This window comes from Brachionichthys hirsutus, chromosome 13 (assembly GCF_040956055.1).
Source record: "Brachionichthys hirsutus isolate HB-005 chromosome 13, CSIRO-AGI_Bhir_v1, whole genome shotgun sequence".
Lineage (NCBI taxonomy): Eukaryota > Metazoa > Chordata > Actinopteri > Lophiiformes > Brachionichthyidae > Brachionichthys > Brachionichthys hirsutus.
In genome coordinates this window covers 9,152,202-9,224,290 of record NC_090909.1, presented here as the reverse complement: position 1 = coordinate 9,224,290, position 72,089 = coordinate 9,152,202, and the positions used below count along the sequence as shown (strand labels likewise).

At 42.3% G+C, this 72,089-nt stretch overlaps 2 protein-coding genes across 3 annotated transcripts; both read right to left on the bottom strand.

Moving 5' to 3' along the window:
* Positions 1-13,352: 13,352 nt before the first annotated feature.
* Positions 13,353-23,752, bottom strand: oprd1a (opioid receptor, delta 1a). Its single transcript, XM_068746950.1, has 3 exons — positions 23,502-23,752; positions 14,666-15,021; positions 13,353-13,882 (listed from the first exon to the last, which is right to left on the bottom strand). Exons 1-3 carry the CDS (start codon positions 23,750-23,752, stop codon positions 13,353-13,355), a joined length of 1,137 nt encoding a protein of 378 aa, XP_068603051.1.
* Positions 23,753-43,548: 19,796 nt separating this feature from the next.
* phactr4a (phosphatase and actin regulator 4a) lies at positions 43,549-65,581 on the bottom strand. 2 transcript variants are annotated; one of them, XM_068747009.1, is made up of 14 exons: positions 65,504-65,581; positions 55,755-55,925; positions 55,586-55,666; positions 54,265-55,470; positions 53,015-53,374; positions 51,313-51,444; positions 50,278-50,851; positions 49,542-49,771; positions 48,651-48,804; positions 48,427-48,482; positions 47,449-47,510; positions 47,237-47,374; positions 46,014-46,090; positions 43,549-45,859 (listed from the first exon to the last, which is right to left on the bottom strand). In XM_068747009.1, the coding sequence occupies exons 1-14, from the start codon at positions 65,514-65,516 to the stop codon at positions 45,844-45,846; spliced, it is 3,270 nt and encodes a 1,089-aa protein (XP_068603110.1). In that variant the 5' UTR covers positions 65,517-65,581; the 3' UTR covers positions 43,549-45,843. The 2 variants fall into 2 exon arrangements, with proteins under 2 accessions (XP_068603110.1, XP_068603109.1); XM_068747008.1 differs by lacking the exon at positions 65,504-65,581 and adding an exon at positions 62,890-62,947 and having other exon boundaries at positions 54,265-55,506.
* Between the last annotated feature and the right edge of the window lie 6,508 nt (positions 65,582-72,089).

Genomic DNA, 72,089 nt, shown 5'->3' with positions numbered 1-72,089 from the left:
CCTTCTATTTCATTTTGTCTTTGGTTTGCGTTCAAAACACATAATGTACATAGTATACATTTTGAGCATCTGGATATTGCAGATAGGCTGGTTTTAATTCATTTCTCCAGGTCGATCAACATGCTGTTCTAAGCTAATCCTCTCCTGGTTCCAGTTTCATGTTTGATAAAGAGATGTCAGCACTGTATGAGGTCAGAAAAAAGTTAAAAGGTTATATTTAAAGATGCATATTTATAATATAGAGTACAATTCAATTACTGTTAAACAAACCGTTGGGCTTTATGGTATGTCTTCTTACTCAGTGCATTTTAGCACTGACTGAACAACTTTTATTGGTGAAGCATCCTACCTGCATCTGGATCCTCTTTGCAGCAAAAATGTTGAAGTTTTGTTGAGGAAAATAATTGGCAGATCATCTATGGAATGATTGTTTCATATTATTTCAGAGTTATTGGCAACTCTGTCTCGAGTGTTCCTCATTATGTGTGAATGCCTTGAACTACTTTTTACACAGCACATATATTCAATTATCAAAGTACAGTACAGATCACACTTATATGTAGTACATGCTGCCAGAGCAGAAAAGCAAAAAACAAACAACCTTTAATTTATTGTATTTAATGTTGCAGTTCAGTTCAGTGTTAAAGTAGTCCTTGTAATTCAAAACAAGCACTAGGGGAATGCTAAATTCTCGAAAATGACTTTTATCTCAATTGTACATTTCATCACACAAGACTGAACTGCACTTCTGTGGTAAATATCAGAAACATCTAGATGAAGTTGAGTAAGTGGAGTAATCTACATCTGTAAACATAGCTCCCATATGCTAGACTAGTGGGAGTGTAATATATCCCTAAGATATGTAATATTGTTTATTGCCCAATCAAAGAAGCAATAGTGCCTTTATTAAATAATGTTCATACTGGATTGAAGACAAAAATGCATTATGTATTAAATAGTGCCGTTCCCCCAGCGGGGGGTGGGGGGGTTGCTCTCATTGAGAGGAAGGCCAGTTCCTTTTAAGAGAACCATCAACTTGCAAGAATAATCTATTTTGCAAGGCCACGTGTTGCCACACGGTCTTGGTGAGAATGATTGATACACATCACAGAATTATAGAGACAAGCCACAACACAAGCAGTCGGGGAAGTTGCCTCATAACTGTTAGGGATGGACCCAAATCACGTTCCTCCTCATCACTCTTGTAGACAAGTGCTAAAGAAAAAAAGATGACATTACTACCAGGTTTGGGTGTGTGTGAAAGGTTTCATCCAGTCCATTATAGCTAAACCTGGAGAACAATCGTCACTCAAGAGACTTTAAGAACATGGCCAGTTAATACTACAGTGGATAAAAATCAATAAGTCATTTAAATCAATGAAAAAGCTGATAAATCTAAAATGCAATCAACCAGGCTTTCCCATCCCACTAACCCACATTATTTTTCTTTTCCATTTAATGCTGCTTTTCAGTCATCGTCAAACATCAGACCACACAACGTTCTCCTGTTCAGCATGTCTTGTGTTTCCGACAAAACTTATATTAAAACCAAACATTGGTTAATTACTTTTTTTGTGTAGTTATAATCTATCAACTAATGATGGATCCCATCGCAAAGCATTTTGCCAATGTCAATTGCCAATGTCCTGCATTGTTCTAAATCTAGCCTCTGTGTCTCCTCGTAATGGTGTAGGTGTAGGATATCTGTATTTGTGTTGTTGGATTTTAAATTTAGGGTCATTGTAGCCCCGGTGTTTTACTTGAGTACGATAATTTTATGTTTTATGCATCATCTCAAAAGCAAATGTAGCATCACTAGAGTGAAGATTATTCTCTTCAGCTGAGGGATATTACTTTACTGCCAGTGACAGGTACTGCATGAGGCAATGTGTTTTCAGGACATCCATTCAACCATCCTTCTGTCTGTCTGTCTGTCTGTCCCATTCTCATGGATCACTCAACAACACCTTAAGGCAATGTCTTTATAATCCTGCCGGCTTCGGGGATGAAAAGATTAGAACTTGATGTTCAAAGACAGAATGTCACTCTGAACTCTCATTCCTGTTAGCACAATATTGGAGGAGCACCTGAATAGAATGTCACCACATCAGGCGAAAAAGTCCAATTTGACTTCAGAATGAACCAATCTGAAATGTGGAAGTCAAAGTTACTGGTCCATCATAAAATATACATTTCAACATTGCTTTGTTCAGCACTAAAATATTCAGTTTTGTACTACTGTTGTTCTTCTGAAGACAGATTAAATAAGATTTTGTTAAGATTATATGGCTCTAAAGATAACTTCATTCATGCACCTCATCTTCCTCTTTTCCAGGCGCACGGAAGTGCAATCCCTCAAACCCGTGTGAGAGGGTAGGTAGTGCAACTTCCCCATGTCTCTGTTTTTATTTTATTATTTTATATTTTTTTGACTACTGTGCTGTGCCAACTTTCCTTTTGTCTCTTCCATTTGATTATCAGCAGTTTATTGCCAGGTATTCCAGCTTCAACACTATCAGCCAAAATAGAAGGCAAGAACAAGGGATCAGAGTGATTTCTCACTGTTAAAATATGGACACAGGACACAAATATAGCTTATTTATCAACAACAACAAACTCAAGATCTGCATTCCCGAGTCCATTTTACAGGTTTGTACCTACTTTTATTATTTATCGATTTTTTATCCAGTAGCAAGAGTAATTATTGTAAAACTAAGTACTTTATTTAAGTTGCATTTACTTATGAAATGTAATTCACAGCACCTACTTTGTGTGTCTTGTGTGTGCCCTTGTCTCTAATCGCTGGATGAATTTCCAAAAATATGAATGTTTTATAGAAAATTGTGGCTCATAATAAAAGCTCAACATTAAAAAGCACTTAAGCATGAAGATAAAGTGGCTTTACCAATTATTTAGAAAATTAGCTTTCAGTACAAATGCCCATACCTCACACAGTTATTAATGTACTTAATTCAGCTTTATTCAGCTTATAAAATTAGTCTCATATCATAGTATTTTTGGCATTCTAGTCTAGTTTTTCATTTTCTCCAGTGAAAAAAAAAACAATCTCCAAGTATTTGTGCTCACTGAAGCTGAGTACAATGATGATGATGAATATATTTATTAGATAGAATGTTAGAGTACAGGTACAGTCACACAGTAGCATGTATTACAGTACAAATACAGTGAAACATCCTGTCTAAGAGGAGCATTTCAAAAAAGCCCTTGCGGTCTTGTTTCCGTTGAAAGTCCTTAGTACATAAATCATCGACATTTAACAATACAAATTTAACGATACTAATTTAACAATACAAATAAAAATAAAAATAAAACCAATATTAAATTACTCAATTTATGCAACATAACAATACAAATAAAAAACATTACACCACAGATGCAGAATGACAATAAATTACAATAAATTCCAAGGACACTTAATATGTGCAACGTAGGTGGACAAAAAAATGGGGTGATTGATCCGGAGAGAGTCGCGTTGACTATTTCCGTATCTGCCCCCCTGACAAAGAACCAAGTAAACTTTTACTTTGGTTAAAAGTTTGAAACTTTAACACAGCAAGTTTCAGAAATGACAGGAATTATCAACAAGATAACATCTATCACAGTAATCATGTTTATTTCCCATAATGGAAACAATAAAAGTTGTCATTTTAAAGAATGTCTTAGTAATATATGTCATTAGGCTTTTTTTTCCAAAATGTACTTGGTGTATGAACTAAAGCAAATACATTTTAAAGACTTTGTTGTTTACAGGTGTGTAAAGTTTAATAGGAGACGTTATTACGCTGTGTTTGAAAATCCTATGAAGCGCTACGGCCAACTTCGTGTTAGGGCAAAGCTGAATTAGTGAACCTGCATTTCATTGAGGAGGAGGTGAAAGGTGAAACCCACAGACACCAGAGGCGAACTCAAGTGCTATTTTTGATCTAATTTCTTTGACCCGCATTGTTTTGCTGTCTTTAAAATGAGTATGTGATGATCATTGTGTTGTATAATGTCAGCTGGACTTGTAGGGGAAGCTGACAGAAGCAGAATTAAATTATCGGTCAATTTGTATTCAGGATGGTGTTTCTCATTGCAAATTCTTCTGTTCTTGTCAAGGTTTAAAATCTTAAATCTGGAAACATAAAATCAATTATCTTGCTGTAAAAGTTAATTATGAGCTCTTATCTTGTTCATGAATTCATCTTGCTACATGGATAAATAATGTCACTGGGATTATGCCAGGGTCTCCTCACATTTAAAATGTAATTATTGTATTTTAACCTCTGACAGACATTTTTGCCGTGAGAAAACCCTGTCATGATTAAGGTTGTCTACTTGAGGCACTTGTGTAGCATTTGAAATATAAGCTGAAGTAAATGAAGTGCAAATTGCTAATGTGAGAGCTTCTCCTTCAGGGCTTTCTGCCAGAAAATATGTTTTGCATTATTGATGAGTAAAAGATGAGAAAATATGCTCAAGCTGCAGACAAATTGCAAAGAGGCCAGTGAAGAGGAGGTGGGGACAGTTTACTCATCAATCTGTGCCTCAAAAACTAAATAAATAAAATATAAGTAAGCATGTAATTGTAATGAATGGTGATGACTTTTTAGCGTTTTAATCAATGCGATGTATCACAGCTTTAGTTTGTCCGTTTAGATGCCGATCAGTTAATGTGCCAAAACTTATGAGACCTAAATTGTGCCACTGTTTTGTCCAAGCATTATCATGAAGCTAGAAGAAACTATCTTGCATTTGCTTGCATCACACATTAATTAAGGATATCTGAAAACATTCTGAATCCAGATGATGATCTAGGTCCTCCTCCATCACATCCGATACATCACTTCCACTGCTAAAAAAGTAGCCTAGTAGAGAGTGAATGGCTGCAATCTGCCAGCTCTCTGCGTTTTTAGACTTGATCCTCTGCAGTGTATCCGTTCACTTTGATCCCATACGCCGCAAGCTTTATCAAGGAGGCGTGAATCTAAAGGATTATTTTTCGAGTCATACCCTACTTCTCCAGTGTCATTAAGTGTACATAACTTTCTGACTAATACGACAAACAAACAGGCCACCATTGGTAAAAACATAACCAGGCAGATTTGAAAATAAGATGAAACAGGCTTAGTTTTTTTTTAAAACCTATGCAGAAATGTTAGTAAAATGTCACCCATCCTACTGCCACCAGGCATGTGATGTCTGGATGATCTCAACACTGACAGGCTTTTGTGACAGTGTCATGAGAATTTTGTGTCAAGGTTGAAGTGTTTTATTTTGTTGACAAATATGTGAATAATGCAACTTTCACTCCTTTGCATGTTTTTTATTTTCATTGACATCACCTGCCATGGATTTGCATCAAATCACAGCTTTGAATTTACTTTTTATGTTTCCAATCAAAAACAATAGCATTGAGGTCAATGTGAACACACCATTAAAGGTATAGATAAGTTCTTTATTTAATAAAACTATGAAAGCAAGAAAGGAGTGCAGCTGTATATTTCATCGTGTACGAGACATGTCAGCTGCCAGTGTCTGGCTTTGTTCTGATTTATTTTGACAAACTGTTTAAGTGCTAAATAAAAACTTTTCTACCTCCTCTTGTCAAATCTGTCCCCAAAGACTTGATAAGTGCGCATATTTTTGACATGTTTTCATATACATTCTGTAATGCATCTCATTATATGCTGTTCAACATTTAAAACAGCCGTTCAGAGAGCCCATTAGTCAAATGTTTTTTCAATGATGTGTGGTCCAGTCATTGTCAATAGCAGATTTAATTTACTAAATACTTTTTATTGATTTGTCCCTCGGAGGGCAATTTGGTTTACAGCAGTTACGCTTTCTAACTGTATTCTGCTGCTGGTCGCCGCGTGCGCATGCGCCCAGGCAATGAAGTGTCTTGCCTAAGGACACAACAACAGTGTACACATGTGCCTGAGCCGGGAATCGGACCGCCAACCTCTCGATCGTCAGACGACCCTCTCAATCACCTGCACCACCATTGCCCCTTTGACAGATCCCTTTATGAATCAATAACAGAAAAACAAAATATGGAAGAGAACAAATTTTAATTCATTCGTTCATTGTCCCAACCGCTTATTCCGTTATCGGGTTGCGAGCCAAGCTGGAGCCAATCCCAGCAGTCAATGGGCGAGAGGCAGGGGACACCCTGGACAAGCCGCCAGTTCATCGCAGAATAATAATACTAACAAATGAAAAATGTGTTTATTTAAGTAGGAGATTTAGTATGATTTATGCATCTGTCTGAAGGAATCCAATTACTCATATATATCAATAACCCGGGCAACTGACACTGATGTGAATTGATGTCACTAAATGATAAGCATGCAGGAGGAGAACTTTGAAGAAAACACATCTATTAAGTCTTTAGAATAGTGTGTGTTTCACATTCACAAAGAGGGACACATCCGAGAGAAGATTCAGCGGATTGATTCCCTTTGACCGCCAGCTTTGCCTACATGTAGTTCAGCCTCTCATCACTCTCCATTGAGAACTCTAACTGCTCAATACGGCCCCTCAGTCCACATTAAATGAGTGTGCAACAAAGATGTCATGTCTGTTCCTTCCTTCTGAGTTAAGGTCTTGCTGGATTACAAAGTTCCAGCGAGAGCTTGGAAAACTTCTCATTTGTTCTGCATTAACCACATATTCTGTGCACACAGTGGCACTGAGCTTTAACCTCCTTCAATCTGCCTGGCAACACATAACAAATTAACCTCGGATATGCAATGGATAATGGGCCTGTTAATGGATGACAAACCGCCATAGATATATAGTTTCATTATGCGCATTTGTGAATACAATATGGTCCTTGTGATTGGAACACAAATCGATACATGGGGACTGATACTTGGTATTGAGTCTCTGATATTTTCAGAGACTCTGTCCAAGAATGTGCAGCGTCTTTTGATTTATTGCTATAATCCTCTTATAATCAATACTTGTTTCAACTGGTCATTATGTATGGGAGACTGCTTCATGAAAATAAGATTTGTCTCCAAGATGGCTTTACCCTTTACAGCCATTACTCATCCACCCACAAGTCCGTAAAGAGAGTATTTTTTATTCGCTACATAGAAGATAATGCTGAACTTCACTTCCTCTCCTACCCAACAGCCACCTGAGATAATTCAAATGTATGAAAAATTGACATTTTTCACAACATGGCATGTTCAACTTTATTTTTTTATTGTTTTTAAAAGCAGCACCTATCCTTCAGATACTTCCATTTTCTTATATCACCAAAGCTGTCCTGCTCAGGTCCTACTGATGGCCTGTGTTTCTGTTTCATTTTGTTAAGCTTAAAATCTAGTAAATGTAATGTATCGTCTTTAATCATAATTAGTAATGGAGGGTGGCAGCAGTGCTTTAAGGTGTTGTCTGTTGTCTGTTTTACATTTTCCAAACTAGAGGGTCTTTAATCCTCTGAAGATTCGGATGAATTTATGCATTACTTTATTATTTTTGATGGATCACAAAACTATGTTCAGATTTCTAAAGCTGGGAACCTGCAGAATGAACACACCACTGATTTGCCAAATTTGCTTTCAATTTAAAAACTTTTCTGAAATTTGAGGTTGACTGACTCATATTCATTCATTCAGTATAAACGCTGGGTGTACTGTGAAGTTAAAAGACTTTCCTACACTACTGCAATTTTATGTTTTTTCTGAACAAAGGGGTGAAAAGGGAATGAAAAGGAAAAAAAATGTCATGACCACTCACCCAAATATTGCTGCAAAATTGCACTAGTATTCCAGTCCTAATATTGCTGGTAGAGAGGGTCACTTTGCTTTTTGTGGGATGAAAAGACCTCAAGTAAAGAGTGAGATTTTGTTTGTGTCTGCAGCATTTAAAAGTTTTTCAGGCAAGAGTTATGAAAGACATCGGTCTTAAATAACGCATCTCAGGATAATAAACACTCAATAGTTTTACGACTTGATGACTAGATAGTCAAGAGTTCTGGCACTTCCAGTGTAACTCAGCTCAACATTGCATCGGTACCAATGCTGGGTTGCTAACTCAACAAGCAGGCAGCTACCCAAGCAGTCTGCCGAAGCTTGACTGTGATAGTGAAACTTTGCAGAAGTACTGGTATTGTTTTGAGTACTGGTAATTGAGGTGGTCGTGGTAGATGGATAGGTCAAACATAGAACGCTCACCCATGCAGAGACTGTTTATCGCTCTTGTGAAGCCAAAATTCAATGTTGACCAATTCTAACGACACAAAACAAGGACTACTCTAATCTAATTTACGCGAGTCGTTTTGAGAATGGACATGCATTAATTATGGAGTGACTGGAAATCAAACCCATTCGGTCTATAAGGTAGGAGGTTGTGTTCATTTGTTTTTGGTCAATAATGGAATACATGTCAGGAGCAACAAGACATATCTGACATCAGAGTATTCATTGGTGGGATGCATTCATTTATAGTCTTTAAATGGGACTGCCTGACAATACAGTCATAGAATATAACGATAAGTATATCCTTTACAGTGCTTTTACATGTTTCTTATTTGTAAACATATTAAGCCCAAACTAGCAGTCATGTAGTCTACTTTAATTCTGCCTGGATCAAGGGGCACATGAGGGATCATTGCATACATGACTGACAAAAAACAAACATTATCTATGTTAATCATCATGATTAAGGGTAAAGAAGAGTTAATTGTTTTTTTAATTACCTATCAATCACCCTTCTCTTTGTATTATTGACAGCGCTGCAAAGACACACCCACCCCCTCCTTCATTTCACAGGAAGGCACCATTCTTCTCAAATGGAAATGGAAAAATAACCGTATGCCAAAGTAATAAAACATCTTCAGTGGTTCACTGGTAAATTCAAAAAGTGAGAGCATAATAAATTAGATAACATGGCCTAGACATTGTTGTATGTGACCTAAATTATTATCTGAAAGTAATTTACATTTTATAGAGTCGATTAATAAAAAGTCAGAATATAAGTGCAATATGTAGTGCTCAGGTTCTGAGATTACATGTTTGTACATGCACTTCTTCCTCAATCTGCTGGTGTGTGCACCTTTTTTTTTTTTATGTTTTTTACAGTTACAAGTAACTATAAAGCCAGCTCTGTCTGCTTCATCATTGATGGCGACAAACATTCGGTGCAATTCAGTCTGCATGAAGTGAACTCCGCTGTAAATTACAACATAATTTTTTTTTTTTTTTATTCATTGCAGGAATTCATTGGCTCAGTGGATTGAAGTGGCTTTTAGGGAGTCTCAATCTGCAGGCAGACCTTGGCACTGGCTGTGAAATTGCATTGCTGTCAGGAGTTTTTTGACAAGGTTGAAATATACAGCAAGAGAACGATGCAAAGCTGTCAGTCTGTATTTTCCCAACATCATGTCAAAATCCCAGTCGTTTTCCACCCCTCCCTCCTCCTCACCCGTTTCCCAGCTACTCCACCCCTCCCCCTGTCAAACTGACTCCACTCACCTATTGATGCAGGTTCCTCCTGTCCCCAATCAACCCTCCACTTATACTGCTCTCCACCAGATTGTTCATCGACCAGCATTTTTGACCCCCTCAGATTACCCATCCACCAAGTGTGCTGGTGCAAGAAAAATCATTTCATCTTTCAACCAACTGGTCGGCCAGCCTGGCCCACTAGATGTCACTTAATTTTTTTCTCGGGGAGTTAGAAACCCTACTTACACGGTAAAATGTTGACGTGGGAACAAAGCCTTTAGCAATTATCTTAAAGCACCACTGTGTCTAAGTGCAGCCTCACAGAGCTTTGAGCACTAGTCTCTAGCTGTTAGGATCTTGATCAACATATGTTTTGGGATCATTTAAATTCAGTTTTAATAAACACACACAAAACATCAATATTTTAATGCATGCATCTGTCCAGGACTGGAAATTGTCCATTGACAATGCAAAACCTTGATTCCCTTCAAGTTAGAACACAGCGTGAAATCCCCAGAAAAAAACATTGACGCATTCTAAATCAAAACTATTTAAGATACAATATTTTAATTATTATCATTAAAAGCCAATTGATTATTGTAAATATATATCTATTCTGAATTAAATGCCTGCAAACCCTTTCAAACAAGGTGGGACATGTAAAATTGGAAATGTATGGACCAACTGAACAAACGCAGTTAAGTGGCCAGCCATGGTTCATCTGCTAGGAGGCTTCTCTCAGTGTGAATGGAGTAATAAGGATAATTGGCATGCGGGTGATAGTGAGGGAAATTTCTATAATTAAAATAAAGCTTGTCAGGTCATGGATTATTCTGAATGTGGTATGTAGGAGATGCAGATGAAGATTGTCAATTTTCTGATAGCGGTGGAGAGCAGCCTGTGGCCAACTCCTGTGTGCTCATCAGAGCACCACTGGAGAGACAGTGCTGTCTAGTGTCACCATGGGCAGTTTTGAAGCACTCTTTAACTGAATCATGGTCATGCACAGCAGACTATTTCATGATGAGCCGAATAATTTTGCAGAGGGTTTGCCATCTCAGGCTCCTTGTCTTCAGGGGAAAAATATGTGATATTCAGAAAAGTAGCTGATGCAATTTTCTCTCAGCATCTTTTATTTTAGTTTTTGCTTATCCAAACGATTTGAGTGTTTTAAACACAGCTACAGCACTATACATGTTTCATTTAACAGATGCACAGAAGAGGCGAGAAATGAAAATGTTAACACTCTAAAAGAACCAGCGTTAATTTCCTGACATGCAGTACTGCAGTCACATATTTACAGCTATTATATTCACTTTTGTACATTTATAGTGTGAAAGAATTCCTTGGGCTACCTGGTAAAAAACAACCACAACAATGAAACCTTTAAAAAAGCAGTTGTTATTAATTAGTTGTTAGTAGTATGAGAGCAGGAGCATCAATTATATGGCTTCATCAATAATACATTTGACAATCAATACGAAAAACAATGTAGCTCCTCCCTAAGGGAGAAACAGCCTCGTCCCGGTTGGCTCAACTCACCTACAGCCCACAAGCCTTAAACTGATTCACACAATGGAAGAGAAAGAATGAAGAGTAGAACCAGGAAACTATCAATATTTTTTTGCCACTAGTAGAAATAAAAGTTAAAATTAATCTAGTATTAATCTAGTAAAATAGTATGTGGGTAGTTCAAAATCAAATCTGTGTCATGGTTAATTTCAGAAAGCCAATATGTCATGTTTTTATTGTTTGGCTCTATATCTAAATCAGTCATTTCAGATCTTTAACATGTAGGATGAGCACTAAAACATAAGTATTTATATATATATATTTTAAATACTCAATCAGTGCGTCATTGTTTGAGTAAATAGAACTTGAATAGCAATAGATAGCACACCTGAGTGAGACACATTTTTATCTCCTTCCAAGTATGTTCATTTAACTTTGTATCAAGGATTTATGTTTAAGACAAACTATTATACCCTGTATAAATGTCTGTGTAGGACACATTTGACTATCAAATTTTATACTGCTAATTTTTTAGTCAACGCAAAACATTTAAGCTGCTTTCCTTCAGACTTAATTGAAATGATTTAAAACCATGTTTTGACAATTAAAGGACCAATAAAACCCACAATAAAGAAATAGATCTTGCAAAGCTCTTTATACTGATGTTTTTGTGTGATTTGTTTTTGATGCAGCATCTGTTTGGTTAGATGTAATTCATTTTGTGTGTGTGTGTGTGAGAGAGAGAGAATAACACAGTGTGGTTGTTTGTTAGTCCATATTTAATTATGGATAAGGTCTGGAGGTGGGTTTCAGTATAAAAAGCTCCCTGGTGTGTAAACCTGACTGCTTGTTTGTAAAGCTTGAATCCTTGGTTGCCAGGACAACATAGGATGACCAGCATCGATTGCTATACTTACATTTGCTGCTCGTGTGTGTGTGTGTGTGTGTGTGTGTGTGTGTGTATCACATGCAGATTTATTTGTAATTCTGCAAATAAATCTGCATGTGATAAAATAAAAACATCATGCACTCATAAACATTTAAACTTTCATTTTACCAATTATATATTTTTTGCACAACCTTATCTATTAGTGAGGAAAGCCGTATTTATTTTATTTGTGTCTTTATTTTATTTAGCTGAGAGATATCCTGCACACGCCACAGATGCAGCACGTCAAAGCTAAGCAGAACAGTAAATACTGTACATTTTTAATCACCATTGTTCTTATAAGAAAATATGCAGGAATGTTTCACACTACGAAAGGTTCTTTCTCCTGCTGCACATAAAATAGTGTTTTTCGTATATCTCTGCATCTCCCACGAGCACGTTGCTGAATCTGTAAACAGAACAGGAATGTATTTGATCATTGCATTGTGTCTTTCAAGCCGTATGACCAAAAGCATTTACAATCCAAAAAGTGTCATAAGCATAAAGAATCAGAGACATAGCTCAGAAATATTTTACCCATGAGTGAAGCCACATTTGTTAAAATCTAAAATAGTTATATGTACAAATTCACATATACTGACTCCCCCCCCCCCCCCCTTTTTTTTTTTCTTATGTGTGAATATATTGCATTTGAATGCATGTTTTAACCGCATTAATAAATGGTAAATTTTGACATGTTTGCATGTCAATTACCTTTAAAATGTTTCTTCAAATGTACTTCTGATATACCTCATCTGGCATGGAAAGTTGATTTGGTCATAACTTTACAACAACCTGACGTCTCCAGTTTGATTGGTTGTTCTATGTTGCGTCCTCGTTGTTGTTGGCTGCGCCAAACCGAATTCCAAACATGGCAACAAGACATTTTTCCTTCATCTCCAGGAAAGAGAAACTTGTTTTGCATCAAACAACTTTGTCATTTATCATCCAGCTGTCGGCGGGTACCACGTCTGTAGTTGTGCTCTGTAAGGCTCATTACACATTCAAGGTACCGATGACAGCAGCTAACAAAAGAGTGTTTTCTCTCTTGTTTCTTCTTCTTTAAAAGATGCACACCAAATGTTTGTTTGTTCAGTTGTGCAAGAAAGGCATTCCTCACAATGAAATCATGTAAACCAAAAAAAAAATTCAGGCTGTCTTTGCTTGACAAGAAAGAAGACTGCACTCTTTCACTTCTTAAAGGGAAGAAAATTCATGACAAGGATTTTTGATTCCATAACCTTGATTTAAAATGTTGATATATATTTAATTTTTTTTGCCCCTTCCAGTCTGATAGAATAGAATAGAAAAGTGAAACTTTTTTCCAACTGCCTCTAGCTTATCTGAAAGATCTGCTAAAACTCCGTTGTGGATATCTGGGTGACCTCTGATTGCACATCCTGCTGGATCCTCCTTGAGCGAGAGCTGTGGGGGAGCCGGTCCATGCCTAGTCATGCTGGCTTCTTCCTGGTCTCTGTTGGAGCACAGACAGACATCTGCTCCCTGTTGGTGTTGCGGCTTCTGCTCACATTGTTCTGCTCAACGCGGGATTGACAGGGAAGGCAGAAATCCCTGAAGCATCGCTTAAAGTTTTCATCCAAAAATGCATACAGGACTGGGTTGAGGCTGCTGTTGGTGTAACCCAATGCAATGCACAGGTGCCAACTGGCTATTACAAAAGGGTTCCTGGTATCAATCTCCACCATGGTTTTCACAATGATGAAAATGTGAATGGGGGTCCAGCAGATGATGAAGGCAGCCACCACTACGAGGACCATGCGAGTGATGCGACGCATGTTTCGATCTTTCTCTTTGGAGCCTGAGAGAAGACGGACGCTTTTCAGACGCAGGATCATCAGCCCGTAGCAAATAGTGATGACCATCACAGGAACAACGAAGGCAAAGATAAACACACAGATCTTTGTCACTGTGTCCCAGTACCAGTCAGGGTCCGGGAACTTCAGCATGCACATAGTTTTACCTGTAAAGAGGGCGGAAGAATTATAGAGAATGTTAATGTGCAACTATATTAAACAGGTTATTCCCTTTAAAAAGCCAAAACTTCATCTGTACGCTCAATCAGCCTAAATGTACTGTTGTCATTGCTACTTTGCAAATGTAAAAAAAAGTTATTTTCTAGAAATGCAGATACATGCAATAACTTATTTCTCCTATATCTGTGCATCTGCATCCATGCATTGATTAGGGTGAAGGGAAAAAAATGGAACTTGGAACTTTTGTTGGAGTTGGATCCTTCTAGCAGCGATTAATAAAGTGCAAGCATTGTATATGCATGCTCTCATCTACAGATAAGACAGCCCCCCCCCCCCCCCCCCAGCTTCTCCAGGAGCACTGCCAAGTCACTTTTTTATCTTTTGTATTTCCCAGGCTTCTCTGCCAAACTTGTTATCACTGCAGATATTCAACATTTAATATTTGTCACATGAGTGATCATAGATCTGCAACAGCTGCAAAATAAGATTAAACTCTGACGGCTGCTCAAATGGAAAACATAAAGTGAAAGAAACGTGCCAAAAGCCACAGGAATCACAAATAAAAAGTCACAGAAACTGTTTGTATAATACAATTTAAGGTAATAGAAGCTATTAAGAAGCAACTTAATAAAATAATGAACGACAATGTGGGCACTATACAGATGACTGGGGGGGCAATCAATGACCCCATCCTAATTGAAAGCTCTGCCCCCGTCTTAATTAACTAATTAAAGATTAAAGATATGAAAGGGAAAAAAAAGCTATCTCACCGTTGTCAATCTCTTTTGTCACAGCCATGATCATGATGGGAACTCCGATCGCAGAGGACAGAACCCAGATGAGTACATTGATCAACTTGGCCTTGACCGCCGTTCGGAATTCCAGCGCCCTGATCGGATGGCACACGGCGATGTAGCGGTCCACGCTCATCATGGTGAGGGTGAAGATGCTTGTGAACATGTTGTAGTAGTCAATGGAAATAATGAGCTTGCACAGGACTTCCCCAAATGGCCAGGTTTTCATCAGGTATTTGGCACTCTGGAAGGGCAGTGTGCTGGTGGCCAAGGCGTCGGCGAGAGCCAAGTTGAAGATGTAGATGTTCGTGGCCGTCTTCATTTTGGTGTATCTGGTATTTTTCATAGAGAACAGAAAGAAGAACAAAGTGATGAAATAAGTTGCAGCGGTATTAAGAGCTGCCGGGTGTGGTAGTCTCTGTTAAGAAGCCCTGGGAATTGGCCATAATATTCACAGTGATAATGAGTCGATTCCCTTGTGCTATAAATCAAAGGCTCATTCAACACAGCCCCAAATGAGGGATATTAGATAATGGCTATAATTGGATTGTGCATCGCCGATCAGGCAGCCCGCTTACAGAGAATGAGCCAAAGATAAGAAAATACTACTATATTAAATTGAGGTTCACATATATATTGTGTATGTCCTCGACCTCTGTAGATGCTTTTCTGTGCAAGATAGAGATACTCATGTGTATTAAATAATGATTGTCACTATTGGGACTGGCACTGAACTAGTTTTCAACAACACCGGTTTACGGGAGTCAGAATTAGATAGATAGATAGCAGGGTGACCATTAGGGACTGCAAAACTAACAGATATCATGAAGCTATACATACTGCAATGATATTTAAATACATATAACTGATACTATGTGGAATTTAGCACATTTTTATTTATTTTTCTTGAAATACTGTATATTGACGGTTGAATGAATAAGTTGAACAGAGATGACGGAGTGGAAGCTCTGTGCTATATTCTGTCCTACTAGATTACACAGAAGCGTGTCTATCGGCTTGTTCCACTGGTCTTATTTCATGCTGACAGGTCAGATAATAAGGTGTTGTTTGTGGTGGTAGTGATAGGAGGAGATTGCTAAACAAGCACACAAACCCAGACTTCTGTAAATTACTTTAAATCATGCAGCAATCTTTTGAAGGCAGTTTTGATTGCTGTGTTGATTTAAAAAAACTAACAATTGTGTTGGAGCTGATTAAGATTTTTATTTCGGGTACAGAACAAATGAAACCTGATTTCACAAGACATGTGTTCCAGTCATACAAGTGAGCTCCCAAACAATGGGAATCAACAGCAGGACTTTGACAGAATATAGAGAATGCGCTAAGAATAAAAGGCTGTGACTCAAAAGTGGCGCATGCTGTGATTTTTAATACTTTGCCACCAATATCACACTTTGTTAGCAGGATTACATAAAAAAAATACTAAAGGAGTTATTTTTCTTGGTGGTACAAGAACCACTAAACAAACTCAATAACAGGGTATTTAAAGTTGTTATTATTTTTATTAGTAGTATTATTATTATTCCCAGGAAAAGCTTATGGTCTTTGCATGTCAGCGGATCCTTTTGAAATTTGAAATTGAATTCAAGTCACATTTAGTTTTCCTCTTTTCCTAAGCAGATGCTTCTTCCTGTGTTCCGCCTGAGTGTCACGTTTGATTTAATATACCTAACCGTTTTGCTTAATATCTCTCTCCCTACAGTACACCTTCCCTTCAGCTACTCCACACCCGCGCGGTTGTGGTTATCAAGTTCCACTTACAGCAAAGGAGAACAGTGAATGTTTTGATTTGATTTAGAAATGCTTTGATTTATTGGAAGAAGGGAATTGCCTCATAAACATAACATGATTGATGGGAAGAGAAAAATCACACATGGAGTCACATGAGATGAGAACATTTGTTTCGCAGCAGTTTGTGTTCTAACAACACAAATGAGCATGCCCTAAAATCTTCCTATTAAGCTGTTTGCCTGACTGTTTTGTCTCTGAGCAGTCTTTTTTTTTTTTACCTGGATATCCCACAACACCATCGATGCAAATCTTTCAGCATCTCATCCAGATGAGATACTTTAGCATCTGGATGAGATGCATCAGTTCCTTTTGTTATTATGATGCAGCCGTTCTTGTCTCCCAGTCACTGACTCTCGTGGAGTGCGCGCTTTCCTTTCCCAAAATGGGATTGGCATTTAAAATAGTCAATGCAACTCTGCCCAGAGTCCCCTCAATGCCTGCATACCTGACTAAAACCCTTCAAAGATTTAGTGACACCCACAGCCACAACACTAGAGGGAGCTCAAACAACAACCTGATTACCCCCTCCTACAAGACAAACATGGGTAAATCATCTTTTTTATAATACTGCCCGCCCAAAGGTGGAACTTCTTGACTCCTGCCCTCAAAACATGCACCTCTTTGGCCTCCTTCAAAACGGCCCGAAAAATTCACCTTTCAGGGGGACAGAAACGGAGATAGTCATCACGACTCTCTCCGGATCAATTCCCCCCATTTTTCGTCCACCTACGTTGTACATGTTATGTGTCTTTTTATTTTGCATCAATGGAGTAATTTATTTTTATTGGTATTGTTACATGTTGATGAATTATGTACGAAGGACTTTCTACTGAAACAATACCTTTTTTGAAATGCTCCTCTTAGACAGGATGTTTGACTGTACTTGTACTGACTGTACTTGTACTGACTGTACTTGTACTGCTCTAACATTCTATCTAATAAATATATTTATCATCATCCCACCCAGGATGCATAGATGCGCGCCCTCTTCAATATTGTTCTTACCTGTTCCCTTTGTCTCCCGGCCCACCGCGCATGTCTCCTTCCAGCCATCCCCACAAACTGCCCGCAGCATGCGCTTCATCCATCTCGCGCAGCCCGGGGCGCACACCGGTTCTCGCTGCTCATCAACCTTCCCTCTCGGTCCGCTTCCGCATGCGTGATTCAGGTGACCGGCCAAACAGAGCCAATCTATGGTTCACACCTTTATAGTGCCTTTGCACGCGTATGGGTGGCCATGTGATTATAGTTTAGCCTAATTTACATTTTAATTATTTTCTGGCTCTGTGGACTAAAAGTTCACTGAAGGAATGGTTAGATGTCCTCCAAATAATAACAGAAACATTATTATTAACTGACATTACATGAACTGGTGTAATTGTTGCATCACACCCCTGGGAGGGGCTGGGGGTATAAGATTATGACCGTGTTGGCCTCCCATGGAGTCGGTAGCTGACTGCAGAGAGGGCAACAGCAGCTAGGGTAAAGGCAACTGTGAATTTTGTTGTGAATTATTGCACACCATCATAAACCATCATAAACAGCCATTTTTGTTTACCACTATTTGGAATTTGGGAAAATAAACACCATAAACGGAACTAATCTGATTTGGCCATTGTGATTTTCAAACCAACCTGCAACAGTTATGTTGGCAAGGCTGCCAGGTCTGACAGGATTTTAGAGGAAGATGCTCCAGTTTTATTAGATATTTGGTTTTTCCACAGACAAACTGACAGGAGTGCAGACTTCCTCCTCCTCTTCATTCATCAAGGTATAGTTGTCAATATGTGGGCGATTGTTACATGTATGTTGCAAATCACATATATTTGTGAAATACTGGAGAGCTGGTATTTTTCACATTATAATGAAGTGTTAACAAGGAAAAGAGGATCGGATCAAAACAAGGCTCCATATTAGAATATAATTAAATATATTATAATTATGGCAGAGAGTGTTGCATCACAAAGGAGTTTTGCCTTCAATACAAGCCTACTTCAAATAAAAACCTACAAAAAAATAGCAGGTTTCTATTTGAAGTAGGCTTGTATTGAAGGCAGAACCTCTTTGTGATGCAACACTCTCTGCCGTAATTATAATATAGCTAATTGAGGCTGCAGTTACAAGTGGGTATTAAAATAATAATGTGGGTATGTTACTGCAGGGCCAGTACCGGTACACACAAGTAGTAAGTCATTGGTAAAATAATGGAGATTGGTTGGTGCTGGCTTTTGTGGCCTGAAGATATTATGTCACAAAGTTGGTTTACGATCATATCAAAGACAGATTGTGGTGTGTGGTTGGTTGGTGGCTATAGGGAGGCTGTTTTATGCTATTAATGCACCAGCCAGAGTTTATACATGTCCCTTCTCCTAGTGGGTGACAAGTACATATTTTAAATTTAAAACAAAGCACTGACAAAATGTTATGTATAGAAACAACTATTAAAAAAAAGAGGTTTCCATTTCTGTGGTGTGTAAATACATCGGAGTTCGTAAGGTTGGGTTGTGTTTATCTGCTTTGCATCTGATTCAGATAGATAAGAAAGCTTTTAATCAATCCTCTTTTTTTTTTTTTAAAGAGAAGCAATTATGTGCCAAGAAATTCAATTGTAATTGCTTTTTCCATGTGGCAGTGAAGCACATTTTTCCAGGCACATTCACGCCTTGTGATAGTTTAATTACTCGCTTCTTTACACTGTCTGTAGGAACCACTTCAGAAGAAAAATGTCCCAAAGCTTTGCAGGACAGAAAATAAAAGATGTGCAACCTCCGCTAGCTCATATTAGCCATAATGATTTGATTAAAATGGGGAATGTTTCGTACATAAGAAAAATCCAAATGGAAGACCCAAAAAATAGGAAGACTAAAGGATTAAACACTCTGGTGAACAACAAATAAAGCTTTAAATCATGTTAGCAATTCACCAGAGGATGCCTAAAGTGTGTGTCCCCATGCATGGCAATTCCATCATTATTTGTATTGATGCCTGCAGTCATAAACTGAGAAACTAATACAGCTGGTGTTCACGTTCAGGACTACTTGTTTAACGACGACTCAGAGTTACGATGGGCTTTCCGAAATGTAAGAGTATGTGTTTAGCAAATGACGAGCGGAATGTACAGTATAAATGGCAAATACATATAGGCCACACAAAATCTCAGCCAAATTGTTGGCCAACAGGGTTATTGTTTAACAATTAAATAATTCAGCCTTTACTCTCCTGTGTTCTCCAAAGTTGAAGACCATTTACATGCTCACTGCTGCCTCTCGCTTTATCGCTCTCTCGCAAACACACACACACCCTATCAGGAGTTACAAGCAGCTTTGACTCAAATTAAATATATTATAATTACATTTTCTCTTTACCAAAATAATTCCAAAATATGACCTCACTGTCACAGATTTTCCTTTTTTTTTTGTTCATATACGAAGAGAAAAGGTTTGTACTTTCACAAAAAGCATTCATTCATCTGCACTTCCAAATGGAAGCCACTTGATAATGAACCACAGGAGCATCAGACCAGTTTTTAATCTAACAGGCTCTGCAGCAGCGAGAGGCGCCAAGGTGGCAGAGAGGATAGCTGGCTAATAAAGAGGCTATTGCTGCCAAAATGTCCAGTGTCCAAACTGTTCCACGAAGGGCCGAGACGCTGCAGGCTTTCCTTCCAGCCGGTTACGAGAGCAGCAGGTGATTGTAACTATCAACACCTCCTTCAATTTGAGAGAAGGCGCTCATTAGTGAGATCCGCTGCTGGAGAGATGGTTGGAAAGGAAACCTGGAGTGTCTCGGCCCTCCATAGAAGAGTTTGGGCACCTACAGGTGTCGGTGTCCAGCCTCTCCGTCAGGCTGAGTTGTTTCAATGACACAACACGTCAATTCACACCGATGTGAGCATGCATGCAGACTCCTCTGTAAATGGTGTTTGCATGAAGTTGACTGTTTGTCAAAGGACTTAAGTGGAGGGGAAAATGCTTTCCAGGGGGTTGAGTATCTTAAACTGGAGTTATGATTAATGCTGACCAAATGAGTAAACTGAAAGAGGATTAATTAGAAAACATTTGTGCCAATAACTTTATTTTATGACTGATTTGCCAATATGTATTACAATTTATTTTGTTAAGAATTCAACTCTGTGTGCTTCAAACTTCTATGATGTAAATGTTTGTTGTTGCTTTTCCTCCAATTTATATATTTACTTTGCATATTCTGCCATTTGGAGATTATTTATTGATACATTTATGTTGATACATTAAGACAAAATTGAAATAATTGTTGTAATATTTGAGATTTCCATTGTATCAACCTCAGGCTAACCTGAGGTTGATATCTTTCTGTGCCTCAGAAAACCGCCGAAATGTATTTGAACATTGTTTGACCAATAGTCCAAATCAGTAATATGCGGTTTATTTTATTAATAGTTTATTTATTATGTTGCTTGTTTTATTTTCCTGTAAACCCATACATTACTTGGTTTACTTCTCTTGCATTTCAAGCAGAGTCTGATCATTTCCCCTCACAGTTTGCTGTTTTGTTCCAGGTAATTGTTTTGCGATGCAAACATTTCAGGTTAGAATTCATCATTCAAGGCCGAGAGGATTCACTGTTTCCAATACTGACGTTCTCTGTAACATCTGAGCAGGAAGCTCTTGTTAATGTGATGCATTCAAATGGTAGAATTAGCAGTTTACTAATGTTGTGTTCACATGTGTTAACCTTGCACCAAAGATTTAAGGATTCAAGCGGTAGGGTTAGGGTTAGAAGAAACCCTAATTCATTGCACAGCTTCCCTTATACTACCTGCCGATGTGTGAACACCAAAGATGTCCTTGTTTCATTCTTTCTCTGTAGTCTCTCCTAAATCATTAGGATTGAGGGAGGCACTACCATCACCTTAAAGTGGTGTGTATAGTAAATAAGAAGCATTGCTCAGAGTTTACACGATGAGAATATTATAAAAGTATTATAAAAAGATACTTGCTGTTACATCCTGTAACTACAGGGGGCGCTAACCTGGCGCAGCTGCCCACGCAGGCTTTGTAGTCCCACCATTAAATATGCAGCAGGCAATAAATTGTTTAACATTATGAATCAGTCTGTCATGGAAGTGACTCCTTTCTCATCAGCCTTTTAGTAATAAATTACCTTCCATCAATGATATTGGATCATTGATCACTGATGGATTGGGCAAATATTACAGCAGGATAATTACTGCATAGGAGTCTGTGTTCACCCAATTTGTCTTTTTTTTATAACATGACAGCTGTGCCTAAACTCGAATACCGTTTCAATATTGCTGCTTCACAGTCTCCAGATCTTCCACAGGAATTTAGACATTCTGACGGGGCCCAGCTTCCCTCTGCCTCCGTCTCTAATGGGGGTCTGGCATTAATGAGGAGCTTCTTCATGCAAACACAAAAATCCCTGAGCAAATTTGATTCAGTCCCTTTGCTGAGCTCTCATCTATCTCCTTTTTGACTTCCTCTCACCTCCCCAACTCCTCTTCTTCATCTTTTGCACCCTCATTATTCTCAATGTGACATATGACAAAACGTGATAGGCACAGTTGTAAATATTTATGATTGGTTGGTTCAGTATATATTCTAGAGATAGCCATGTTGAAGAAAAAGGATTTTCCTCTATTCAACCATTATGTATTTTCTATTTTGTTAAAGCTCCTTCAGTTTCAACTTTCATTTTACATTTTAAAGTAACAGCAAAAAAAAAATGTTACTGGTCATATTTTAGTCTGTCAAATCCAATCCTTGTCTGCTTAAACCAAAACACTTTAAATTACTTGTGACTGCATGTTTAATGTATCAACACAGCAGACTAATTAATGATTCAGGTCATATGGAGGGAATACATAGAGCAATTAGAAGGTAATTAATATGATGAGTGAGGATCAGAGCTGCTGTCAAAGTTGTTATTCCTGCAGGCATGCAGGTTGAGGGTGGCTGTATGTCTGGGGAAATGACAGGGAGATTGTATCTGGTGGCAAAGTAGCTGTATTAGAATGCTTGTAGAGCTGAAGGGAAAAGACAAACTGGATTGGCTCATGCACAAATTAAGTTTTCTTTTTTTGCAAAGCCTAGACCTTTTAAGCCATATAATACATTTATTTGAATAATTTAATGTTTGCTAAATGCTCAGTTGGTAGAGTGGGTCGTCCAGTGATCAGAAGGTCGGTGGTTCGAATCCCAGCTCTGACTGTCTGCAGGTCGAAGTGTCCTTGGGCAAATTGCTCCCAGTGGGTCTGGCAGCACCTTGCATGGCAGCAGTCGCCCACTGGAGTGTGAATGTGTGTGTGAATGGGTGAATGTGAGGCCTCATGTAAAGTGCTTTGAGCACCGCGAAGCGGTGGAAAAAGCGCTATATAAGTGCAGTCCATGTACCATTTACTTTGTAAAAATTGGTTCATTTATATGTAAATAAGCAGGAAAACAGAGCATACGCTTTAACTCAGGCGCAGTAAAATAAAAACAACAACAACAACCATTGTGTCTCCCATTTAACCATTCTTCTCTCTCCCTCTTCCCATTAACCCAGTGGGTGCCACACATGGATCACAGATCTGCATGAGCTAATGATTGTTTGAACAGCCTCATTTGCCTGAGGCGCAGCTGAGTTTGAGCAGAGACGCTTGACTGCGCCACGACCCTCAGTCACGTAACAGCAGCAAGTTTTTTACGCAGAAGAACTTTAGCGCACTTGTCTGGTCGCACATTAACAGAGCCGTGGATGCAAACAATCGCCATAATAACCAGGGAGTGGGGGGTGGGGTGGGGAGTCTTAGAATATTTTTTGTTTTTTTAAAAGTCAGTCATGTCTATTCTAAAGCATCCTTAAACATAATACCAAATATTATTGCCTTTGTAAGAGCATCATATCCTCAATAAGACACGGAGCATTATCTCCTAGAATAAATCACACCGTGCCTCTATAACGAGTCCATGTTATTTAAATTACTGGAGACGTTCAGCGATGCGAAGGACGCGTTTACCTGACCACCCCGTACATGACGAGGATGTTGCCCAGGAGTCCCACCACGCAAATGACGGAGTAGAGCGCCGTGATGGCGACGGCAGTGATGACCCCCCCGGCGCTCCTCGCCGGACCCCGCGGCCCCGTGGCGTTCTGCAGCCCGTCGCCCATCGAGCCTCTCTCCTCGTTCGGGAAGGTGACATTGAAGGGGATGACGGAGTAAAGGTCGGACAGGGAGAGTTTGCCCCCCGAGACTGTGTACGGCTCCATGCCGCTGTCCTCCGCACGTGGTGCTGAAAACTTATTCACTCAATTAACCTAAAGAAACTAAACAGTCTGGAAGCGGAAAGCTGCTCCGGCCGTAGCGTAAGCTGAAAGAGAGATTCCAAAAAAAAAAAAAAAAGAAAGTGTGTGTGGAAGTAAATAGGAACCCGATGGCAGAGAGGCGAGAGGATTAGACAGTCAGCGGGTCTGCGCGCACCCCTCACACACGCTGCAAGAGAGGCGAGGCGCTCTCTTATACTCGTGCGTCGACGTCAAGACTGCGTGTGATGCGCGTCAAAAGAAATGGTGAAGTGATGCTGCTCAAACCTCACGCTACATTAGTAAAGTCCAGATTGTAAAGTTTAATCTTTGTATTCTAGACCTATAGCGGCATCGCTAGATCAGACACTATGGAACAAACATAGAAATGCTGCAGACACTACCACAAGCTGGCGGCAGCACGTTATCATCATGCAATCATTTTAGAACATGTTTTGTGGTGAAGAGAGGCAAACAATGAATGCAATTAAAATCAACTACAAAAACATTCAGGTTATTACACTATTAGAAATCTGAATGCACCACCAAGTTTCCTCATTCTGTCATTGCATCTAAAAACAACAGTCAACTTACTGTGTACTTTTTTTCCAAGAATTGTGAGCATTATCCAAGTAAAAAAAATGTGTTTTTTTAATCTTTCATATCCTGCAGTGAGTCTATAAAAACACAGCTGGATCCATTAAATCAGGATCACCTCTAAAATCTAATGGCTGGTTTCTCGGGCTATACCTGTTATAAAAATCTCAGCAGAATATGTAGAGAAACGTTTGAGTGATCCTGCTAGTAAACAAACAAGCATTACCTCTGCAGGCTGAGTCAATGCAAAGAACATTTTAAACAAGCCACTGTTTTATGGCTTGAGTTAAGTTCTAGTTAAATACCACCATCTGCAAACAGAGTCTCAGGAGGGCAGAGAGAAGTTCCCGATGGCCTGTTATGTCCAACATGAAGTCCAATAAGAGTTGCTTCATTTTGTGATCTTTAGGCTGAACTGTTTATCTTTCATTTTTGTAAAACGTATGAATCACTTGACTACACATGACTAAATTTTCCTCCTAAACCTGACCAAGGTGTGAGCAGTGCACCACCTGCTACATGCAGGCTACATGGTGTGGAATACAGGAGGATGTTAAATCACATGTGAGATTTTACTTTGGAAAATTCAATATCCATGTTGAAGGCATATGTAAAAGTGGCCCAACATTTGATAGAGCAGCATTTAGACCGGGAAAGGTAAAGCTATCACAGTGACTTGTTGTCAGTCTATCATTTGGTTTCCCTTTAATTTTCATTTTCTGTCATGAAAGGAGATGTATTGTACATTCTGAGGAACATTAGATGCAAGAACATCTCACATACAGTAACATTGATCCATCTGCTCACTGGGGCTGAAATGAAACAAGCCCTCCGAAAGAAACAAATCCAAAATCAATACATTTCTTGTTGTTGCAATTCAAGGATGAGAATCACAGACAAATGAGGGTGTCCTGAATATCAAGGGATCCAATTAGTAGTCCCTCTTTTCATAATATTAAAGCACTGATTTTAGTTTTTTCTTCACTGGTACAGCGACGAATGACCCGATAATGAAGATTTGAATTGATGAAACAAAATAACAGCAAGCTCTCATTCAGCGTGGGATCATTTTATGTGCTTTTCATCCATTGATGGAGGGTGTGTGCAGTTGTCATGGAAACATAGGTTTGTCTTATTGGTACACTCTATGACCTAATGACATCACTGTAGGGTGTGGCCACATACAGTGAAGTACAATTTAAATCACTCTTTAAGGACTTTTTTTTTCTGTGTTTACTTAAAGCTACTTGTGAGCACAAAATGTACCCTCAATTGGTGAACTGTTTAGCATGCAGCAAACGTATTTAGCAGTTCAGGAGCAAGCATTGCATTATCGTTCCTGGTGAGGCGTGCGTTTCTGAAAAACTCGCATCCAATATTGACAATTTTTCCTCTGTTTTTTTTTTTTTTCCTTTAGCAACTCCTGAGGGAAATATCTGACCCTTTAGTGGACATAAATCCCTTCAGTGTTGATAAGCTAGTCTATAGCTGTGCATGAAAGTTTGGTATTGAGCTAGAAGTGTTCAAGGACAGCTGCCGGCTGCAGCCATACCAACTCGATGGGAGTGGGGAGTCAACCGCAAGGTTGCAGTCGAAAGGCTAAATACTAGCGCTTTGCCTCTTGAGTCCTTTTACTGCATTGTCACTCCATACATTACTGTAATAAACATATTGATTATGCCTACTTAAAAAAATGCATGCTGATACCAATTAGCTCGCAGGGCTCAATGATTAAATAGCTTTCTTGCTAATGACTATCTTGCTAGTTGAGCGTATTTGGAAGTCATTATAGGCCCCTGCATTGCCTTTTCATTTTTTCTGGGGACACACAGTACATAATCAATCCAGGACATGAAGGAGAAACGTATTAAGTCATCTGGATTTTAAAAAGAGACAGACTAATGGTCCCAAATAAATGCTTAATCTAACAAATGTTAAGTATTGGAAATGAAAGAGGAAGGAAGCTCTGAAAACACGAGGGAATAAAAGTTAAAAGTTGTATTTTAAAGTCTACCGGCTGCCCTGCTGGCGCCACACAGACACCCGGGAATAAGGAAGGCATGACCCTGATTGGTTAACTGACTTTAGCTGCAGGCATGACCTGTGTATAAAGGAGAGCACACACAAAAACACACAGTTATCATCTGAGTCCTGCTCCAGCATTATAACATACGTGGGTCTTTCTTTATCTGATCCTTCAAGCCTTCTGCTCTTAATCCAAATGCTATTTTTCATGGCCGGCTTTGTGTTCAATGGCACACATCAGCATCCATGGGTTTATTACAACAATGCGTGCATCACTAATGATGACGTGCAGCTTGGCAGCTGGAATATTTGCAAGTGGTATAATTAAATCTGCTAATTAATTTTGTGAAGATTAAACGCACCCAGAACTCAGTGGTGCTTCCAATAGCATTGCACTGTGTTGTGTAAGTGGCGGCAAAGGGATGTTTACAGCAAGACACCCAAAGACCTGATGAAACATTTAACAAAGAGCCGTCTTTAAAATAGCAGGCGTCATTAAGCAGCAGGATTTGCAAGGTGATTGTGTGAAACATTATCGGTCATACGAGACAAAGGGTAAAAGCCATCTTGAATCTTGATGCTTATCAAAATGGCTTTTACCCTTTGTCTTGCGTGTATTGACCTAGATATTAGATCAACATCTGGCGCAGTAAGAAAATGAATCCTTGTTCGTGTGATTGCAAAATATAGAAGGGAAAACAGTATAAAGTTAACAAGAATATAAACCGCCCTTTACAAGTGATGGGCATATGTTATTATTTTATTTTTTTTGATTGATCTTTCATATTAATTAAATGAGTTACATGTTCATATCACCAGCACATGTCAGGTCAGGTAAGAAAACAGAATTTATGGACAGCAACAACAGGCAACAAAATAAATGAGGCGCAAAGAGCAGACCTCATCATTCATGGCTCTAGGACAGACTTGAACTTTCATTTTACAAAATATTGCCTGATGCATTACGCAACTTCAGCGGCGTCTCGGAGAGACTAAAATGCTGTGAACATAACCTGTCTCATTAATGTGATGACTTCAGGGAGAGAGGGAGGGAATTACCTCAATCTGCTGCACAGCTATTATCTGCGGCTCACAAAATGGCTTGAGCATTGTAACAATCATGAAAGCAAGAACAGCTGCCTTTCATGAATGTCTGTCTATTTATGTGATCATAAGTCCGGATTCCAGACTTTTACCGGCTGTTCATAAACAGCTATACCTTTAGTTATGCCACCAGACGTGTCTTAATCATAAATGGTGCGCTAGCCGTAAGCTAAATGATTTGACTTTTCAGTTTACATGCAGGAAAAGAAGGTGAAACGTCTGCCCTACAGCAAGGCAGGATGCAATTATGTAAGGCACAAAAGGCTAAGGTACCATCTGGGGTGGCCAATCAAATGAAACCATACATTTCACTGCCTAGAACTTAAAGCCTGGGATAATATCTCTGCAGAAAAGTAGACGATGGTAGGTGATTCAGAAAGATTACTCTTGTACGAGTTTATACAATGGATTTAGGAAACTCTTGTGCACAATTTATTTTCAAGTCATTATTGTATATCATATAAGAGATTGCCTTAAGATCCTTTAAATCGCAAACATCTGATGAAACTAGACGTTACTCAGAGAGCATGTTATCCAGGAAGTAAGAAGCACGGTTCTTGTGCATGGTAAATTATTCTTTCATATTTCAGATGATGATTCCGATCACTGTCAATAATCTACTGATTGTTTGTTGGGTCTTACACAACTCTTAACTCTGGTGACATACAAACAGGTAAGAGCATTACCTCCTCCATAATTTGAATTTTAAAAAAAACCCTAATTGCATAGTTCTGCCAAGGCCAAACAATCCCAAACATTTGTCTGACAGAAAAACTAACGAGGGGAAAATGGTCCCATCGCATAAATAATTGATTATGAAAACACAATAAGTCATAATCAAAAGTCAATATATTTTCTTTTAGAGATTTTCTCTTACCTGCATATATCTGTCAAATTCCAGTTGCGGGGATTGTGGGTCACAAACATAAGCAAACAAATTTCAATAAATCATAAAAATTAAAGTCAGAACAAAACAATCCTCAATTATTTGTCTTCCTTTGCACAAAATTCCAAAACAGTAGTCTTTACTTATACAAATACATCCGGATTAATACGGGCATATCTTTACAAGGCAGAGGTGATATTAACAAGAGCATCATCTCCTTCAATAAACTGTGTGTGCTTGTCATTCCTGCCAGGGAATACAGATGGAAAGAGCATTGCGTTGACCCATCTGTGTCTACAGTGCACATCACAAACTCCTGCATCACAACTGCTGCACACTCCGTCTGAAGGATTCTTTAAGACGAGACAGAATTGCAGTTGAACAGCAATTCTAGGAATTGTCCCCTGGGCAGGAAAAGGTTAATCGGTCTTTGACGCTTTCCACTCATCTGCTCATCAATGCTTATCTGACGGCTTCAACGTGCCTCCTGAGAAATTTAGATCATTTGTGACTTCATAGCCATCTCTCTCTCTCTCTCTCTCTCTTGCTGCTGCGTGTCTCACGTCTTCTCCCCTGTCCTGTCCAATTATCCTGCCATTAGACGTGTCCCCTGTCCTCCATACATCAGCTGGTCATTCTGACAAAAACAGTTTGCATGAATGTTGTGTGTCTAGTCCTCCAAGACTGATTCCCATTCATCACAATCTAATTATTTTCTTGCTGCTCAGAAATACTCATTGGCATTTGAAAAAATATATATTTTAGTCTTGGTAGTTTGTGTTTAAACTTACGTGGGTGCAATTTCTAGAGTGAGACACTTTTTAAAAAAACACCTTGATTCTTAATAAACTCACAAGGAAAATATCTCAATCACTGCATTAGAACGTCTACAGACGTCTGCATTTCGTTTTGGTTTTGGACAATACAAAGAAAATAATGAGTGTGATACTGAGGGACATGCAGTAAATGAATGTCCCTGCTAGGTAATGGCAGAGTACCTCCAGTCCCTGTGCTCTAGGTGAAATTGGTTCCAAAAAAAGAGATTCAGTGGAGGAAGGGGAAAACAACCTGACCTGTTGATGGACCCACACGTACGACCTTTAAAACTCAATTTACTGTTTGCTAAATCCACTGGCGGGGTTATCCGTTGTTGGATTTCTCCACATACTGAGGCAGCCTGCAATGGGTTCAAGTCAGAGAGAGAGATATTTCAAAGTTTAAGAAGAGGACGTTTTCATTTTTTTCCAAACTTATAAGAGCAAAACTGATTTCCATGAAGGAGGTCACATTCTGACAGACCCCCCCAAGGACCAGTAGAAAGATGATGAAGCTGCTCTGAGAGGAAAGGGAGATTGTTGAGATGCTGTCTATCAACTGGGCACACTACGTCTCGTTATGTCCCCGTTCAGAGAATGTGGCCCCTCCATTCTCTGAACGTTTCATTTGCATTTGCAAGGACACAAATATTGCCTCCTTTTCCTGGTGCCGCAAAGAATTCATTGGATGGATTCAAAATATATTTTGAAACATCAAAACGCAAGACTTTGCAGACGGGCTCCTTTGGAGGAATTGGAGACGTTGATGCCTGGTGGCGGGGTTTAAAGCATTTTGTTTTTTATACTAAGCCATTTTGAAGTGAAAAAAGAAGCTTAATGCGTGTTGAGATGGGGTGGGGGATGAAGGATCTGTAGCGAGCGAAGAACCACACCGGAATCGAGCTTGCGTCAACAAGTGCCTTTATTGACACAGGACAACTTAACTGCAAAATGGATGCCACGCTGGGGTCTTTCAACGCAACACCCCTCTCACTCCTGGTGCCAACAGCACAACCCAGTCACTCCCATGATGCATTGCGCCTCACGTGATCTCGCGCGATCGCTACATAGCCCCCACCTGAGGGGTCAGACGCCCTCGGCGACCCCATCACCCAACACAAAGTCTCTTAAATACCCCGGCTGGCAACGGCGGCGAACAGGCCGTCTAGGATTGGCAGGAGCCGTGCCAGGCGGAGAGTCACAGGGGCCGGCGCACGGACTACCGCCACCACTCGCCTCACCAGCATCCGGGGCGAGGGGTCGGTACGGTGAGAGTCTGTCCTGGTGCAGCACCACCATGCGTCTCTTGCCGGACATCCGCACCCGATACACCACCTCAGACAAGCGGTCTATGATGTCACAGGGGCCTTGCCAGTGGCTGCGAAGCTTCGGAGAAATCCCCTTTTTGCGGACAGGGCAGTAGACCCACACCTTGTCCCCTGGCATGAAGGCCCGTCCTCTGCAACGGACGTCGTAGCCCCTCTTCTGCCGAACGCCAGAGTTCGCCTGGGCCTGGCGGGTGTAGTCGTGTACTACCAGCAGGCGCTCTCTCAGCCTGCGAAAATAGTCCATCTCCTGCCCCCCAGGGATTTCCGGCTCTGGCGGGGCACCAAACACCAAGTCCACCGGTGTCCGGAGCTCTCTCCCAAACATAAGAGCGGCAGGCGTGCACTGGCTGGACTCCTGAACAGCGGACCGATAGGACCACAGGACCAGCGGCAAGTGACGGTCCCAGTCTTTCTGGTGTTGACTGGTGAGGATGGCAAGCTGGGTGGCCAAGGTACGGTTAAACCGCTCCACCAGCCCATCACTTTGCGGGTGAAGCGGAGTTGTTCTGGTCTTACTCACCCCCAGCCGTCGGCAGACCTCCCCAAAGACCTGGGACTCGAAGTTCCGTCCCTGGTCACTGTGGAGCTCGTTAGGGACTCCGAAACGGGCGAACATCTCCTCCACCAGTCTTTCTGCGGTCGTAGCCGCGGTCTGGTCTGGGACCGCATACGCCTCTGGCCACTTTGTGAAGTAGTCCATGGCCACCAGAACATAGCGGTTGCCAGAGTTGGTGACTGGAAAGGGCCCCAGGATGTCGACTCCAACCCTCTCCATCGGGGCCCCCACCAGATACTGCTGTAGCGGGGCATGGGAGCGCTGGGTCGGTCCCTTCTGGGCCGTGCAGGCATCACAGCAGTGGACATGCAACTCCACCTCCCGCCGACAGTCCGGCCAGTAGAATCGCCTCCTGAGGCGGTTGAGGGTCTTGGCATTCCCGTAGTGCCCCGCCCCCACCGAGCCGTGGACTGCCTGGAGAACTTGGGGCCGTAGGGCCCTTGGCACCAGCAGCTGCAGGAGGTCGTACCCTCGTCCTGGCGTTTGCCACCTCCGGTACATCACTCCGTCACGGACCACGAAGTTGCCCCACTGGGAGTGGTAAGCCTTCACTTCGGGCCCCAGGGCAGACACCTCGGCCCACTCAGGACGGCGTCCCGCCTCCAGCCAGCCCCCCACCAATGCAAGGGTCACATCAGCCTCCTGCTGCTGTTTCAGCTGCTCAGTGGTCAGCGGGAGCCATCCTTCTCCATCGTTGGAGGGGCTGGCGCTGGCCACGCTGAGTGTCATCTGGCTCCGTTCCTCCTGCCGCCGGCAGTAGCGACACTCTACCGCTGCACATGGACGCCGGGAGAGCGCATCAGCGTTGCCGTGAAGTCGCCCCCCCCGATGCTGGATGTTGAAGTCATATCCCTGGAGGACCTCCAGCCAGCGGGCCACCTGGTCTTCAGGGTTCTTAAAGTTTAGAAGCCAGGTGAGCGATGCGTGGTCAGTACGGAGCAGGAAGTGGCTCCCAAGCAGATACGGCCGGAACTGCCGCAGGGCCAGGACCACTGCCAGTAGTTCCCGACGGGTGACGCAGTAGTTCTTCTCTGCTCTGCTCAGCGCTCGACTGAAGTAGGCCACCACACGCTCTCCTTCTTCCCCCTGCTGGGAGAGGACAGCCCCGACGCCGACGTTGCTAGCGTCTGTGTCCACAATAAAGGGCAGCTGAGCATTGGGGTACGCCAACACTGGGGTTTCAGTGAGAGTTCTCTTGAGTTGGGCAAAGGCGGCTGCGCATTTGTCGTCCCAGTTGAACGGCTGGCCCTTGTTGGTGAGGCGGTGCAGTGGGTCGGCAATGGTGGCAAAGCCCTGGACGAACCGCCGGTAATATGAAGCCAGTCCCAGGAAGCTCCGCAGCTCATTGACATTGGCTGGGGTTGGCCATTCTTGAACTGCAGCCACCTTCGCTGGGTTAGTAGCCACACCACGAGCGCTAACCACATGGCCCAAGAACTCCGTCTCCCTGGACAGCAGATGGCATTTGGCAGGGTTCAGTCGCAACCCGGCCTGGCGAATGGCAGCAAAAACCTCACCTAGGTTGGCCAGGGCTCCGTCGAAGTCAGTGGCATGCACCAGCAGGTCATCAAGGTACACCACACAACGACTCCGCGGCACATCGGCCAGCACCCTCTCCATCAGCCGCTCAAACGTAGCTGGTGCGTTGCAGAGTCCAAACGGCATGACACGGAACTGCCATAGCCCCTGGCCGATGGTAAAGGCAGTCTTTGGTCTTGCTTCGGGGGCCAGCTCCACCTGCCAATAGCCACTGCGGAGATCAAGGGAACTGAACCAGCTGGACCCAGCGATGTAGTCGAGGGCGTCATCGATGCGAGGGAGTGGGTAGGAGTCTTTCTTGGTGACTGCATTGAGGCGCCGGTAGTCTACGCAGAACCGCCAGGAGCCGTTCTTCTTCCTCACCAAGACAACCGGGGCAGCCCATGGACTATCTGATGGCTCGATCACACCAGCGGCAAGCATCTCACGGACCATTTCCTCCGCCGTCTGCCGTCTAGAAAAGGCCAGCCGATGAGGTCGTAGGCGAATGGGTTGAACATCACCCGTCTCAATGGTGTGCTGGACCAGGCCAGTCTGCTTACAGTCCTTATCTTTGGCAGCAAAAATGTCTTTGTAGCCATCAAGGAGGTGTTTCAACTGCTGGCGCTGCTGGGGATTTAGGCCATCGCTGCTGCGTAGCCATAGCTGGTATATGGCCTCGGTTGTCTCTGTAGATGGGGCGACAGTTGACTCTGTGGGCAGTTCTGGGGCAGGTTGGGGTTGTGCCAGGCTGCTGGGCCGCCGTTGAACTGCAGCTGATTGGTGGCGCCTCCTCGGTCGGTTCCCACTCTCTCGGCCAGCCTGGAGCTTCATGGGCTCTCCGCCAAGGGTGACAGCCTTCCCTACCACGTCGACCTGGGCTCCCCAGCGGTTCAGCAGGTCCAGGCCGATGATACACTGGTCCTGGATGTTGGCGAGCCAGAACTCATGGATCACCTCCTGGTCTCCGACCCTCACTGTCAGCCGCCTGCTCCCCCCCATGACAGCCGTTTCCCCTGTCACTGTCATCAGCTTGGTGTCGGTTGGCGTCCACGCAGAGGAAGGTAAGGCGAGAGTGTCGGTGCCTACCAGGGAGATGGTGGACCCCGTGTCCATCAAGGCTTGGCAGGGCTGTCCATCAAGCCAGCAGTTCAGATACAGTCCTTTGGTATGGCCACAGCGGCCCACCAGCGTGCATCTACCTTGGAGGGGGTATGGAGGTCGGAGTGGCAGCCCCCTCATTGAGTCACTCCGCTGTCGTTTCCCGCCTGTCTGGCCTTTGGAGCAGGAGCAGGACAATCCCGTGCGATGTGACCGACCTCATCACACCGGTAGCAGCGGTCAGTTGAGCGGGGGGCCCGCTGGAAGCGTGGAGGTCTTCTTTGGAGCTGCAGTGGCGATGGTGTGGCTTGGCGGGTCTCTTCGGGCGCCCCCCCTTCCTCATAGTCAGACATTCTGACATTTGGCTGTCGAGCAGGACCCCTCTGTGGTGCAGGCTGACTGGAGAGCACCGCCTCCGCCCGTTCAGCTTCATACAGTGCCTCGTTGAGGGACTTGGGCGCGGCGAGGCGAACATGCTGGCGCAGTCTTTCAGGTGTGAGCCCCCGCAGGAAGGCATTGAGGGCCAGTTCACCTTGAACAGCTGCATCAAAATGTGGATAGCCCTGCTGGGCATACAGCTGCACGTCTGCGGCAAAGGTGCCCGGGTTCTCCCCTTCCTGGCGGTGTCGGCTGGCCAGCTGCTCTCTGCCCTGGTCAGTGAAAAGCCGCTGTCCAAACCGCCTGTGTAGTGCAGTTTTCAAGGTGTGGAGGTCCTGCTGCTCCGCCGGGGCGAGATCAAGGAGCACTTGCACCGCCTTCCCCTCCAACGTTAGGGCCAGGTGAACAGCGGCTTCTTTATCACTCCAGCCACTGTACGATGCTGCTAGTTGGACTTGGGCGAGGAAGGGCATTAGCGGCGTCATCCCATTGTATTTGGGCAGCTTGACTGACGCCTTGGAGTCTCCCCCGAGGCGATGGCGCTCCAGCGCGTCTGTTGCAGCGGCCTGCTCGGCCAGCAGGGGCGCTGGACGCCTTGGTGCGTCTGTTGTAGCGGCCTGCTCGGCCAGCAGGGGGCGATGCCGCCCTGGCGCGTCTGTTGCAGCGGAGCTCCATGGATGTTGGAGCCCCATGGATGTTGCAGCGGCCTGCTCGGCCAGCAGGGGGCGCTGACGCCTCGGTGCGTCTGCTGCGGCGGCCCACTCGGCCAGCAGGGGCGGTGGACGCCTTGGTGCGTCGGTTGCAGCGGCCTGCTCAGCCAGCAGGGAGCGCTGACGCCTCGGTGCGTCTGCTGCGGCGGCCCGCTCGGCCAGCAGGGGGCGCTGACGCCTCGTTGCGTCCGCTGCGGCTGCCCACTCGGCCAGCAGGGGCGGTGGACGCCTTGGTGCTTCTGTTGCAGCGGCCTGCTCAGCCAGCAGGGGGCGCTGACGCCTCGGTGCGTCTGCTGCGGCGTCCCGCCCGGCCAGCAGGGGCAGCGGACGCCTCGGCGCGCTGGAGCCGTCGGGAAGCCGGTCCGCCTTCAGCATGGCTCTGACTGCTCGCTCGAGTTCGTTGATTTCCATCTCCATCCTTCTGGAAGTCGGAAATCCCACTTCTGACACCAATGTAGCGAGCGAAGAACCACACCGGAATCGAGCTTGCGTCAACAAGTGCCTTTATTGACACAGGACAACTTAACTGCAAAATGGATGCCACGCTGGGGTCTTTCAACGCAACACCCCTCTCACTCCTGGTGCCAACAGCACAACCCAGTCACTCCCATGATGCATTGCGCCTCACGTGATCTCGCGCGATCGCTACAGATCATTGCCCACGAGCATTAAAGCAGGAAAGAGAAATCCAAATGGGGCAGACCTGTCGGCTGTCGTAATGAAACGATGCATTCGGCCTTCTCATAGAAACATTGAGGCGGTGCTATAACTAGGGAGGTAGAAACCAATGAGAACCACAGAGGAGACGGAAGTGAAAAGGAATTATTGCAGACATTTTCTGTGATTGTGGTGGTGACAGGAGTTTTATCTTGTCCCCAGAATGCCATTTGCAGAATCTGCAATCATGTAAATTTCAAACGTGCACTGCACAATATACATTTACAGATTATTATTAGCTAAAAATAATGCAAGTCAAAGACTGCAGTACCTGACCGGTGGCTGAAATTAGAAGCAGAGGACGTAGAATGTATGCACTCCAACACTCGGTGTCTCAGTTCATTCTAGCACAGATTTGTTGCTCCCCCCCCCCCCCCCCCACCTGACAGAGAGAGACATCGTGTTGCATACAACACTGTGGCCAACAGCAGCAGACGGGTGCACAGCAACAGCAACAAAACCTTTCAAATTCCACCTGTAGGTTACGGCAGTTCACGTCCCTCATGGCATTTCGCTATTTATCACCATCCAATCCTGGTCTTGTTTCGCCGTGTAGGTGATGCCACTGAAGAATGGCTTATTAATTTATCAGGGCCGTGGCAAAACCTGAGGCACATAGCCAGAGTCACGCAGCGCTATGGTGGAGATGGAAACGTGCTGCTGTGTCAGACACTTTTCACTATGAGGCATCTGACTCAAGTTTGAAGGTGCACAGAAAGCCTTGTGTGTTCGAACATGATGTCCATGTGATTTAATTCTGAGTCTCCTTCTCTTTTAGAGAAATCTGGTCTAGAGCCTTGCTTGGTTTGGATGTTTGGGTTATTTGGTGACATGAGCTGTTCACGTATTCGCTGTATAAATATGCCATTTAAATATTTCATAAGATTTTCATATTTCTGGCGCAGTGGTATCACTATTACATCACAGCAAGAAGGTCACAGGTTCAAATCCAAAATGTTTTGTGAGTTTGCATGTTCTCCCTGCGTGTGCATGGGTTCTCTCCGGGTTCTCCGGCTTCCTCCCACCACCAAAAACATCTAAATTAGGCAAATTGGTTACACTAAAGTGAATGATTTTTCTGTTTGTTTGTCGCCCTGCGATGAACTGGCGGCTAGTCCAGGGTGTAACCCCGCCTCATTTCACCCTTGTAAAAACAAGTAGTTTTGAAAGTGGAATAAAACTCTACCTGTTATCATTAAAGGTTGCATAATAATTAATACAATGCAGAAAACAATTCTGCTCTTATTGGACTTGAGCACAACACTTCAACATAAAGGCAGAAAAAGATGCAGAGGCAAGAAATACACCATCTTCATCTTAAATGAGGTAGTCAGGTTTAAAATATTCACACCTCCATCCCATCGTTGTGATAGAAACTGTGTCCTTGTAGTCTCTTACTTCACTTCACTGCAGACCTGGCAGGAAAGATAAGAATAAAATTGAGTCAAGATGAACATTTCTGTCCACTTTGCGGAAAGTAAAAACAAAAAAACATAATGTTTCTGTCTCCCATACATAAAAGCAGTAGCATGGCAAATATAAAGAAGGTAGTAATGTAATAATTTGTATATAATTAATGTGGCATGATCTGTTTGTTTAATTTTAAAGCATCAAAAGTGTTCAGATTAGATCAGATTTTTGTCAAAGTAATCTGACCTAACCCATAAAAGTAATAAAATACTACCTTCAGCCGCTGGAAACCGCCTAAATGTATGTTGAACTCGAATGGGCACTCAACAGGCCCACGAGTGTGTTGTGGTGCTGCCTGGAGGAAAGTAATGAATTCAACAACCATAACTGTGACAGAAGTTCTGTTCTGAGGCTGTGGTGTCGCTGTATTCTTCTGATTGACAGATGGAACTCATAGCAGGCGGCTCAGTGAGACACAGGAGAGGAAATTGTGAACGGATGCAATAAACTCTGTCCGGACCCTCTGAGGGTACGTAAACGTTTAGTAATATGCATCGCTGGATATGTTACTGTGTGGATTGTGTTGCTTATATTGATTTCACCCTATCTGCACTTGTAAAGACTTTTCTTTTATAATGAACTATTCATTTGGATCCTACGATTCCTTGTTGGACTCTGGTCAGGTCAAACAGGTGATGTCATCTCCAAAGCCCTTCAACGGAAAACTGTGATATTTTTTGGAAACGTCTTTGCCAGTGATGGAACAGATGGCGGGATGAGGAGACGCATTGTCTCCGCTCTTATTCCTTTCACACTCTTCACAACAAGACGTTAGCGGGGCTGGGTTTCTGCCATAACATATGGTAAATGCTGCTGGTCTCCCATTTTATGCCAGGACACTTCAGTTGAGCAATTATGCTTTGAGGCAAAAATTACGCAGATTAAATTATATTATAATTTGAAAAATAATTTAGTTTTTATTTTTATTTCAATTTGCAAATTGAGAGCTCGATGTGTTTTTGTATGAAGCTACATGAATCTATCAGAGTGAGGAAACTTCTTTCCTCTCACTTTTGTCTCATTTTGGCCCAAGCTACAGTCATTTGCTCGCTCAGGCTTTTCTGAGCCGAGCATTGCACTCATTCAGAGGATTTATGGCTGTTAGAATAACAAGGTAATAACAGAGAAAATCACAGCCATCTCTTGGACAGATCATTAGGTGGTATTTATGGGTCGGGTGCAGCTGACACAATGACTGCCCTGCTGTTCCAGGTTCCAAATCAGTTAGCTTTGGCCCCTTTATGAATGAAATGCCAAGCCCACATCTGCTCTCGAAATTGTATTGTCGAAAAAAACAAAGAAAATTTAATTAGGCCTGACAATATTTTTCAGATTGATAGACAATAAACATTTAGCAGTCACAGATGCCACTGTGAAAAGCTGCACCTATGCTTCTAGCTGACATGCAATAATTACTCTGTCAGAAGGTCTTTGGCACTTGCATTGTCAAGGAGACTGAAATTGAGAGGTATCCAAGCAACAGTAAGGTTTATATCACTGCTTCAAATTCCTGACACTGGTGGTGGTCGATAACTGGTGGGTGAATCTGAAGACGGGCCAGTAAAACGTAGGTGCAGGGTCCACAAAACAGTAGCATGAAGAGAATAAAGAAACGGAGAGTCGTGCTTAACAAGATGGCAATGAAGGCGTGTCGCTCTGTCATTACCTCCGCCGAGAAGGAGCCTACGTAACCACCGGCGTTGGTCTGTTTGTCTGTCTGTTAGCAAGATAGTTAGTTATGGAGGGATCTAGATAAATTTTTCAGGAAATGTTGAGAACAGATGATGATGTTTGGTGATGATCCAGAAGAGATCCTGGAATCTGGATCACTTTTAAATTTGTGTTAACATTGCAGTCAATGGAGCTTCAAAATGTGTTCCTCAATTTCTCAGTTGATTATTGACCAATGTTTATGGAATTTCACACAGTCATGTAGGGTGGGGACCTTGATTTTACCGCCAAATTTAATCCAGATCGGAACCAGATTGCGGATGCTGTTGCGATCCGGATTTTCCCATTTACTTATAATAGAGTTGTTGTTGTTTTCACAAAAATCGCATCTGAAAGAGAGATAAATCCATAGCTTTCTTTATTTTGCCCTTCACACAACTGTCTCCTCTTAAGCTGGGGCTCCACCACTGAAGCTTGTAATGTCTGGTGTAGAGATACGTGGGAGGCAATTTATAAGATAAAATAGAATGAAAAAAAATAAAAAGAACTGTTTCCATGAGGAGATGGAGGAAAACACAACGCCCAGAGAGGACAGGCAGTATTGGGAGGAACTGATTTGGTCGAATAAGCATTGGCAGAAAGCAGGTTGCTCACGAATCAGAGCCAATTAGACAAGTGTCTTTGTTGATTTGATTGATGAAAGAGCAACATGAGCCCCAACATATGGTTTTAAGATATGTGAGCATCTGTGTTGGCTTTCTTTTGGAGGGATAACTGATAGGGGGGGTCAGAAAGTAAACAGAGAGAGAAAAAGAGTGTGATTGGATAAAAATGAGAAGTTGAATATGGTCACAGCACGAGTCCTAATGTCTCATAGATATCTAGATCATGTTGGCTGAGCTCTGTGAACTGTTGAACGAACACTCTGACTGGATTATTCTCCACATTTAAAGCACCACCTCTCAACTACACAGAGCAGATGGTCCCTGTGCTATGACACAAGAAGATAAGGCTGAGCTTATGTATTAATGCAAGGTGCAAACAGCAAACAGAGCTCCTGCTTGAGTCTGTGAGTGACGGCGATGACAAAGAGACATTTTACACAGCACATTTCTGATTCAACCACAAACTCTCTGACAGGTGCATGTTTGCATTCTTAATCTAGATCCTTCCTTTATGGAAGTAGCAGTCTTGACAACCCAGACAAAGATCAAAACGATCATGGCGTCAACATCAGTGTCAAAATAGCAGCCACAGAGCTTTGGGCTGCAGTATATCCTCACTCACGAAACGTCTGAATCCATTTCCAGCTGGAACAGCTCGGTGTGCGAACGGAGGGTCATCCAAGCTTCGACAGAGCGCCTGGCCCTTAGGCTACTGACTTGGCAGCCCAAATGCAGTCTGGTTCATTCCCCACTTGGGACACCAGACGATACGGAGGCCCCCCTGGAGAGGACTTTAAGCACTGCCCAGGCAAATCTGAGCCGCCAGGCCAGCATCTGTCTCAAACAGAAGTTGCATGAGTGTAGCTTCGGGTCCAGGTAAGACATGACTTGCAATATATGAAATTCACTTGAAGGAGCATAGCTATAAATGTTCAATTTAAAATTAAAACAGCAGACCTCCGCCAAGTAGCTCATTCCCCTAATAATTGGATTTAAGGCATCCACATGGTGATCTGGATCATCATCAAAAGGTTCTGAATTGTTCTTGGCATCGTTATACACCAACCATGAAAAGTAAAAGTGAATCAGAGTTGATGTGTGTTTAACAGATTTTTGAATCTATAATGGGGTTTTCAATGTTAAAATACTTTTTGTTTTCTGTATGAAAATGAGACATCCACCCCAATCAAGAAAAATGTGTAAACATTTGAGAACTTTTCTGCATATTGCTACAATAACTTGTGTTAAAACTACCTCATACCTAGAAGGAATAATTTAATTATATTGCTTTTGTAACTTTTTAATTCAATTTCACATTTACATTTTGTTGAACGTTCCATTTCACCGTTCCATTTCACAGAGAGCAGAACATTGTATTATTCCCCCGAGTACTAAGTACTAATAAAAACTCCACTTTCTCAAGCTATATCAGTAACCCTAAAACCCTTTTAGCTTGGGGTGATTCCAGGTACACCAATAAATTTATGATGAATAAACCAGCTAATGTTTTAAAATATGTGCTTTCAAGTGGAAAAGGGTGCCTCAAGCATTTTATCTACATGGGCCAGATTTTTTAAATAGGCAAACATCTGAGGCATTAATAGAAATCAGGGGCAGGAACCTTCCTGGAACCTTTAACGTTGTCCGCAGACTGTGCGTGATATTGAACAGAACCGTTTTTAGCAGGAGAGAGCAGGTTGGGTAATCTCTTTTATCATGTATCACTAGTTCTCAGTGTTTCGTACCGAGAGGCGATTTCTGTTCAAACATGAAATGATCACCGTATTTCAGCAAATGAGACTAAAAATAAATACAAAACATTTGATAATACCTTTATTGGCCTATGGCTGACGTCAGGCATTAATGTTTGCTCGGTTTTCATCCTACAATTTCCCTGCTGGGACCAGTCGTGTATTTCCAGTTCTGATAGTGTGTCATATTAGCCCCAATATTTCATTACATTTCCATGTTGCATCACACTGTTTGTGTTTGTATGTGCTAAAAAAAAACAGTAAACCTAACCTAATTCCTTTGCTGTAGGCTGAAACTAAGTTATATCACACATTTCTCACGAGGAAATCTCAAGGCGTAGTCAAGAGAAAGATTGTGAAACTGTGTGTATTTGCATCTCAGAACATTAGGTCTAGCATTTCATGCTCTTTGGAATCCCCGACGACCAGAAACTCAAGAAAGCTTTGCCAATTAGCCAGGGTTGCCAGGCATTCAGTGCCATTCCTCTAATCCCAACACGGTTATAGCATCTTGTCTGTCTGAGCAGAGCCCAGTCCTTTCCTGCATCTCCCCTGGCCTTGAAGAAGGAAGCAAGGAGGAGGCACCGTGCTAAAACACAGGCAGAACACACACACACACGCACAAAAGGATGGGGGGAATTCATCGGTAAAGATGTTTTTATATGAAGAAAGGTAATCAAAAACATATAAGCATAGCATTGAAGGGTGTGCTGTAAAAAGCTTGGCTGGAATGAATCATTATTTGAAATGTAGTCCATTTGTGCAGAGGGGCAACAGAGCGTTGCCACCTAATAACAGAGAAAATAGGATGTCAGTGGAGATCCATTTCGGTGGAGGCAGCAAAAGGGAGTCCATATGAAGGCTCTCAGTGCGGCTCCGGCTACCCTGTGCTGTTTTCCCCTTTTTCTGACTCCCATTCCTTTTTACATTCATCGTGCGGCTTCCATTCCTTTGGTAATAGTCGTTTTTTGTTGATTCAGTAGGAAGGACCAAGATCTTGCAGCAGCTGCATGAAAAGCAACTGGAGGCCTCGCAATTTAGAAGTCACACACGATAAACTATGTGGTTTCAGTCTGTCGTGCAGAAAATATAAAAGCTTCCAACATTGGCAGGTCTGAGTTTATCCTATGGATATATATATATATATATATTGTATGCAAAAAGCAAATTATTTATGGCTTGTGGCAAATGAACTTGTGAAATGAATGAAACAATGCTATGAAAGGAATGAGTCAATTAAAACCACGAGGCTGCACAAAGCTAGACAAAGAGTCCCCGCAGGCCATTAATTATTCATCCAGTAGAGCTGCTTGCTGTTGGCGAAGGGAAAATATGGCACCTGATGGGGCTTTTGACCCGAGATGCACCATCCTTTTTGGAGGAGTTCTTTGTCAGGGCATTCGTAAGCAATGACACGTCTCGAGCTGCTGCTAATCATCCGGAGTTGATCAACCCTCTATGCAAAGCAATCCTAGAACAGCCGCCCCTCTGGCTAAAAGCTTTTCTAATCTGAAGGTTCGAGGTGCATTGTTTATTATTAATAATTACTGTAAGTAAAAAAAACATCCCAAAATACACATTGAAAGTAGCGCCGATTCCATTGGATGCTGATTTGATTCAGCATTAAATCTAAAATAGATAAAAGGCCAGACTGTGCACCCAATCACTTGTGTCCTTAGCAACAACCTTACGACACGTGACAAAAAGAAAACACAACAGTCTGCATTGTTCTTATTTGAAAAGGTTGCATTGAATAATGCATTAATTATTATGAAAGCAAAATGAGAATAACAAGTAAGAGGAAGGCAGAGTTATTTGATTAACAGGTAAAGCTGCGACTCTGTTGCAGCTTTACCTCCAGAGAAACGTGTTTACGTAGCTAAATGCTCTTCAGCTTTGGTTTCTTTTCTGGCGAGATGTAGGAGCCATTCCTCAAATGGAATCTGGGGATGAATGGCACCAAGCTGGCAGTCATCTCGCAGAATTCATTCAAATTTCACACAAAACCACAAATGTCAAATTGGTCGACATGGTGACGTGCTGGTTAGCGGTGTTGCCTAACAGCAAGAAGGTTCTAGGTTTGAATCCAGACCTTTCTTTCAGGCAAATTACTGGCTGATTACTGAGATCAACCTGCCACCCCTCACCACTCGCCTGTCTTGCTGCCCTACACCTTTTAATAGAGGGTTCTTTATTTGGTAGAGTGGCTACAGACAGCGTTCACTGTGTGATGGAGTGCCAGCAGGGGGAGATTTGAGAAATGTCCCAGGGACTGATTTTAAAGCAGCGATAACCCCACCTTGTCAGCGTTTATGCCCAGTACTCAATCAATTCAAGCTGCATCCTTCAAAAAGTAGCAGAAGGATTTGAGTAGAAGATAAATAATGGTTGAAGGAGACAGCAGCTGATAACAAAAACATTTAATCATTACAGAGCTGCATTTGATCATCTCTGCTGGTTTGACATGACTATTGATGATTAAAAACACTGGGATTCTATACTTTCCAAGGTTACTTTCTCTCCATCACACTGGTGCTTTTTGTTGTACATTCACCACAAGCAGTTGAAAAGAAGAGTATGTGCAAAATGCTAAAGAGACATTGAGAAAACCTTTGGGTACCAGTACTGAAAAAAATACTAAATTGCATTCAACAAAGTATACTTCGGATGTATTCCACTGGATGCCATAAATGTTCTTACAATGCAAGGTGACTTCAGTCCTCTTCTCTAGAGAAAAATTCATTTAAATCAATTATAAATTTTAAGCAGGCCTATAGGCTCAAAATGTTTCTGAAGAAAATGATTTCTTCTAATATCATATTGTTTCTCTGCTGAGCAGCACACCAGAAGCAACACTGAAAGATGTCCATTTGTCCGAGTCAGCATTGCTGACGCATCATATTATCTACAGAGAAACTCTGGAATCACATTTTTCAAGTGGAACGAGTACCGTGGCCAGTGCAGCGGCCGCTCCCGACCCGTTTTGGGAGATTATGTACCTATGCTTTAATTCATTCTCTTTTTAAAACAGATTCCAAGGTACTGCTTAATCCAAACACCCACACCCAATACTTTTTGTTTGTGCTCATCCTAAACTGCATTAGTCATTGGTACGCATAGGAATCTTAGAGTTATAATTACACATTACATTTTCTCCACTGTTTCTATTACTTTCTACTTTTGTCTAAGCTGTTGGTAGCTGAAGATAAAATCATATTTAATGAGCATTCACACTTAGATATTCTGAATTATACATTTCATACATAAAAACTTGGCTCGACTTCAGTCCATTTGAATCGTAATATTATTTATTCCTCTGATCAGTTACCTTTGATAATTGTTTGACATTCAGTGAGTGTCTGAACACGAAATGGAGACGCTGCTCACTGATCCAGAGTCTAATTACTGCTAATTTGCATCATGGGGGAAATTTAAAGGGTAAAATGATTCTGGTCACAGTAAACTACACATTCTTCTATTGGAGACATTAGAACCACATAGTTCAAAGTCCTGTAAGGATGGCCATGATTGTAAAGAAGGCAGTCTGTCTTTTCAGCAGTGGTCTCTGAATAAATAGCCGTTATATAACACTGCCCCCATCTGGCCATCTTAATGTTGTAAGATGGACTTCTCGTTCTACCCCGGAGTCTCATCCAGTAGTACACAGAAGGATTAAAATGATTAACAGAGGACAGACCTGCTGGAATAATTACATCAAAATGAAATGAAATAAATCTCAAGTTGTTTTAATTCCCGAGTAAGTTGTTCATTTATACAGTGTGGTTTGCAAAAAACATGTTAAAGATCTCTGTATCAAAAAAAAATATTTTGTGCCATTGCTACATGGAAATGACATTAGAGAAATACTTTACAATTAAAACATGTCAGCATTAATGTCGATGTACAATATAAAGTCCATCAAATCTATATATTTGTTCTATACAATTGCAACCCACAAAAGACTTGCTTACAGAAAGTACCATAAAACAGCAAAAATAAAATATGTACATGTATGTTCCTGCTTGAACAATTCAGTTACAAACAGAAAAAGATTTAACTTTGGAATTATCTACACACCCAATTAAAGAACACAAGGTGCCGTATTAGAACACGATCTAGTGGCAAGTACTCCATGAGAATCACATACCGGTAATCAAAATACAGTGAAATGCACCGTTTTGGATATTAGATGGAATCGGTGCCGTTTCTACACACAGCTAAAGTGTTGATTTAAATAGAAATAAAAGAAATAAACTCAATGCAGTTCTCAAATCTGCATTGTGTGTGAGTTGTAAGGCTAGTGTTTGATGCTAGACATTTGTACTAGCAAATGTACAGCGAACAGTACAGTTTGTACATCAGTGTTACAAGGAACTACAATAGCCTCATCCTGTGCAGACTTCCTTCCTCCAGACAGACTCGCGAGGAAGAGAGAAGATGCAGTGCGAAGGCAAATAAAGGCATGTTCAGTGATGAAGAAAGCAGAGCAGGGGTTGTTCTTGCTCTATGGGTGTTGGCACCGTCGGCCTCCAATGTCGATACAGGACTCTGCCCATCCTGGATTCCACGGTCCAAGAGGTGGAGGGTGTCTGAGACCGACCCGAGATTGAGCCGATTCGTGGCTTCTTCTCCACTGGTTCCAGTTTTCAGCAACAGCAGCGTCAGGAGAAATGGACCAATCGGGCCACTTGTTGAGATCCTAATGGGGAGAAGGACTTGGGCCTCCTCTCTACATCCAGTCTAAGAGCATTACTGGTCAAGGATATCTAAGGCCGGTGAAACCTGGTGGGAAAAGAGGAAGTCAATATTGTTCTCCAATGTGAAAAAAAAAGGAATCTTTGAAATGGAAAACAGAGGTGATAAAATTTTTATCATGTGGAATAAATTTGGGAACAGTCGATATGAATAAGCGATTTTAGTTGTGTGCGAGCCTGACCGGGTATAGATCCTGCTTTCTTCATGAACCTCCATCTCTGAACTCTTGAATTCATTGAGCTCTTTGCGGATGGCTGCCTGAGAGGAGACAAGAAAGAAACACTTCAGATTAAAATCATTACCATCCATTGAGAGTATCGCAGAGAAGACAAGAGCGTGGTGAAAGCTAAACTATTTTTTGACCGCTGGTACTCACAGAAAATCTAAACACACATTTGATTTTATTGCTTTAAATCTTGCCACTTCCAACTTGCATGCAGAATTCCTGCTCCTTGATATTTGGTGAACTCCACCAGACAAGGTTCTTCATTCAGTAAAACCAATTGAGCAGCATCAGTATTGCATTCCTGGGATTAGGGATTATGTCGGCCGATATTCGGCATTTTGACACAGAACGGCATCGGCCGATAAGAGATTCAATTTCATTCAATTCATTTATATAGCGCTAGATCACAACAGAAAGTCATCTCAAGGCACTTTACAGGATTAGCAGGGAAAGACCTGTCTGCAGTCACTACTCTGTCTCCAGCATTGTCCCACCCACAGCACCATCTGATTGGTTACATGCAGCCAATCAGCAGTGAAGTTGTACATGCGCCATGCTCATTGACAGAGAAAGTTTTGCGAGTGAATAAACTCTGGAGAGCACGTATATGTTTCGAAGGTAAGCTAAGGCAGCAGATTCTCTTATTTGCTATAAACATCCCAGTCCTGTACAACCCACAACTATTATTAATGTTAATGTTAGCGTTAGCGTTAGCATGCTAGCTCAGTGGAAAAACCTTATGAGAGCCCAATAATAAAGATTTGTTGACTATTGTCTAAGATTTAAAAAACGCTGTTTAATAAACATACTTAAAGGTATTGAAACGAAATTTAAGTGTTGGCATTTGTATTATTCTAAATTCCGATGACAATATTTTCACTTTTCTTGCAAATAATATCAGCTCCAAATATTGGTCATCTGCCTCCTTGACTACTAACAACCGGTATAAAACCCCCATCGGTCAACGACTACCGGGGATTGCTGTTCGACAGAGACCCTACTTGGAATGTAAATCCTCTCAGATTTGACAAAAGGCAAAGAAATTGCTATTGAAGAAAAAAATAAAAAGCACACAAGACTTAGCCTCTCTCTTGCCAAGAAGCGGCAAACCTCCGGAGCCTTCTCCAGATCGAGAGAGCTGTTCGAGTGTGTGTCGGTGAGGATGTGTCGAGTCTCACCTTATCAGCGGGGGTGAGCTTGGTCCACGGTTTATCCGCTCTCCGATCATAGTCGTGTGCATGGGTGGACTCGACGTACTCGTGGAAACGCAGGATCTTCCTCTCCTGGAGTTCAGCCACAGTGGGTCTCTGTGACAGCTGAGGGCAGAAACAACAACATATTTATTTCCTCTCCTCATAATAAAAGTGCATTTACTCTGCCGTATCCTGACCTTTCTCGTCAGCCTCCGTTTGATCTCACTTCTCTCTAATCGTCGATCCGTTTCATTCTTGGCTGCGGGAAGAAAAGACATTCCGTGAGCGGGAAACAGAGAAGCCAGTCAGATGAATTTCACCTGAGCTGCCATCGGCACGCTGCAGGAGCGGGAATCCTCAACGGTTGCCTAACTCTGCACAAAGCCATGCATTGTTTTTGCAGGGGTGCCAGGCGTCACCCTGGCAAAGTCATTTGAGGACAAGCGATGGAAAGAATCCTGGATCAAAACACGTTGAAAGATCCTGACAAGTATTATGTTCCTTCTTGTGTTTGGGATCGAAGACAGAATGACTGTGATGTTGCTCTGATGTTACCCTGCGGCGGGTTGAGTTTCAATATACTCCGGATGATTTAACAATACCACAGAGTAGCAGCCGAGTTCATTATGTGATGTTTCAGGGTTTATTCTGTTGCCAAACTACTTTGGCTGTGAGGAAACTCAAAAGTAACAGGAAAACAATAATGTGAATGTGAAATGAGTATAATGTAAAGCCGTAAAACAAGACATTTACTTCAAAAATGCTTACCGATTAAAGCACATCAATATTGTACAATAATACACAGGTACTTGAGCAAATAATACTGTGTCAAAACTGAGAATAACCACTGATGGAAAACTCTTACAATTTTCATTTGTGTTTTATAACAGCTAAATATCAGTAGAACCCCACTTTATGTGCAATCAGTCTAGAAGAGATATGGATTTGGATTGTGTGTGTACTAGTTTTAATACCATGTATATGAATTAGGAACGCAGTAATCCATCACAAGAACTACAAACACACCAAGAAAAGCTGACAACAAGAAAATTGGATATTTGATACAGTCCTTCACCTCATTGGCTCCGTCTCCCCATTACTGTTTCACACGAACTCCGAGGATTCAAGAGCACCTGACTGAGGAAGGGAGGGTCGGGGGGGTCGGACAGGCTTACCTTGAAGAATGTTCCTTTGCTCCAGCTCGTCTGCTGTCGGCCTCTGACTCAGTCGCCTGTGGGAAACAACAATAATGTTCATTACAATACAGATCATTTCAACGATAATAATTTGCAAACTTGGCAAATCGAGGGGATGAGTGTGTGTGACTGCAAAGTCTCTCAAACATGTATTATATCGATTGTTTTGCTGGACCGTACACGAGACGACAGCGGTTGCTCACCGGGTCAGTGTGGTACCGATCCTGTTCCTCAGCTCCACCCACTGCTCCCTGCTATGCCAGCTCATACCGTCCTGGTTCTCCTGAGCCTCCCTCTCCTCTCGCTCAAGCTTCAGAGCTAAAGTGTCCTTCCTCTTTATGCGGCTAGCTAGCCCGCCTGTGAAACAAATGACCAAGAACAATCAGTTTTGTCGAATATGTATGACAATAAAAGCAAACACCGGAAACACGTTGACGCGCATTATCTGAAGGTACAACATGTGTTTTACGCTGATAAAGTTATACCACTAATTGTGTACAACTGTATTTTTTTCTTTTTTTAAACTCTTTATTTGTATTCTGAAAATATTAATATTACATATTAAAAGTATTGTGATATTATTTTAGGGTGATATCACTCAACACTAATCTACATATAAAGATGCATTTGGGAAAATACGAAAAAATATTTTATGGTTTAAGACCAATGACTCATTTAAATATTTCACCCTCAAATAAACCTTAATTAACAAATCCCCAGAGACTAATAATCCTTAAGCTTCTGTCTGTACATCCTCCCAGAAATGAGATACTCATCTCAAGCATTGTGTCTCCCAGATGGATTCTTTACAGATTCTTTATTCCGGAACTTAGTGGAGCTCTCGCTAGCAGTCTGCATCTAACCGATTCAACATTATTTCATATGGAATTAACTACTACTATGGGAATTAGGCATTAAAAATGCAGTGGTTGCAGTTTTGTTAATGTGTTATAGGTTTATTCAGAGAAACCATTATCTATTCATCGATTATTTAGTTGGTTTTATGTGAAATGTGAACCATGACCTGAGTCGTCATGGAGAAACCAGAAAGTGAGAAAAAGACCATGGCAAAACTCAGATCGAACACAACTCACTAATAGGGACTTCTTCATCGTCATCGTCATCATCTCTGTAGAGAATAGGGCCGTCAGAGTCCGATTCTTCCTCGCTGTCCCCGGGACCTCCTCCCTCATGGATGACACTCACTCTGGGGTCTCCGATTAAAGCCCTCCGACTTCGGGGCTCCAGCTCAGTCTGGCGAGAAATCCTCTGAGGCTGAAGCTTCCGCAGCTCCTCCTCCATGTCGAAGTCATCGTCTTCTTGTCTGGAGACAGTGAGAGAGTAAGGCGTGATGTCAGATTGTTACCACACTCTCTCCATTTTAATTCCAGCAGCTGCTGACATTAAGCTCATGACAGCTAATTATTAGCTTTACTTTTAAATTAAAAAAAATTAAATCTCAGCCTGGTGCAAAATTGAGAAAATATTGCAGTACTGTATTACCAATGAAAACTAAAATCAGTTTTTCACAAGACATCACTAAAAACTTCATAGTATAAAGTGGTGTGGCACGCAGCAAGGCTTTAAGGACTGATTGCTAATGTGTCTAGATTAATGTGCTCTTGTTATGATGTATAATGTTAAGCGAGTTTCTCTGTTAGTTGCCGAGTAACATCTCCATTTGTTCCGGCTCATCAAAAGCCATTTACTCACAGTAAGACTTCATAACTTTACCCACATTGCAAACTAAAACAGACTCTAATACGATAAAAACAAACTGCCCCCCTTTGCCGCTAGCTTTCAAAGCGATGATGTGTTTGCGCCACTTACAGCCTGAGAGGTTCTATGGTGATGGGTAGAGAGTGTCTCATGTTACCACCCGCCTCCACGAGGAAATCTGGTGGAGACTCAAACAGCAGTGAATGTGCCCTTTGGGAGCCGTCTGGGTTGGGCTGTACTACACCGGGACTGGCCAAGGCTCTCTGGATGAGGACGTGCAGGGGAATGGGTGGAGACTGGCTGGGTGGCTCCGTGGTTGGGCTGGGGGGATCAGCTTGCACCGTGGGCAACACAACTGAGGGGTTGGCGCTGGGTGCCTTCAGCGACTGAACCCTGGGAGGCGATGGCGGTATGTGGGACGGTGGTGAAGGGAGAGACTCGATGGAGGGCTGAAGAGATGCGTTGATTTTGTCCTTGGCGCTTTCTCCTTTAGGAACAGTAGGGGATGTTGGTGCAGGAGCAGAGGCCGGTTCAGTGGCAGGAGATTCCTGAGGTTGACTGGGAAGAGAAGGGTCCACAGAATGGCGCTTTGTGACAGGGGTTGTCCTTTTAGGTGGCGTCGGTGGAGAACGCTTTGCAGGCGCTGGCACTATGATGACTCCGCTTCCATGCTGTGACAGCTCAGCTGTTTCAATAAATAAATCAATAAATAAAATCAACAACAGTAATCAATACTTCTCATATGACGTGATAAAAGCAAAACCAGAAGTGTTAAGCACTGGTAGTCTGTAGCAGGTGACGTTAGTGTAATCATCAAAAACAAGAACGTCATTTAAAGCGTGAGAAGATGATCCTGTTCAGCTGGTTACTGAGTCAATGACACACTGAGCGTGACACACACAACACTAACGCATCGACATTCACTGCACTTCAACACACAATCCAAGTCCCATGCAGTATATTTTTTGGAGGCATTTAGTCACATTAGTTGACCTGAAAAAAAGCTGCCATGGCTGCAAAACGCATGCAACACAGTCGACGGGTTAAAACGAATGAAAAGTATTCCATTTGATATGGAGGCGGTGAATCAATATGACCAGTCTGAGGGCTATGAAGCTGCAGTGAATCTGCCCGTCCTCCGGGTACCTGAGCAGGCCTGGACTGCCCTGTGTCGCAGGTATACAGGTAGAGAAAGGTACAGAGCAAGCTCACTCTGTTGTCTCCGGCCGGTCCAGTAACAAGGCTGCCTGACCTGAGAGCCCCTGTTCAAGGTGGAGGCTAAAACAAATGAGTGGACATGTCAGGAACAGGGCAGGCTTTATGTTCCAAGGTGGCAGAGACATGATGAGGGTGTTTTCAGACGCCGTTGGCCCGTGTAAAGTAAGGTGGGATTTTTGTTAACATTTATTACAGTCAAAACTTTCATCTTTTCCAGAAACAAAAATCTTAGTTTTACTGACTGCGTCAATTCCCTGACAAGCGTCCCTCACTAAAGCCAACACTTGCAAATGAAGTGTTGTTCAAACAACGTCAGCCTAGATGGGCCTTTACGTTAATGAAATCAAAAAGCCTGCATTTGCATCAGGGCTGGATTTCAGAACTATACGACTGCGAACCCAAAGTCAAAAGAAAGGTCTGCTCCAGTGGTTCACTGCTGTCTAGAGAAGACTGATGCCTTGGGATTCCACACTGTGGCGCACTGAAGATAATATTACATTTTGGGGTCTGTGGATTAACGGCATGTCTGGAGTGGGAAGGAAAAAGATGACAAATGGGATATATAGAATACACAATGGGGAAGATGCAGATGTATTAGCTTATTGCATGTCAGCAACAAGAAACTGTAATGCTAAAGTAGGTTAGATGTAGTCAGTGTGTAGGGGCTCTAAAGTGCCCACTCTGTAAACCCATATTAATGTAAACAATATTCAAGTTGTGTGCTCATATGTTGGAAGAAATGCTACCGGCTTATCAATTTTAGCTTTACTTCAAACATCACGTACCGTAAGTTATTATATACATTAACACATCTCTGCATTTCTGAAAAGTGAGAAAACGTAAAAGAAAAAAATATGCAACAAAACACATTGAAAAGAGGAAACAGAAGCTTGGAAAGTTCCAACAAAATGAACTTCACACCGACTACCAGGGTAGTTAACCTGCCAGTAAGGTAAGTTACTCTGTCCAGACAACCATCCTGAACAGCCCGAAATCAAATGTAATAACATATGAATCGAGCCGTCCACTAACAAATGTGTGGCATGCATTCCTTTCAGAGACAGAGACAACAAGAGCAGCTGCAGAATGCTAGCACGAAGGATATGAGATACTAAAAGCCAAATCAGTTTTGATCCAGCCTTCAAAAAAGTGCTGGCAGTGTAAATAGTGGAAGGACAAGCTGCTGCATGCCGTCTCCCTATTGGACAACAACGACAATTTTAACATTGTTCGTGTTATACTCCCAAATTCTAACAGACTCTATCAACTCGTTTTATAAAGTCAAATCTTAACTAATGTCGTATATTTAAACTAGGGTACAGCAAGGATCACCTTGTTCATCTTTTTTTTTGTTTTGGCCTTTTATAAACCAAAGAAAAAAAACACAATTTTAAAGTTATGCTGGCATTACTAAGAAGTATCTGGTTCTCTGGGGCATATATTGTTAAAGAATATATTTGACATGAGCTAAAAATAATAATAATATTCAATGCACGTTCTTCTTACAATGTCGCGTAGCTCATTTTAAATGGTTGACAAAAAGTACTAAAGAAAGCTACACAACAACCAAGACAGACATTAACATCATGTGTCCTGTAAATCTGCAGAAACACCGCGCCTACAAACTCACCAAGCAGTGCTGGGTTGCTGTTGCGGTTGGTGGGCTTTGGTGGAGGGACGGGAGGCTGCTTGGCATGGGGGGGGATGGGGGGCGGAACACCAGAGTCTGCTGGGGACGGACGAGGTGGGTCATCAGCTATTAGGGAGACTGTTCTTGGAGGCTTGGCAACAGCTACAGCCACAGAGGATGAGAAGGAGGACGAAGAGGAGGAGGAGGATGAAGAGGAGGAGGAGTTCGAACTTCTGCCAGGCTCAGTGGCGGGAGTGGTGAGAGGTTTAGGGGGAAGCAGAGCCTGTTTTGGCGGCGGCAGCACCTGCTGAGAGTCTTGTGCAGGATGAGGGTCGGGGGCAAAGCGGACACCAGCAAACTCTGCAGAAGGGGTACATAGAAAAACAAATCCCGAAGGAGAGGTCAAAACAAGAGGCCTACTGGTCCTCAATGATATGCAAAACTCATTACAGAAACACAAAAGAGGCGTAACATTTAGTGAACATCAAAGGATAGGACGAGGTGCTGAAACAGGAATCGGATAAGTCACAGTCAATGCACAGCAGAGATGGACGAGGACCCGGGACGCACAGAAGCATCCTGATGCTTCGTTGTTCACTCTTTTAAACTTTGAATAAATCCACACATCAAAGCCTGATGTTTACAGTTTCCGTCTGTTGAGAGTTCTATAGGGAGTGTGTTTTAGCACCTGCCAGAATGACTTAAACCATGTGGGCACAATTCCTTCACGGCACTATCAGGAGACTCTGGTTTACACAAGCTGGAATGACCCCGTAGCAGAAACATTCATTTCGTGAATGATTGACTGAAGTTGAGATTTTCTTAGGCCAAAACATTTCACGAGCTTCAAAGCAAAACTTTGTAGCATTTAACTGAACAACTCAATATAAAAAACAAACAAGCATTTTTTTTCAAAAGTAAATGAATCCCAATAACTAGATTATTGCACACGATGAGGAGCCTTGAACAGCATTGGACTGGACTTTGATACAGGGATATGACAGGAAACGGCCTTTCTACCTGGATGGGAGGCGCCTCTGTCTCACACAATAAAACGCCTTTCCTCATCTTGTAATAATTTTTTCCCCCACTGTCCAACAGCCTTTATAGTGGGACAGACCGTTTAATCATACAGCTTGTATTTTCAAAATGGCATCCATAAACCAATACGCACCAAGACCTTTATGGTTCGTTAAAAAGCATTACATAAAAGTTACATGAGCTTGTTCGACATGGGAGAGAGTTCTCACCTGAGTGTTCTCTGTACTCCGGGATGTACCTTGGCAAGGTGGTGCTCCTCGCGGCCTCCGAGGCTGGACGAGCCCTCTTGTTCTCCTCTGAGGAGCTCTTCTGTAGTGGAGGCCGCAAGTCTGTCTCAGAGGCCGGTCTGACTATGCCCCCCATGCCATCCAAAGAGCGCTGAGGCTGTGGCTCGGGCTTTACTCTCCGCTCCCGATCATCTCGTCTTAGTCTTTCATTTCTCTTTGCCCAGTCATCCCATCGGTCCCTATCCTCTCTGCTCTCTCTGTCATCCCTCCTATCCCGATCATCGTTCATGAAGTCTTGCCTCTCCCCGTCTTCTTTATCCCGCTCATCTTTTCTATCATCTCTGTTATCTTTCTTTTCTCTCTCAAGCTTTTGATCCCCATCTTCTCCCTTGTCCCTCCTTTGTCTGTCATCACAATCCATGCGTTCCCTCTCATCCCTGTCTCTCTTTTCTCTCTCATCCCGATCCTTCCTTTCTCTTTCTACACGATCTCTGTGCTCCTTCTCAGCCCGGTCCCTTATTTCCCGCTCGTCACGATCTCTGCGCTCCCTCTCATCTCTTCTTTCCTTATCATCATGATCTTTACGCTCCCGCTCCTCTTTCTCTCTTTTTTCCCTCTCGTCCCGATATCGACGTTCCCTCTCGTCCCGATCTCGGCGTTCCCTCTCGTCCCGATCTCGGCGTTCCCTCTCGTCCCGATCTCGGCGTTCCCTGTCATCACGATCTCTCCTGTCTTTGTCGTCTTTCCATTCTCGCTTCTCTCTGGAGTCTCTGTCTTCCCTCCGGTCATTGGCACCACCCCTTTCCCTTTCCTCACGCAAGTCCCTTCTTTCGTTGTCTTCTCTGATTTTCCTTCCTCTGTCCTCCCGGTCATCTTTGCCATCCCTCCTCTCTTCCCTCCGGTATCTATCATCCTGTGGAGGTCCTCTGGGTAAAGATCCCCCTCTCTTATCAACATCCGACGGTAGACGGCTTCGCCTATCCACATCCACAGCAAGTCGGGCATGAGTGTCTACATCCAGAGGTGCCCGGCTACTGCGGGACGCATCAGAAAGTGCTCTACTTCGACGTTCATCTACTTGAAGCATCCTGAGGGGATTCGCCTTGATGTCCGACTCTCCTCGAGACACCCGTGCTCCCGCTTCCGATAGCTTGTCCACATCCATTGGCACTGGGTGTCCATTTTTAACTGGAGAAGTGTTGAAATAGTTTTCATCATTAATGTCTGTCCAATCAGGACATGAGGATGGAACGAAGTGAAGTGTCTTCAAACATGTAGTCAAAAGAGTAAAAGTAATACCTACCATTCTCCGGCATATCCTTCAGGACCCCTCTCGCAATCAGTTCTTGACGACTTTTTCTAACAGACATTTTTCGTTCCAAGGCTGAGAAACAAGAAATAGATGCCCATAAGTCAAAACTAATGTAATGCAAACAAGAGATGGAAACAGTAATTCCTCGTATCGAGCATACCTATCGACGTCTCGGTGAACTTTTCACTTGGCTTCTTCTTCCGCCATTTCCAGGGCTTGAAGATCCTTCCCATTTTGGAAAATTTGCCTTTACGTTTGGTTGGAGGTGTTCCCCCACTAGAGTTTCCATCTTCACCCTGCGTTGTCCGTTGTTGCAGATCAACCTCATCATCTGCAAGAAGATGACACAGTGATAAAATGACAAATTAGTAAAACTTGGAATCATGGAAACTCTTTTTTTGGATTGAAACAAATATCACAGAATGTGATATCACGTGAATGTGGAAGCTGCTTTCCAAGATTTATTTGACAGCTGTTGACTTCAGTTAAATAATAACTTAAATAAAAGAATACCCTTTTATTCTAGGATATATTCCAAGGAGCAAAGCAATATCATAAAATGTAATGCACCAAAATAAAATCAATACACCTATAATAGCCAGCCCAATGCTGGGCTATTGGAGTGTTGCCGGTAGGTCTCGGTTCGACGCGCTCTGTGGCTACGTCCTGGTTTCCCCGTATCCAAAGAAAAGGAGAGTCCAGAAGCGGGCTTAAGAGAATAAAATGCCACTAATTTATTACAAAATACAACAACTTAAAACATTCAATAAACCCGATCATCTGGGTGCAGGGATCCCGCCAGAGCGGTCAAAACCTATGTGCCCTTCCGGGTCAACACCTGTTCACCCCCTGATTGGCCCTGCCTTATATACCCCACATGGCCACAGCGCCACACAGTGCACAAAATAGGAACCGCACTCCATCAGTTGCATTTGGCTTCTACACACCGGCCCCTAATTGCCATGGTACCACACATGGCAATTCTCAACATTTCATAAAATACAACAAATATTGAATCATCACAACAATAACTAGACCTCATACACCAGACACAGTTTGGAAATTGGTCTCTCCTCTGGCTGACATCGTTCCAGTGTCCAGCTCATCATCCCCATCCCTAACAGGAAGCACTGACAGCGTGGTGCGACCTCTGCCGGCCCCTGTATGTCCATAAGTCGTATGAAAGACTGAGGTGGGTTCTGGTGATTCCAGTCCATCTTCTAAACCAGTGATCTGTCGATCTATGTGCAACACAGTCGGATGATATTGATTACAGATCTCACATTGCAATCTTGCTTCACAATTACGGCTGACATGGCCTCGATGAAGGCATCCAAAACACACCCCCCCTTTCCTCAATATGAACACTTTGTCCGTGTGTCTCTTCTCCTTAAACTGCTGACAGTTTTCCAGTGCGTGTTCCATAGAGCAGCAAACACAGCGTTCGTTCTCCTTGATTGAGCGTGACGGCTTAACTTCGTTGTGAGAGCCCATAGCGGTCACTGTGCTGGCGACCACATGCCCCTTCTCTCTATGGCTGGGTTGTGACTTTGGCTGGTTTAATGTTGTATTAGACCTGTATTCTTGCAGATCTCCAAAAAAGGGATCTGAACGGATCCTCACATGACGCTCCATGAATCCCACCAGATCATTGAATCTCGCTCTGTGGCCAGTAGACTCCATGATGTCATGAGCCCTGCTCTGCCAGCGTTCTTTCATCCTATACGGGAGCTTTGCAAGGATTGCCCTCATATTCACAGGCATGTCCAGTTCCTGCACATATTCCAGCTCCTCCATGATGTTACAGCAGCCACGCAGAAATAGTGCGTAGCTCTGAAGTGCCCTGGTGTCGTCTGCTCTTATAGTCTGCCATGACAAAGCCTTGCTGACGTATGCAGTAGCTGTTTTGTAAGGATTTCCAAATTGATCTTGCAGTAGAGCCTTGGCCACCACGTAGCCACGATCTGGGTCCATATGTTGACAGCTCCGCACCAGTTCGAGAGGCGGGCCTCTGGTGAATTGCTCCAAATAATACAAGCAGTCTGCTGCAGTTGCTTTACTTTCCACTCCTTGCTCAAATGTTTTTATAAAGGTCCTGTAATGCAAGGGATCGCCGTCAAAGATTGGAATGTCTCTTGGTGGGAGCGTCATTGACCGCTGCTGGTTCATTAAAGCTGCTATAATCTCAGTTTGTCTGCTCATGATCGTTAGAAGGTCTCCAGGTGTCTGCATAGCGGTGAGTGACTGACGCGTTTCATTTTGTGTAAACCGATCATTTGCTTCCATCCTGTTTCTATTGCATTGCAATCGGTGCTGCTGTTGCCTTGTGTTTGATGCGTTCCGCTGCTTTGGTCTCACATCTACTGGCTTGATTTCCAGTTTGTCATCATTTTGAGGTATGAACTCTTGAGCAGAGGGGTGCAACATCTGTTCATAGTTTGTTCCACCTTTGTTGCATATATCCTTCGTATTTGAGTACGCTTGTGACTGACACTTTTCTTCAGCATCATAAATTTCCAACCTTGCTTCAGATGCCGCCAGTTCAGCCTCCAAATCAAGCATCTCCTTTCTTCTTCTCAATTTTGCTTCCTCTTCTTCAATAACATGTCGCTCCTTCAGTATTTTAACTCGAGCCAAAACTGCAGCTCTATCCGCTGCTGCCTGTAATCTAGCAGATGAAGCACTAGACGTGTAGCTCCTTTGACTGCTTCTGCTACTTATATTCGACATGCTATCTTCAGGAGAGAGTTCATCATTGGTAAGTTGTTCATTTCCAGTATTTGTGTCTACGTCCAAAGCGCACGCCTCCATGGTTCGTATCGCAAAGCCAGATTCAGCTCAGGTGAGCGCAACGGAAAGTAGGTCAATGAGTCACGTGATCCAGCGCAACGCTTCGATGCGTAAAAACGCGCTCAATGTTCACCAATGCGTTGGATTTAACGTGCGCACACAATTAGGCCTTTGATGGTGGAGCGCTACACGTACCTCCGTTGGGCGCCTTTACTGTAAATCCGAGCGATGGTCTTCAGCGCTCCGGTCCAGCTCCGCAGTCCAGCTCCGGTCCAGCTCCGTAATCCACAGCGCTCCGCGGAACAGCTGACTGCTGTCCGAGCTATCTTCGCGGGCCACTTCTCCACGCCACAGCTCACACGGTCATCCCTGGCTGTCTCCCAAACGCAGGCCTCCTGAGGTTCCAAACTTAGTCCAATCGGGCAGGTTTTGACAGTATAATAGCCAGCCCAATGCTGGGCTATTGGAGTGTTGCCGGTAGGTCTCGGTTCGACGCGCTCTGTGGCTACGTCCTGGTTTCCCCGTATCCAAAGAAAAGGAGAGTCCAGAAGCGGGCTTAAGAGAATAAAATGCCACTAATTTATTACAAAATACAACAACTTAAAACATTCAATAAACCCGATCATCTGGGTGCAGGGATCCCGCCAGAGCGGTCAAAACCTATGTGCCCTTCCGGGTCAACACCTGTTCACCCCCTGATTGGCCCTGCCTTATATACCCCACATGGCCACAGCGCCACACAGTGCACAAAATAGGAACCGCACTCCATCAGTTGCATTTGGCTTCTACAACACCCTCATGAATAGTCACATTTCATTCAGTTAAAATCCACAAGAAAGATATTCAAGGAAAAGGTTTTCTATAAACCAACAGCTGAGCCGGTTTGAAATAACGCCTATGATAATTTAGGATTAAAAGCAGTGAACGTTTTGGTGGGAATTACAATATAAATTTCTTGATCTGATAAGCAAGTCCCTACATTGGGTAGCGTTCCAGTTCCATGCTCTCTCATCAAACTCATGCAAGACCCAATCAAAGGTAAGGTTGTCCAAATTCCACCTCAGCGCCTGCTCAGCAGTCTCAGCTGCTGACAGTGAAATATGGACGCACGTTCTTCTGGTATTATTTCCAGGCTGGTGCAAATTAATGTGATATTTGCCATAGTAGTGAGGGATAGGTCATTCAGTTATTTACCATAGTAGTGAGGGATGCGTGCTCAAGTAACATCCTCTACATTTATCAAATTCACCATCATTAGCAAAGACAGTAACTAGAATTACAAATAGAGAGAAGCATCATCAACAACTACAAATGAAATTCAGGAAGCAACTGTGACTGAAACCATGACTAAAATCTCCAAACTGGTCTTACTCGTACTTATGAAGAAACCACTAGTACAATTCTTAGGTGACGAGTCGCACGGCAGCGGCTACACAACAGAGAGCCACATTCCGTCTCTGATGGCGGAAAAGAGCGATCAGCCAATTTACAACACAGGAAGACATTTATTCTAATAGAGCTGCTACACAGTATTTATGTCACGGTAGCGTGTGAAAGGGAAAACTTAAAATATGTTCAACTGACAGTAAAATGTATGCACTCAATTTAGTTGAGTGTACTTTATGGTAAATGCTGGAATGCTCTCTCTGAAGTCTCTGTCTTGGAATGCCTTCATTCCTTTAGCATCACAATATTAGCATTGTCCAAAACCTTAATTATGGAGCTGCGCACCGAACTCCAAGCACAAATCACCACCACCACCCCTCTGCACGTTACTTCAATATATCCATAGCTTGTTAATAAATTGGAATAAGGATGTAGAAATTCTCAAAAAGAAAATAAAAGGAAAATAAAATAAAATAAAACTTGGATTAGCACCTCTATCCAGGTTCCGCTCTCAAAATATCCTCCCACGAAGTTTCATAACAAGGCGTTCATGAATGTATGCACGTGTGGGCCTTGGGTTAATTACAATAAATTATATTCCATCTGTATTCTACAATTTACATTTTGAAATGTACATTTCTTGGGTATTCAAAGTTCCAACTCCGAGGCAAATATATAGCTTTTAAGAGCAGAGGCTTTAACAGTGATATGAGGCAATGCAGCGGTGTGCAGCATGAGGTAATGGTGGATGAATAAAATAGCAACGGATCTCATCATGGTGTTTAAACGCTGTGCATTTATAACGGTCATTGCTTTCAAATTAGAATCCACATTCTACAGCTGTCCGGTGGATGAATTATCTCCATCAAGGACAAATGATCATTAACACGGATTTGAAAAAGAAAAGCAAAATCAATGTGTTTATATGTTGGTATTGTATAATTATTATTGTTCCAAAATTACTCTCAACATTGCTAAAATTTAAAAAAGAATTTCAACAAAATGTAAGACATGGTTGACGACATATAAGTGATGCAATCCCTGAGAAATCTGTCAAAACTTGCAGAAAGACGAAATGCATGGTTCCCTTCCAACACAGCTGACTAATTACTGTTGAACAAAACTGACATCTAGCAGGTGCCTGACAAGCTGGTTTCCCACTATTGACATTATAAACTACCGTGTTATACGAGGGGATAAATTATTACCTTTTTACAAACCGTGTTCAAGGTTCAACTCAGAACTCATCAGCTATATTTAAGTACAACTGATTATTCTACAGCCGAGTGCTCCATGCTTCTCTGTTTCAGAGCACGGAGGACCAAGACCCAAATGCAAGCAAACCTGTACAGTAATGGAGCCGAGATTGAGACCAGGCAGCCAAAACAAGCAGAGTTATAGATGAAGAAACGCATATAGAATTAAGCAACATGAACATTACGCTAAGGCGTAGCAAACGAGCTCGGACTGCTTTTTAGTTGGTCCTCTCTCTTCACACATTCATTTACCTCAACTGGAAGCAGATGGAAATACTTCAAAAAAGACAAGTCAGCCGAGGTTGAACTGCATGTTAGTAAGACTAGTTTTTACATGAATTCCTTGTATTTTCATTTTCTGTGTCTGTTGCTGTATGGAAGCGAGTAAAAGCTCTTCAGCCAGACATTAATTATTTTGACATTTTATTGATTGACACACCCACACTTTAAGCACAGATAATTTGCCAAAAACAAACCCAGTGGTCAACCATGAATGGAAAGCAATTACACAACTGGCTGTTTATGATGAACTTGTCTTTATAATGTAAAAATCATTGTTTCTACCTAAAGGCTATTGTGGCATCTAATCCAAAAATGTATGTACACAGAGATCAGTGAACCCATAGCTATTAACACAAAACACAAGCCCCATTTACACACACACACTTTCAAGGGGTGAATTACTCTAACAGACATTTGTGAACAAAGACTGCAGCATACAGTAGTTCTGGGATTTGGTTGACACGTTATGGGCGTGCCGGGCGACCCACAACAAGGAGATTTAAAAATAGCTAGCAGCAGTTCAAAGAAAAAGCAGCCGCAAATTGAGAGCAAACACAGGATGAGGAGCCGTTTGCCCCCCCCGCAAGCAGAGCATGCGATCAGCCACCATAAAACAGGAGTGGTAAAGGACTGCTGCGACATGCCACACTGCTGTCGCTTACAGCTTTATTTGTTTGTCATCTAAAACTGAAAAAGAAAAAAGAAAAACTGACCCACGAAAGTATGAAGGGAAAGTGGAAATAAATATTACATTTGTCAAACTAACAACCAGCACCTCACCTGTTAATCATCTCCGAAAGGATCGCTTAACTTTACTAAAACCTGACGTAACTGGACTAACGTTGGCTTCTGTAAACGTTCGTCCACTGAGAGACAAAGGATGAATAAAAGCAGGGAACCTTCACCAAGAATCCAGTATTGATGTAATCCTCTTGTCAAGCTGTGCATACGAGTCACGGCAATCACATGACATGGCAGCAAGGACGCCGAACTGCACATCGCAGACAAAATAGATTTTCCACGAGAGCAAATATATAACAAAGATAGTATTCTCATGTTCTTCCTTTCATTTACACGAGGAAAATGGCAGAGATCCAGCACGAACATGTGAAGTGCACAAAACAAGTTATTATCAGGCCGGAACCCACAGCTTCATGTTGCGATATTATGCAGGCCACATTGAATTTCAGTCTACTCCTGTTAACCCGCAGCATCTACAAGTAAAGTTTCTTAGAGATAAACACGAGGAGCACTGGTGTCGGTCGGCGCCTTGTACCCCTAAATCTTGTTTTTCAGAAAAGCTCACACGGGGAGATTGCAGCGCTGCAGGCAGACAGAGAGAAGATTGTCTGCGTTGTACATTTCACAATCACCACATTCCATCCGCGTGCATTCTCCTTCACCTGCCCATGCCTGCAACTTTCCAGTTCCTCTCTGCCGTTAAACCACCTGTTTCTACACGCCGTATTTGCTCGTTAGCTTTCTACACACACATGCGGAAATATCAGCCAAGCTGCTTCTCCGTTTAGAACCTATCCATATGTCCATAGCAACCACCCAGTGCTCGGGTCTCCGACTCACCCTTGTTGTGTTCAGATGGTTGCTGGGCCAGTGTCTCACCGCTAGGACCGAGTCCCATGTTACGGCTCCTGTCACTCTTGGCCTGCCGCGCCCTGCCTCTCCCAAGGCCCACGGCAGGAGGGTAAAAAGCTAAAGCCAACCCACTCTTCAGCAAACAGAAATGGAACTCCTAGATAGGACTGACTGCTCACTTTTGTCGTTTCGTCTCTCTCGTCTCTGTGGACTTACCCTCCCCTCTCTTCAGCCTGTGAGGTTTGGTATCTCCCTTTGGTCCTCCTCCCTCCCTCTCTTTAAAACACAAATACACACGAACTGAGGTCTCAGCTCCCTCCCTTCTTGAAGCGCTGACTTAATAAAGTAAACCAATGAGGTGATCCGGCAGTCTTGGATGCCTTTCATTCCTGACAGCAAATTTTTCAGGGGCAAAGTTCACGGGGAAGCGAGCCTTGAGGTTTGGCTGGTCCGGTCATCCAGCCTTAAGGGATTTGCCATGGAGTGGGCCCCCCCACCAGCACTATTTCTGACTAACAAGACATTACTCCTTGAAGGGCGAGGGGCGGGCTCTGCACGGTAAGTAATTCGAGAAGTGGAAGGTGAGCTGCGCTGAGGTGGAGCTCATTCCAAATAGACAGGAAGTGACTCAGCTGAGGTGTCCAATGTCTGTGTCAGGAATGCCTTTTAAAAATATGAGAAGCATGTTCAAAATCATAATACCACTATTATGCTTTTACAGCTCTATAAATGTTCTTCATTCATTATAGAAGAAGAATTTGGTTGATCCAAAGCTACTTAAAGGACAAGACGGTGTAATAACTCTGCAAATGGGTCTGGAGAGGTAGCCTTCATAGAGGGCTTCGTCTTTTTCACAACAATATCCCACAATGCAACGCCATCGGCCATAAGTAAAGGCTTTGTTTACACTTTACAGAGACGTAAACGAGCGTTAAATATAACCCCCCCCCCCAGTATTTACTGGACATTAAGTTTTCATTGGATTTTGTAACATGGAGAAGTATTCCGACTCACGAGATCAGAAGGCTTTTGAAAGAGAATACGGCTGTGATTGGGGCTGAAGATCTTTACCAGACCGACAAGTCCGAGTGGAGTAAAGATCCCGACATGTTCGCAGATGTTTCCTACCCGGACTTGGTAAATTACATGATCTTTCAACCCAGCCAATTTGACACTTTGATGGACTTTCAGAATTATCGGAGTCTTGACAGCCATCGTTTTACTTGTGGATGGGTCCGTGATACGCGTGTGTGTTTATTTGCGTAAACCCAACATTTAAACCAAAGTCATGGGGTTTAGCAAAGGTGAGAGAAACTATTCCTGTGTTTTCTCAACATTCAATAGATAACAGGACGCCGACTTCACAATGACCTTCATCACTCCCTCTGCAGTCCAATTAGGGCCGTGGCACGAGAGGCCACCCCGACTCAGGAATGAGTGGAATGCCAAGACCACGAACCAAAGAGATTGTGCAGGACACGATAGGGAAAACCCCAGAAGTTACCGGTAAACAAATTGAGGTTGCATTCGACTGATGACTCATCAAGGCACAGAATCCATCCAACTCCACAGAGCGACAGCAGATGGAGACAAACCCATTTGTTTAGGTTTAAAAACAAAGTACAGCGGAAAGCCCAACTGAGCAAAAAACATCAGCCTGATGAGTCATACGAACGACATCATGACAACTTCAGAATATGCAAACATTGATGTCATGAGCGCCAACATGCTGGAGGACGTAAATGTGTTGGATCCAACATAGAGACATTCCTTCATATCAGACACATCATACAAAGATCCCAGGAGGAAGCCCAGTTTATTTTTACAGCTGGGCACGAGGTCAGACAGAGAATAGCTGATCACACTTCCTCAATCTAATTCTGCCATGACCCAGTCGGAATGTAAGAGACTACAGAGCCATGAAAATGTCTCAATCGTTTCCATTTAAGACTGCCACAGTCATACTGAAACCTTCATTACAAAAAGGTAAAAAAAAAAAAAAGGACAAGTGTATGTAGTATAATGGAAAAAAGAGATACAGATCAAGAGGAAGAAAGGAAGTTTACTCACAGTTATATTCAGACTGAACAGCCATTCCAGGTATTTTCTCCACAGATGTACCAAATGTACAACAACAGTTCAGCAAAGGAGTAAAGCTGAGGTTGTAAACGACTGAGGTCAGTTGTGAAACAGACACAGAGCCATGAGTGGCAGAGAAAGAAACCGGCTCCGACAACCTACAGGTGTGTCCTCTGGGTGAGGACCAATCAGATAACGGCAGTATCAACAGCACAATGCGTCACAGGGACAGACCCGTCACAGGCAGCCTCAACCCAACACTTCAATTGTTGAGTCACCACTTTCTGTCATCATGATACTACTCTGGGGTTAAAAATAAGTCTCACTGCTCAAATGTAATCAAACTCAAATCAAAGGAATTTTCATCATTCTGAATGTTTTGGTAAATCTTTTTACAACATAGGGGGATTTAAAAAAGAACAAAATAGTTAAAATGTAAAATACATATTATAGCTTATAATTGCAATCTTAAACAGGTTTAAAAAAAAAAGGGGGGGGGGGGGGGGGGGGGGTTAGCTCTTACCAGGCTTTTCCATCACAGTGTGCAATACTTAGAGAGCAGCTCCTGAAACAAATTGTGGGGGAAATAAATAGTATAAATACATTTTAAAATAATATAAAATCACTCAAATGCAATATATCAAGTTAACAGTTGGTTCAAACAATGGCATCTGAAATTGAAACATTTTTGAGAACAAACTTACAAAGGCTAAAACTATCAGTGACAAATCAGTGTTATTACTATTCAGTAGCTCAGGACATGATTCTCAGGACACATCGATATATTAGATGATTACAGCAGATCATTGAAACCGTGAGAATGAAGCTGAACAAAAGCTACAATGGACAAACCATCACATACAGAAAATAAAATGTACTTTTTTTCTATTGAAATGTTCATATACCGGTATCAATGTTTTTTTTCCAGACAGAAAATGAAATGTTTCAAAATGTTAAACCATAATTTTTGATAATTTCAGTCAAATTTGTATTGACAACCGCTCCCACAGACACAATCGAGTCACACTCAAGAGACGGCAACAAAACTTTCAGGTTAAAAATACAGCTGGAACTAAGAAAAATAACGATGAGTTGTGTAATTTTTCTAAATGAGCTTCGCAGCAACAATTCAAACGAGGGCCCCGGTCAGGATCAGGAGGCTGAGCGACATTATGACATTGGCAGGGGAGGATCCGGAGAGTCTCAGGTTGAACTTTGGAATGACAAAAGCTCTGACAACAAACAAGTAAAACACTACCTGTGTGACTGAACACGCTACATAATGTGTGCACAGCAGTACTATAGAGAGTGTGTAGAGGCTAACAAGCAGGTATTTGACCTTATCAGGCAGACGAGGCCAGGTGTTCTGTGAGTTCAGTTGACAGGAACACGGTGCTGCTGCAAAATGTGGTCTTGCTTTGGTAACTTACTTCTATTGAAGATCATTGAGTATCAGTGAACTCTTCCCCAGAGACCCTGCCTTTTCTGACCGGCTGTGGCTTCTGGTTGCAGCGGAACAACGTAGCAGCAGTGATTACAACACTCCTGTAAAACATACAAACAGACAAGAATATTAAACAGGCAGAGACAAAGTCTACATCCTCCTAAACTCTGGATTTGATTGCGGACTTTAAAAAAAACATACTGAGTGAGCTCTATTAGTACTAGAGAAGGCTTTGGTTAGACATTTTCTTGGATAGCAACAATGCTTATTGTAAGGAGACAGTCGACATCCACTGATTAAAAGACCAGCCTGCTGCTAGATCATTATCTGACATGCAAATTAAGGAAGCAAGTAACAATAACATTATTTTTGTAAAGCAAGTTTTAGCTTCCTCATGCTGGACGGCCCTCTGCCTGCTCCGCTTTACTTCAGTTTAACCCGTCTGACTGGTCGTGAACTATAATGTACACACAGCACATTGTCAAACAGCTGCAGGCAGGACATGTCTATAAAGCACACAACTTCAAATGGTCCATTTAAATCTAATCCAGGTGGATGTCACCGCTGTGGGTCACAGGTCAGGTGTCCAGAGGAACAATCAATGTAGAAGACCAGTGCATGACTTAATTACACTATAATTACTGAATGTTTTAAATAACGTAAAACATTTGTTTTTTAATGGAGTAAAAGCTGTTGCAGTAAATAGAATATTATCCACTTGACACATGCTTCCCACTCCTAGATAAAAAAAAAAAATGGCTTAAATCATTTTTTTTTTTCATTGTTCCCAACCTCGTCATAGAAAAGGAAGGTTGTTTTTCAACTCACAAATAATTCAACAGATTAAGTCCAGCATCGCTGCAACCCATCGCTGCTCTCAAATATCCTCCTGGTGCAACAACAAGCTGGTGGAGACCGACAGCGCGGAGAACACGGGGTGAGTTAACGTGCACCGCCTGACAGCATACAAAGCAGCAGCTGACCCTGTTGACCCACTTCCTGCATTGAAACGCTGAAGCCCTCAGGGCACCACGTGAGCACGTACAGGTACACTCCCCATTCTGGACAACATTTTTCAGGGAGTCTAAAGGTAGAAGAGGAGACAGTTGTGGCAAATTGTGTTGTGCCAGTTTGATTAATCCTTGTTTTCTTTGCAAATCCAGCCTGAAAACCTGAACTGCCTCCTTCTTTTTCTAAAGAAGTCCACTGGACTTCTTTAGAAAAAGAAGGAGGCAGTTCAGGGTTTTTTTTTTTGTAAAACCTTTAATATGACTGGGCTGCACTATTGGATATATAAATGGTTTAAAGTACAAAAACTGCTTCAGGCAGATATATCAGCACAAAAACTCTGAAATGTATTGCACAGAACCGCAGTAACATTAATGCAATGTAACATAATAATTAAAAATGAATGACAAAAAAAACTGTTTTGAATGTCTGCATTTAAAAACTAATGCAGGCAACATGCTACGTGAATAAAATTGTGTCTTAACTGTGTAAAGCTTTGGATTTTCAGTGCAAATAATTTATTGACCTATTGATTTCATCTTGCATTAAGCAAAGGTTTTGGTAACATGTGTTTTATTTTCTCAAATAAGTAAAGGAACACTGTGGACAGCCATTACATAAATAAATCACACTGAAAATGCATCCAACGTAGGACTGCTCACAACATCCTCTTAATTTATAATGTTTATTTACCTGCCTTTGTCATACTATTAGCAACTGAACCCCAAACAGGTCTGCTTTATGGATATTTCACTCAGTTTTAATGAATCTGGCATGTAGTTTTGTGATTTAAGATCATCTTCCCTCAGCAAGGCAAAGCAATAAACTACGGCACTTAGATTCCCTCGAGATAAACAAAACACTTAAATTGGACACATTTCATATGCTAGCTGACATAGGTAATCGATATACTTTTCATGCTCTGCCCTGCACTGGTGATTCATACATTGTACACAATCCTGTTTATTCACCGTGAGCTCCCAATTAGCTCATTGAGAACTCACAGTTCACCGGACAAAGGGATGGAGCTTCACCGAGCTGAGAGGACAATCAGCCAAAGGGCCACAGTGATTCTGCAGACTTGGCAGTCCCTCAATGAGGCTCAGAGCTGCAGATTGTTTGAATTCAAGCTGTGGGGTTCTAAATGAGCTGCTTTCAATAACACACACGTGATTGTCCAACTCTGCCACTCAGAGACAATATCCAAATGTTCAAACTTCATCAGAACATACTTGATCTCTGTTTTCTATTATGCCAAGTATTAGCTTTTTTTTTAAATCAACATAAACTATTCCAAACCTAACAAATAACATAACACATGCAGTTTTTTATTGTAAATAAAGATTGATTTTACTTATGTCCAGATATGGATAATGCATGAATATGCAGTAGTTCAGGAGAAAACAATAAATATAGAAAACATATACATAACAGAATGTTAATATCATAAAGACAAACTTACTGGATTGAAACAAATATATCCTTAAGTCAATTTGTAAAATTGTTAATTAGTATTACTTTCACGTAATCTGCCACAATAGATCGATATCATCCAAAAGAAGAAGGTGCTATTGTAAACAGGATTACAATTATGAGCCGTGTTTAGGCATTCAGTTCCCACCATTTAAATCTTCTGGAAAATAAACAACTTGAAACACTGAGGCTCCGCTTCCTTCGTGAATGCAAACCGACCTTTGTGTGTCCTGACTGAAATGGAATTTAACAACACATCTTCTGACCATAGGCGAGATCCGTGCAGCCCCACTACATGTACACAAAGCACAAGAACATAATTGACCCGATTACAGGGCTGGCTGCGCAGAACGAACACAATAAGCTGCAGCTTCTTTTGTCTTCTGTCTCTTTCTGAAAGACTGCGGCTGTGTTGCTGCTTCACAACAGTACAAAAACGCGCTCGGAGCCTGTTCGAACAAGTTCCCGGACCTGTGAATGGAATGTCCGTGGCATGCAGAAGCCTGAATCCATCCTCCACACACGTTAAACAAATGCTGCAAGCTGCCACGCAAAGGTTCAAGGTCTAAACGGAGATAGCTGACTAGTCTGAAATGTCCAAAACACAAGCAGAAATTACAGATCAATCCAGTCACTCCGTGTTTACCCACCAACGTTACATTAGAAACAAGACCGCAAGGGCTTTTTCTGAAATGCTCCTCTTAGACAGGATGTTTGACTGTATTTGTACTGTAATACATGCTACTTTTTGACTGTATTTGTACTGTAATACATGCTACCGTTTGACTGTACTTGTACTCTAACATTCTATCCAATAAATATACTCATCATCAAACCAGGTGTCAGGGACAGGAAATTAATAACAGAGGGTAATGATGATTAGGAAAAGTGTAACATACTGCAACAGCTTGAAAATAATGCTTTACTTTTATTCTTTTTATTTTGCGCCCCAATATAAGATCGATTCCTTGTAATTATTAGACCAATCCCAGAGGTATAAAGACTGCCGCATTGCAAAGAGTCTCTGCATAATGCTAATCCTTGGCTGCTACAAGCTAAAGCTAAAGCCAAGCAACAGGTGGCTAAAGTCCCCGTAGCTTTAGCTTTTAGCTACATTAAACGGAGCTCAAAATGAACAATGCATTTACGCAACGCAACGCTACTCACCTTCCAGCGGTCGTTCGGCGTGAATGCAAATATATCAAAAAGAGAGAAGTCGCGCTTATCCTTTGATTTTGTCGATAGCTGATTACCTGCGACACTTGTCGCTGCCGTCCATCACGCGAGGCGGAACTAGCTAAACAAACTACCTTTTCCGATTCCGAATAGTCACAAACGCAACTTTCTAGAGCGAGAACCAAACGAAACGAAACACGCAGCAGTCGCTTAACTTCGCCAACAATTCAGAAGGAGTCCGCTGAGTTCAGTAAACAGGAAGAAGAAGAAAAACGTCTTCGTTAGCACTTTGCTGTCAGAAGGTGTTCCCCCCCCACGCGAACTCCGTGTCGTCGTGGGAAGATTAAATGTGTTCGCGCATGCGCACTCCGTCGGAAAGAGGTTCAAAAATGCAGGTATCACGTGATCAAAATGGCGTGAATGGTGCGGGTTTGACGCGTGGGAACGATCTGCGGCGTCTGAGGAAGGAAATGAACGTGCGTTACTTTGAAAGTGGTCAAAGATGTGTTGGTATAAATAGGGAAATATTTGTTGTGAAACAGCCGAAAGTAATTAATAATAATGATTATAAACAGCATTTTAACTATAGATAAGGGTCAAATTAATCGCATTTAGTTTATCTCTTGCTGAATGCGACTTGCCGTGTGTCTTTTGGTTGTTTTTAAAGTAAATGAGGTTGAAAAGCAATTTTTGAAAAATTATCCAATGGATGGGTGTGAATCAAATCGCAGTTTAATTACATTTGAGCATAATCATACATAAATATTTTACTATAGCATGTGTAAATGGAGAGAGAAGGGCAATTACGCTTTTGAGCTATTTTCTTCAAACACTAATGTGTAGAAATATATTGTCTGCTTTGTACAATTGGCATGTTTGGTGTTACTTCTGTTCTCTTTAAAACATGAACAGCAGCCTTAAGCCTTATTTTCTGTAACTGGCACAGAAAATAAAAGCTTGAATATTATGATCTCTTCTGGTCAGTTCTTGAACTACATGTTCAAACTGCGTACTTTGTGGGACGTGCAACACAAATCAATGGCAGAGATTTGCCTGCCATCTACTGGACTGGTAAAGACTCTCACTGAAGGCAAAACAAGGTGCAAGAAGTCTAAAAAGAAAAGAAAAACTCAGGCCAACAATCATTAGAGCAAATGTATTCAAGTCTAATTTCATTCTGAGCCATTTTCACATTTTCTTTTTTTTTTACTTAGGCATTAAAGTTAACTTTTTAAAACAAATAAGAATAAATTATAATAATTATAATAATTAGATTTCATTTACATTTTTCCAAATGTTTAAATATTTGCAATACTACAAAAATTAAATAAAGCCAATTATATTGGAGCTGATTTTGAAGTTGTGCATTTAATGAAAAAATATTTATGTGGTCTTTCCTGCATAAACACATAATCAATTAATTGTGTGACAGCAGTTGCCATAGCATTTCCAGTCTGGAGTCCTGCAGACTTCTCTGCTGAAAAATTCTCTGTGAGAGAATATTTGGTCATAAAGGAAACGTTACACCACAGCAAGCCTGCCAGTGAACTTTAGCTGGACCCAGTATTACTTACACAGATAGGATTTCACTTCTGATTTAAGTATATTTTTATGTTTGGATCCAGAGTGTTTTTGGATTTTTATGACATTGGGACAAATTTCTTATTGCTAAAGTGCAGGGACATTAAGGCTCAATTGAAAATCTATGCATGTATCTGTGTGTAACCAGCATGGACGCAGTAGAACTATGACGTCGTTGTCCTCTGTCTATAAAATGACGCTAAGCCACCAGCAGGGCATTTTGAGTCAAATATCGCCTTCATCACTAGTGCACATGTTCAAAGGTTCATCCAATGTCAAGGCTAAAGACATCTGCAAATCATATATTAGCCATTCCTATTTGGTTTGACTTGCTTCTAAAGATCAAGCTTAATTGAAGTTCAATGACTTAATTAGGCTCAAAAATAATTTCACTTTGCATGATAAGACCTGATAGCTCCTTTTGCGA

Excerpts from the sequence above, each read along its gene's own strand:
- oprd1a (XM_068746950.1), bottom strand. The coding sequence starts at position 23,752 with ATGGAGCCGTACACAGTCTCGGGGGGCAAACTCTCCCTGTCCGACCTT. Across the intron at positions 15,022-23,501 it reads GTCATGTACGGGGTGGTCAG|ATACACCAAAATGAAGACGG; the intron begins GTAAACGCGTCC and ends GAAAAATACCAG. Across the intron at positions 13,883-14,665 it reads GACAAAAGAGATTGACAACG|GTAAAACTATGTGCATGCTG; the intron begins GTGAGATAGCTT and ends CCCTCTTTACAG.
- phactr4a (XM_068747008.1), bottom strand. The coding sequence starts at position 62,947 with ATGGGACTCGGTCCTAGCGGTGAGACACTGGCCCAGCAACCATCTGAA. Across the intron at positions 53,375-54,264 it reads GGAGTACAGAGAACACTCAG|AGTTTGCTGGTGTCCGCTTT; the intron begins GTGAGAACTCTC and ends CCCCTTCTGCAG. Across the intron at positions 48,483-48,650 it reads ATCGGTACCACACTGACCCG|GCGACTGAGTCAGAGGCCGA; the intron begins GTGAGCAACCGC and ends TGTTTCCCACAG.